General features: G+C 45.8%; 1 protein-coding gene across 1 annotated transcript; it reads left to right on the top strand.

Annotated features, from left to right (window-relative positions):
- Positions 1–36,245: 36,245 nt before the first annotated feature.
- PRTFDC1 (phosphoribosyl transferase domain containing 1) lies at positions 36,246–69,859 on the top strand (the record flags this gene model as incomplete). Its single annotated transcript, XM_080717185.1, is given in 9 exon segments — positions 36,246–36,395; positions 41,423–41,509; positions 41,733–41,855; positions 44,445–44,509; positions 44,511–44,526; positions 63,236–63,318; positions 63,772–63,818; positions 67,664–67,740; positions 69,812–69,859. Coding segments are annotated over 9 exon segments (696 nt in total).
- Between the last annotated feature and the right edge of the window lie 2,230 nt (positions 69,860–72,089).

The raw sequence follows: 72,089 nt of genomic DNA, 5'->3' as shown, positions 1-72,089 counted from the left end.
AAATTTTAAAAAGAAATCAAACAGTAACAATTGTTGGCGAGGAAGTGGAGAAGTGGGAACCTTCACACCTTGCCAGTAGGAAAGTACAACAGCCCAGCCACATTGAAAGACTATTTTTACTTTCTTATAAGGTGACCCTGTACTTACCATATGACCCACAGTCCTACTCCTAAGTACTTATCCAAAAAAGATAAAATTAAAACATTTTTCATACCAAAGCTGGTATACAAATAAATATTCATCACAACTCTATTCATAATAATGCAAGCTCTAGAAATATTCCAAACATCCACGGACCAGTGAAGGGTTAAACATACTGTGGTACGCCCATGAACATAATGCTACTCCACGATAAAAAGGGGTGAACTACACGCAAGGACTGGAGCCAGCAGCAACGTGGCTGAAACTCAAATGCATCATGCAAGTTAAAGAGTCAGGCTAAATACTGGCTAACTCCACCTACATGGAACCCTAGAGAAAACCTAGTCATTGCAAAAAAGCACAGCGATGCTTCAGAATCAACAAGTGCAGAGAAAAGAAGCAGTTTAAAAGAGGCAGGAGGAAAATTTGGGGTGATGAAGGTGTGCTATGTCATGATTGTAGAAGCAGATATATGACATTTGTCACAACTCCTTGAATTAGATACGAAAGTTGGTGTCTGTATTAGACCTTAAAAGTGCTGGTGTATTTCAAAGCCATTCTAAATATTACTGCTTTTATTTTTGAGGCCAGCACATTTTTTTCATGGTCCAAAGAAAACAAAACAACGCACTTATTTTAACAGTAACTTCCTTATACTGGAACACTAGCCAAGATTCATTACTGATGCAAATGTAAGTTTCTTAGGAGGTCAAAATATGTGTGGGAAATTTTTCCAAATTTCTTAAAAGGCAGAATTTTCAAACTATATAAAACTACAGGAACAAGGTATATCCACGACATGCCACAGTGTAAATTTAAAATAAATAACCAAACCATACGAATTACCTCAAATTCTTTTTAATATTTAGGAAAATAACACATTTTCTCTAAGTTAAATGGTGACCTACTCTTCCTATCTGTCTTTTCTTCTCCTTCTTCTAATTCTAATTCTTCTTCTAATTCTTCTCTTTCTCCTTCTCCTTTTTCTTCTTTTCTTTCTCCTCCTGGAGATTGAACCCAGAGGCATTTTACCTATGAGATGCACCCCCAGCCATTTTTTTAATTTTTTTTTTATTGGTGCACTGTATTCATACATCATAGTAGGATACATACTTTTGTAGACATACATGCACACTTTTCCCAGTCAGCCCCCACCCAATCCCCACCCCATTCTCTCCCTATCCCTCCCTCCCATGCTTGGCTTACAATTTTTTTTATTTTTTTAAATTTTTGTTTTGAAACAGGGTTTCATTAGGTTGCTGAGAGTTTCACTTAGGTCGCTAGGGCTGGGCTTAAACCCGTGATCCTCCCGTCTCAGCCTCCCAAGCACTAGGATTACAGGTGTGCACCACCACATCCGGCTTATTCTTCCCATCCACTAATCTTCCCAGGAAGAACAACTTTTCTTCACTAGATTTAAATAACAAATCCAAATATTTACTCATGGTAACAGATTCTAGCATTAGCTTTATCTGAGTTTATATTAAAAAAAAAACACCCTAAAAATTTGTGAAGGTTTTACAATTAGTCACTTACAGCAAATCCTACATGCCCTAGAAGAAAAAGGTAGTTCTCGCCTTTCTAATAACATCTAGTTATTAGATATTATTAATGTTATTAGATGTTTCTAATACTTATACTACGGTGTAATATAATAATATAATTCATCCAACAGTGTTCTGACTGATGGTAAATTATCTAGGAAATTCATGTACCTACTCAATAATGTTTCATTAAAAATATTTAAAAATGTTAGGCTCTATTATGCTGACATTTCTAGAAGTATTATTAACTTTTCAACAAGTCATTGTGATGATGCAGTTTATTAAACTGAAAAGAAAGGAAGATAGTCCATTCTAGTTTTTACTTGAGTGACTTAATCCTGCGTTTCACCTGTCTCTACTTGAAAAGCCCCAATGGCGGTGAGTGTCAGCAGCCTTGCTGGTGGTGGAGGCCAGCACGACTTGATTAAGGAAATGCACCCACCCGAGGTGCTCAGGCAATCTTGAAAACACTCCCTCCTGAGTTCCTGACTCCTCCCTGCGAAGTGGAGATCACAGCTCCTGACTCAGGCCGTAGTTCTTAAAATATATACATATATATATATATATCACGTACGATCACTATCTTTTCAAATTGTATTCAATTTTAATGGGCCCACCAGTTTGGCTTTTACTTAATGAGATCCAATGGTGATTTGTCTTGTGCAAAAGGTATCTTTTTGTAGTGAAAAATTAGGTTTGGGTTCTTGTGTAAACCGTATTTTTGTCCATTGCATTAGTCTTTAGGAAAGCTGAATGCATACTACACACGCCTCAGGGAGGAAATGCTTGCTTTCATACTGACCGCTAGAAATTCCAGGTTTTTCCTTGATCCATGCTCAGCTAACGGTGACGAATACTCACTGGGGTTATGCACTGCGTGGTTTGTACACTTAATCTTCCAGCGACCCTTTGAGCTGGGAATCATTACCTTCATTGCTTACAGAAGGAATTAAAGAAAAAAATCTATGAGTTGTTTGCTGACTCACTCGTGGTCACCAGCTCATAAAATGAAAAGTCCTAGATTTCCCCGCTTTAAGTAAGTGCAATGTTCTTTCCTCAACCAAAGCCACCCGCATCTCCTGGTCCTTAACATATCTGAGAGGCGTCAAGACTGTGGTTCGGTCTTTCTTCATTGCTAAACCCCAGCTTCTACCATCACTCAGATGAGTTTGTGGATTTCTTGTGCGTGTGTGTGGTACCAGGGATTGAACCCGAAGGCATCCCACCTCTGAGCTACACCTCCAGCCCTTTTTGTCTTGAAACAGGGTCTCACTAAGTTACTGTGAGAGTCTCACTATGTTGCTCAGGCTGGCCTCGAACCTGCGATCCTCCTGACTCAGCCTCTCAAGTACTGGGATTACAGGAGTGCCCCACCACAAGCAGCTGAGTTTATGTATCTGCATTTGAAGCCAGCAATGGCAATAAAGTTCAGTTGGACCCTGTATCCTAAGTTGAAATGCTAAATTAGACCCCACCCCCCCAATCTCATGAAGGCGCTAAGCTCCATGGACTTGGAGTACAAGATGGGAAGAAGTCAAGCGCTGTTTTCCAGTATAGAGGATGTAACGTGGAATAAAATATCTGGAGTCTAAAATTAGCGCCAAGTGTAATATATTAATCTTCTCTATTAGAAGAAAGGGACATTTTTTATGGTCCTTTACAAAACCATAAAAATTAAAAAGAAACAATGTGTAATTTTTTTGGTTTTATTTTGTTTTGTTTTGTGGTATGTGTGCTTGTGCACGCACTAGAGATTGAACCCACAGCCAGGGACTTGCTTATGCTGTTCAAGTAGTCTGCCTTGAGCTACACCTGCAGCAAGATAGAAATTCTTCTTCCCATGTATCACATGAGGCAACCGAGGCTCAGAAGGGCTGGAAGCCTTGTTCAGGGCTGATCATCACAGGATGAGAATTTGCAGTTAGAAAGGCTGCCCTCCTGTCTGCATACTCCCCCAAACAAGAGAGATTCTGTTGTTCTCAATGTAGTTGGAATAAAAGGGGCCTTTTCTTTCTTTTTTTTTTTTTAAGGGGCCTTTTAAAAGGGTTGACTTCTAATGTGTATCTCCTGCTTTCCCATCAGATCTTAGGTCACAGGGCCAGAGTGGACACAGATCTCAGACCTCAGGTCTCAGTGAAGTGTACATTAGTATAGAGAAGATTGTGGTCCTCCACTCCTACACTCTGGCTGTGCCTACATCCACAGGGGAAAAAGAGGGCCCTTTGGCTATATACTACTTCTTGCCGGATATTGCAAAACACATAAAAATATGTAAAGGAAGACTGTTTACATTTAAATATGCCTTGAAATACAATATGGTAGTCTGCCGGTTCTACTAAATGCAGTTCCACAAAGTGTATCTAGTCCTGCAGGGATGTAGCTCTCTGGGCACTTGCTGTGGACCCAGCGATACGCAGTGAGACTTTATTATAAAAGGCCCTATTCAACATTCATTTTGAATGTCTTGGCCCCTATCCTAGAAAGCAGTGTTGCCCCCAAGTAAAATATTCCCACATGTAATGTTTCAAACACTTGGTTGCTGGAAAACTCTATAAATAAATTTTACTGAAAATCAAACTCTTAGGACAAAGGTCATGACATTTTGTGGCTTGGCTCCATTATGAAATAGTCTTTTATTCTGTTCTCTATTTATTCTGGGTTAGAATATTTCACTTTGAAATGACATTGGTTGTAGTTTTTAAATAAAAAGGACAAAAAGAAAACAAGTACTCCCCCAAAATAATTTTTATTGTTAGGCATTACATTTGAAAGAATATGGCCTCTTCAGTGGTATTAGTGAAGCCGCCCTTGATATTCGGAATCTAAGTGAAGAGTAATAACTCCAGAAATAATTGTTGCTATTTGAACAGAAATGGTTTCTTTTGAGGAAGTAGCCTTGAATTGATTCAGGATGGAAAGTTATCCTGCAGAAATTCTAACTCATGCAAGTTCATTATCTTATTATCCATTTCCCAAGTAGTTTTCCATTTTTATACTAATCTATGCTACCCCATCTTTCTGTAGTATGTTCATAAAACTTTTATATTCAGGGAAGGAAAACATAAGCTACCTTATATCCTAAACAGATCCGATTACATGCCTATTGTTTTATTCACTAAAGTATCCCCAGAACTTAAAAAAAGTATCTAGTACATAGTTTAGTACACTATATATAGTAATATATATATACATATATATGTATATATATGTGTGTGTATATATATATATATATATATATATATATATATATATATATATATATAAACACTTTTTTTTTGGCAGTACCAGAGATTGAACCCATGGGCATTCTACCTCCAAGTTACACCCCCATTCCTTTTTTTTTTTTTTTTCTTTTTTGCGGTAACTAGGGATGGAATCCAGGAGCATTCTACCTCTGAGCTATATCTCCAGCCCTATTTTTTATTCTTTATTTTATTTTATTTTTAATTATTTTATTTATTTATTTTTTTTTTTGCAGGTCTGGGGATGGAACCCAGAGGCATTGACCTTTGAGTTATACCCCCTGCCCAATTATTTTATTCTTTTTTTTTTTTTTTTTTTTTTGGTGATACTGGGCTTCTACCTCCGGACTACACTCCCAGACCTATTTTATATTTTTATTTAGAAACAGGGTCTCTTAAGCCAGCATGGCTGGCTTCAAACCTGCACGATCCTTCTGTCTCTGCCTGCCAAGCGCAGGGATTATAATCGTGTGCCACCACCGCTGGCTTATTCTTTATTTTTTGAAACAGGGTCTCAGAGAGTTGCAGAGGGCCTCACTTAAGTAGCTGAGGCTGTCGGTGAACCACGATCCTCCGCCTCCTGAATGCTGGGATTACATGTGTGCCGCCACCACACCCGGCTTTATTCTTTATTTTAAAACAGGGTCTCGCTGAGGGCCTCACTAAGTAACTGAGGCTGTTCGCGAACCGTGATCTTGCTGTCTCAGCCTCCCAAATGCTGGGATGACAAGCATGCGCCATCACGCCTGGTTTATAAATCATTAACATAAAGTGCCAGACAGGACTCCTTTCACTCTTTATATCTGTCGCCCATCATCTGCTATCTTATTTATCTTTCGTCTCTCTCTAGTCTCTGTCTACCCACCCACCCATCCACCTGATCACATCAGCTACAGGAGTAATAACATCACCAGGACTACGGACAGCAACTCATCAGCTGTTCAGGATTCGGGCACCATCGAGCTGATGTACATGGACTTTCTCCCTTTTCTCAGAATAGTGTGCAACAGATTATCAATTAACTGCTAATACCTGTGGGTGATTAGGTGAACAGAGAGCTGATTGAGTGTGCTTGATAAAAGAGGAGAACTTTCTGTCTTGTGGCTTCTGGGGAAGACAATGAGCCATTACTGAGACAGAAACACAGGAGTAAGAAACCTCTAGATTGAAGGGTGGCAGCCAGTCTTGTGCACCCGGCTTCGAAGGCCTGTGGGACACCCGGGCAGAGTCCACTCGGAAGATGAGCCCTGGTAGATTTTTTTTTTTTTTTTTTTTGTACTGGGAGAGTACCCAGGGACATTCTACCTCAGAGCTACACCCCTGAGCATCCTTACGTCACAGTTATTGCACGCCTGCCTCCAGGCTTTGCAGGAGCCCTTGGCACCTCATGTTTGTTATTGTCTTGCAATGCTGGGGAGGGAACTCAGGGCTTCGTGCACGCTAGGCAAGTGCTCTGAGACCACCGCCGGTCCACAGCACGTGCTTTCAATGGAAAGGTACCATTGATTGTGAAGTCATCTTTGGAGAGAGACATCTCAGTAGAGACACAGGATACTGTGGCCTGTTCCTTTGAACTGGGCATGTAGCTCAGTGGAAGAGCACTTGCCTAGCACGTATGGGGCCCTGGTTTCCATCCCCAGCAACACATACACACACACACACACACACACACACACACACACTCTCTCTCTCTCTCTCTCTCTCTCTCACACACACACACACACACACACACACACACACACACACACTTCCTTCATTCTGGCTTTTTAAACTTCAGAAATACTAAGAAAAATCTCAGACTTGCACATATGTATATTAAAAAAAAAAACATTTTCGATGAAAGAGAATCTCAGTGGGATAAACGTACAACCCTGAGTGGGTTGCTTTGATTCCCATCAGATAAACTTTATCGAGATGGTATCCCTCCGTTAAATTTCAGTTAAATGTTAAATGTACAGCTCAATTAATACTTTTTTTTTTTTTTTTTTTTTTTGCGGGCCTGGGGATGGAACCCAGGGGCATTCGACCTCCAAGCTACACCCCCTGCCCTATTTTTTATTCTTTGTTTGAAACCGGGTCTCACTGAGTTGCAGAGGGCCTCGCTAAGTAGCTGAGGCTGTCAGTGAACCACGATCCTCCGGTCTCAGCCTCCCCAATGCTGGGATGACAAGCGTGCCCACCACGCCCGGCTCAATGAATTTTTTACCAAGTGGAGTGAGCCATTTGTGTATTACCATTAACCAGTTAACAACAAATAATGCATCACCTTGATCACTTTCTTGGTTGCCAACTTAGAGAAGAAGTTTAATTGCCCCAAAGAAAGACTAAAATTTTCAGTTTACTATATTGGAAGACTAGAACAAGACCGCCAAAGGGTAAGATGGAACACTGTTCTCAGCATCTCTTCCAGGTGGTCCTGTGTAGAGCCACTCTGCCAGCCCAGGGAAGCGTAGAACAGAAAGGCTGCCAGACCAGGGGCACCAACGCCTGCTTCAGGTCCTGCCCACACCAGCCACGTGCGCCTCCGAGGCTTCAGAGCTCTCCTAGGACTTCTGTTCCTATAAACATCACAAGGCTATTCCATGAAAAAGAACGCCTAGGGAATGCGGATTGTACCTATTATTTATTTCCTATTGTTTGCACTCTTTATTCTTTTATTTATTAAGTTGCAGTACCAGGGATTGAACTCAGGGACCTTCTACCTCCAAGCTATACTCCCAGCCCTTTTTTATTTTGAAACAGGATCTTGCTAAATTACCTAGTGGCGGTCTCTAACCTGTGATCCTCTTGTCTCAGCCTCCCTAGTACTGGGATTACAGGTGTGTGCCATCATGCCCAGCTTTGTTTATACTTTTAAAAACTATGTATGTGTGATATATATGCAGAAAAGTGCCCAAATCATAAATGTACAGCTCAATGAATTTTTTACCAAGTAGAGTGAGCCACTTGTATATTACCATTACCACTTACCAACAAATAATACATTACATTGATGATTTTTAGTCGACAACATATAGAAGATGCTCAGTAACTTACATACTACAGGAGAACAATCCAACCCTCTTTTTCTACAACACTGCAATACCTTGTCTCATTCACTCGAGAAAATTGTGATAAATAGTCTATTTCAAGCCAGGCGTGGTGGCACACACTTGTAATCCCAGGGCTTGGGAGGCTGAGACAGGAGGATGGCACATGTTCGAAGCCAGCCTCAGCTACTTAGTGAGGCTCTCAGCAACTTAGTGAGACTCTGTTTCCAAATAAAGTATAAAAATAGGTCTTGGAGTATAGGCTGGAGACAGAAAAGCTCCTGGGTTCCACCCCCAGTACCACACACACACACACACACACACACACACACACACACACACAATAATTTATTGTACCATCTAGTCTTCTTAACATCAACAAATACACGTTGAAATAACCAATGAATGATCCAGGCGTGGGGGCACAAGCTTTTAATCCCAGTGTTTGGGAGGCTAAACCAGGAGGAGCTGGGGTTTTCAGACAATCTCAACTTCTTAGTGAGGCTCTCTGCAACTTAGTGAGAACTTGTTTCAAAATAAAGAATTAAAAACTAGGGCTGGGGGTGTAACTCGGAGGTAGAATGTTCCTGGGTTCAGTCCCCAGTACCGCTAAATAAATAAATAAATAAATAAAGATCCATGTGTGGGCCAGTGACTGTGTCAGAGGACCAAGACAGCGAGCACGAAGCCGCCGCCCTCTCGCTGCTGCGCATTCTGTTCGCCATTGCTCCTGAGGCCTGAGTCAGAGCGCCCTGTCCGCGGGGTGAGAGGAAAGTCCTCTGAGGTCCGTCCGTGTCTTCCTCTCCGGTCTAAGTGTGAAGGAACTCTGTAAGTCAACTTCCTGCGGAGTGCCTGGGGAGCTTCCTTTCCTAAGATAGTTTGTCTCAGACTGGAATTTATGAGGTCTAGATTCTAGACTTGGACACAAGTCGACTGGGTGTCTCATCTGTCCAAGGATAATTGCTGGATTTGGTTCCCACTCTACGGTCCCATCGGCACGCTCTTTCAGGACGACCAGCTGTAGGCACGGGGGCAGCCTGGCCACGGAGGAGATAAAAATAAACGGGGGCCCCACGATCCTGAACTGTTGGCCTCAGTCCACAGCTCTAGGAGTTGGCCAGCCAATCCAGGCAGGGATTAATGCCTAGCTAGAATGTCAATTGTTGCTTTCCAAAAGAGCAATTTAAAGATTAAGGGTGAAGAAAAAAAAAAAAAACCCTGGGCAATCTCATCCTTCTAACATCCAGCTACACTGGCCGCTCCAAAGAGTAATCCCTCTAAGGCTCTAACCAATCAGCTTTCTCCTTTCACCTCTTTGCTGCTGCAACAGAGTTGTTGTTGCCAATAGCAACGCCAGCTGTGCAGGAGGGGATTGTGACTAGTAAGCAACCCTCCACTCTGCTCTCAGCCAGCAACTGACAACCACCCCCTCTGCAGGTCAGGTGGTGCAGGAAAGCTGCCTGCTGCACGGTGACATTCCAGGGCTTTGGCCCTGGTGGGTGGATGCCTGCGGCAGGTCACCCTGCCTCTGGACCATCTGCTGGAGATCAGATACTCAGGTTGAGAGAGAGAAATTCACCGCAGATGCAGAGTCAATAAATACAGCAATAAGAGATTTTACGTGTGACTAGCTCAACATGTGAAAGAATACAAATGAGGACCTGCTGTCTCGGCTTAAAAAAAAACACACACACACATTAGGAGCCAGGTGTGGTAGTGCATGCCTGTAATCCCAGGGCGTGGGAGGCCGAGATAGGAGGATTGTGGGTACGCAGCCAGCCTCAGCAATTTAACAAGACGCTCAGCAACCTTAGTGAGACCCTGTTTCAAAATAAAACATAAAGCCGGGCATGGTGGCGCACGCTTGTAATCCCTGCACTTGGGAGGCTGAGACAGGAGGATCGTACAGGTTCCAAGCCAGCCTCAGCTACTTAGTGAGGTTCTCAGCAACTTAGTGAGACCCTGTTTCCAAATAAAGTATAAAATAGGTCCTGGAGTGTAATCCGGAGGTAGAAAGCCTCTGGGTTCCATCCCCAGTACCATCAAAAATAAATAAATAAATAAATAAATAAATAAATAAATAAAACATAAAATAGCTCTGGAGGTGTAGCTCAGAGGTAGAATGCCTCTGGGTTCGATCCCCAGTACAAAACAAAGAAACAAACAAACAAGTATATTCTGGAAGGGAGGGCCTGGTAGTCATTTCTTTATAAGAGCATCTTGCCAGCTATGACTTCTGTTTTTATCACATGATTACAGCGTGCCGTGCTCTCCTGCTTGCTGAGTTCCTTTACTGCCTGTTGGCATTCTGACAACAAAGAAACATCCACTTGTTTCCTTCCTTACATACTTGCAGGAGTAGAATGCCCCTGGGTTCAATCCCCAGTACCCCCAAATAAGTGAATAAGTAAATAAATAAATAAATAAGAGAAAAATAAATGTTCATCCTGAGTCTTTTCTTTCTTCTATCCTTCCTTTTTTTTTTTTTTTTTTTTTTTGCGGTGCTGTGGATGGAACCTCTGAGCCACATTCCCAGCTCTATTTTATTTTTTATTTTGAAATAGGGTCTCACTGAGTTTCAAAGGGCCTCACTAAGTAGCTGAGGCTGTCCGCAAATTGCGATCCTCTTGTCTCAGCCTCCCAAATGCTGGGATTACAAGCATGTACCACCCACCATGCCTCGTTTTATAAACAGCTCTTGACCTAGATATTTCTGTTTTTTATTCTAAAAATAAAAATGTACAAAATAAACCCATACCAATTGGCTTTCAAATAATATTGCATAGACTCATCAGTTTGCTTTGTAGGATTTTTTTTTATTCAATGAATGGATTTGATGAGGACACATGAAATAATAGAGCTGATTATGCCAAAGAGCATTTTTTTAAGAAGTTTCTCTTTTTCTTCTTTCCTTCCTTTCTTTCTTTTTCTTTCTTTCTTATGGCACTGGGGATCAAATCCAAGGGCATCCTATCTCCAGGCTCTACCCTCAGACCTATTTTTTTTTTTATTTAATAACAGAGTCTAGGTCAGGCGTGGTGGCGCACACTTGTAATCCCAGCATTCAGGAGGCTGAGACAGGATGATCATAGCTCATGGACAGCCTCAGCTATTTAGTGAGGCCCTCTGCAACTCAGTGAGACCCTGTTTCAAAATAAAGAATAGGCCAGGTGTGGTGCACGCTTGTAATCCAGCATTTGGGAGGCTGAGACAGGAGGATCGTGGTTTGCAGACAGCCTCAGCTACTTAGTGAGGCTCTTTGCAACTCAGTGAGACCCTGTTTCAAAATAAAGAATAAAAAATAGGGCTGAAGGTGTAGCTCGGAGGTAGGATGCCCTTGAGTTCCATCCCCAGTACTGCAAAATAAATAATTGCTGAGGCTGACCTCGAATCTATGATGCTCCTGTCTCAACCTCCCAAGCAATGGAATTACAAGCGTGCAGCACCATGCCAGGCTCCAAGTTATTCTTTCACAAAATTAGCGGGCACATTCCTTCTCCCTGTCGCCACTCAAGATTTTAGGAGAGCCCGAAGCCGTTGCTTCTCTTCGTTTGCTGGAGTACAAAGGAAACTTTATGAGGCCGCAAAAAAAAAAAAAAAAAAAAAAAAAAAAAAAGAATGGGAAAAATTCAGATGCCAACACTCCAAGTTGACTGCGGCCTTGTAAAATACCAGCCTCAGGGTTACAGCCCTTTTTTTACCTCTAAGTTTGAGACTGTCTTGGTCAGTTGATATTTGTTAAGCAAGCATTCAGCACTCCAGAATACTATAAGAAGCATGCTGGAAATTAAAAAAAAAAAAAAAAAAAGCAAAGAAAGGATCTTGCCCTCAAATAACCAATAATCTGGCTGGAAAGCAAAGCATGGGGAAATGAGCAGTTAGCTAATGGTCCCAAATGGCACATGGTATATTTGTTGTCTAATGATGTCCTGGTAAATGTTTAACACTGACTCTACAGAGGGGGAAATGACCTCATTTGTAGCATTTGCTGGTATAAAAACTCTCACATTGACTAATTCCAAGCTAGCCTCATAGGTCACTGAACCCAGGGTTGGGGAGAGATGCACACAGCAGGCTCCGGCCAGCCAGTTCCAGCAGATTCCAGCACTCCAGAATTCCTGTGGGAATTGAGAAGGAGCGAAGATCCCGGGCCAAAGTGACCCAGCACGCTTTGTGGAGGAATACCTCCCTCTCTGAGGACGGTGGGACAACGGCGTGAGCTCGAGTGAGGTCGAGCCTCCTAGGGCAGATCTGATACCCATTCCTCTCAAGTCTAGGTGTGAAGTCACAGGTAGAAATGAGGAGATGGAAAAGAAATAGGCAGATAGGGAAAAGGCCTCGGTAGAAAAAGTTAATTTCCTGAGTTTCCTGAGTGGCGACGAATATCTGAAATTCCAAAGGCTCAGAGATAAGGACCAGAGCTTCACAAAGCCATCTGTTTGGCACTGCTGAAAGGAGATTCTTCAAGGACTTGCAAATACCTTATGCAAATCCTGAGAGCTGCTTCCCAGAATTCCCAAAGTCACCCTAACCAAAAGAGGACTTGCAAGTGGTTGGGCAAGGGTCCTAGCCACCAGCAAATTAGGTTTTTCCCTCTCGGGACCCCCTCCCCTTTTGGGGAGCTGTTCTCTCTCTCGCAGGTCATGTTAGCCCTGAGAGAAGGCAGAGTGCAACTGAGGGCACGTGGCTCAGGCTACTCTTGGATAGTGACCTAAAGGCCTCTGCTGGACATCAAGGCTGACCAGGGCCCCTAGGGGTGACCTGCACCTTTTTTCTGGCAGATCGCGTGGACTCTGGGAGAAAGTAGTTTGCAACTGACGGCACTTGGCTCGGGTGACACTTGGGTACTGACCTAAAGGCAACTACTGGACACCAGAAGACCCGACAGCCCGAGTGATGTTCTGCCTCTTTTTTCCTATTCCCTTCTGGCAGATCACGTGGACTCTGGAAGAAAGCAGCCTGCAACTGAAGGCAATTTGGCTTGGGCTACTCTCAAGTATTGTCCTGAAGGCAGCTGCTGGACACTAGAAGTTCCGACAGCCCCTATGAGGTGTTCAGCCATCTTTCCTCATTCTCTGCGGCTTCCAATATACCTTTTACTCCCCTTTCTGAGGTCTGCGGGTGTCATTCTTCGCTCACCGTGACCAGAACCCTGTATGGGGATGCTGAGTTTCTTCTCAAGAAAAATAAATAAATAAAAATAACAAATAAAGTATATGGTTCAAACAGGAGGGCGTCTCTGATGAGAGCATGATATAGTTTACCTTTTGGTTAGTTAGAAATCAGTGTGTCTTAGAAAAGTTCTTCTATATTCCAGTGTAGTGGATATTCTGATCACCAGTTCTTACCCATTAAGTTTCATGGGCTATTAAACCTTTTTGAGTGGTCACAGCTTATCCTGCCTGACCCCATACCAACAATGGCTAGGATGGTCATGTACAGCTCCAAATAGACCATCCCCATCCCGTTCACCCCAGAGCACTTCCCAACCACAGGGTCACAAAAGAATCCCTTCACTTACAATAAAGTATCATTCTTTAACCTCACAAGAAGACTAAGTCCAACTATCATGGAAAGCACTGATGATGTTATTATCACCTGAAGTTGTGGCTCCCTGGGTCCCAGCAACTCTCTAGTGGACCCGTTACTCCAAGCACTGTAGCGTCCTCTTTGGTGATGGGTGGAGGGGTCCAAATGGCCCCCTTGACACAGCAGTTGATGAAATGGTAGATATCTGTGAAAGTGCTTTGTTCTAAGTACTCTCTTATATTAGCCTACAGAGGACTACTATTTTATTCAGACTGCTATAACAAAATGCCCCAGACTGATTGGTTTGCAAACAACAGAAACTTATTTCCCACAGTTCTGGAAGTGGAGAGCCAGGCGCCAGCAGGGATGGGCTCTGGTGAGGGACCTCTTTGGGTTGCAGATGGCAACTTAATGTGTAATTTCCGGCAGCCCTTTGTGAAAGTGTTTGATCTTCGTGTTGGCTGTCTCCAGTCATTTCACTCTTTCTTTGCTAATGTTTCTCGATTTATAGACAAATACTGCCAACTCTCTGGAGTTTGGTTTGGATTTTTGGTTTCTTTCATTTGCACTTCATGGGAAAAACAGGTCATTCCTACAAAGAAGCCCTGGACTGCCATCAAGTTCTAGAGCACTCTTACCATTCCAAGGAATGCCTGCGTGGCCACTGACTCAGGCTGCAACCACTCCCGGGTTTCCGGCCATCGGAGGGCTTCGTCAAAATATCACACTGCCAGTTTTGATCCAAAATAACACCTGCCTTTTTCATTCTAACGGGAGGGGAAGAGAGCCATCAAGTAAATATTCTAAGAAATGATAGCAGGTAGCAGTACTATTTTTGCTTTATTTCACTGGGCTGTGTTAAATGTAGATCTTGGGGCGGGGTGGGGTGAGAAAGCCTGATAACCAATTCCACATTCTTTTGATTCATGGGGGTGTGTTCTCTCTCTCTCTCTCTCTCTCTCTCTCTCTCTCTCTCGTGTGTGTGTGTGTGTGTGTGTGTGTGTGTGTGGTGTGTGTGTGTGTGTGTGACTAAGGACTGGACACAGGGGCATTCTACCTCTAAGCCACACCCCTAGCCCTATTTTATTTTGTTTTGAAGCAGGGTGTTGCCAGTTTGCTGAGTCTCCTTATGTGGTTGAGGCTGTCCTGGAACCTACCATCCTCCCATCTCAGCCTCCCAAGTAGTGTGATTACAAGCATGCAACACCAACCTGGGTTGTCGTTGTTGAAGTCACGCAGTGCAATAGTGCGTCCTTTCTTTGTGGGTTGGAATGACCTTGGACTTCACACAGCACCGCTCATGGCTCTTTCTCTTTCCAGAGGGTTTTGGATGCTCCACCACCCGGCGCTCCTATGACAGTGCGAATCACACGGCCTGTCTTTTTTTCTTCTCTAGTTTCAAACAAGGCACATTTGCTTTGATCTTTTCCTTCTATGAGAAACAGACAAAAGCTAGCAAGACAGTGTCAGGAGTTGAACTTGAACCCTGGGAGTCTCTAAGGAGGCTCTGTGCAAAGAAAGGCCACTTCTCGTAATTAAAGGCTCTCGGCGCTGGCTGTCGACGCCCAGCCCCCGTTTTCCAGGACCAGAGGCCCCGTCTGTACTGAGGTCACGTGAGCTGTGGCCAGAGCCAGGCTGGGTCTCCACTGTGTCTGTGCAGGGAAAGAAAGAAGGGAAGAACTATTGCAATTTTATTTTTAGATTAAATATGTGTTGTGCAACTCTCAGTGACCTGAAAATGATTGTGTGGAAAAATTTTTAGTATGACAGGGTTTGTGCTAATACTGTCATTATTGCTGTAATGGGTTAAAAATTGCATTAAATCATATTTATTTTATTTTAATCAAGTTATTATCATATAGTATATCATGTATAATTCATATATAATATACATGTATATGTGGATATATCATGTGTGTGTATATATAGCTAAATATACATATATAATCATATATAATATATACAGACATCTGTATGTTTCTCAATCTATCTTTCCCAGGATTTTAGGTTTTCTTTCTTTTTTTTTAGCTTGCTCTCTCTCTCTCTGTTTCTCTCTCTCTCACGCTCTCTCTTGCTCTCTTTGATTGAACCCAAGGATATCTGCCTCTGAGTAGTTATACCCTCAGCCCTGTTGTTGCTGTTATTGTTGTTGTTATTATTATTATTACGAATAGTGTCTTGCTAAGTTGCTGAGCCTGACATGTGTGTGTGTGTGTGTGTGTGTGTGTGTGTGTGTGTGTGTGTTGAATCCAGAGGCATTCTAACTCTGAGATACAGCCCAGACCGATTTTTATTTCTTATTTGTATTTTTTTTTTTTTTTGATGGTACTGAGGGTGGAACCCAGAGGCTTTCTACCTCCGGGCTATACTCCCAGACCTTTTTTATATTTTATTTGGAAACAGGGTCTCACTAAGTTGCTGAGAGCCTCACTAAGTAGCCGAGGCTGGCTTTGAACCTGCGCGATCCTCCTGTCTCTGCCTCCCAAGCATGAGGATTACAAGCGTGCGCCACCACGCCCCGCTTTATTTCTTATTTGGAAACAGGGTCTCACTAGGTTCTGAGAACCTCACTAGATTGCTAAGGCTGTCCTTGAACCTGCGATCCTCCAGTGTCAACCTCCCAAATACTAGGATTACCAGCGTGAGCCACCATGCCCAGCTGCTGAGCCTGGCTTTGAACCTGCAATCCTCCAGTCTCAGCCTCGCAAGGACAGGGATTGCAGGTGTGCGCCACCACATCCAGCGGGTTTCTCTCAGTCCTATCCCAGTACTCTGATTGTTCAAACCAGTTTCCTAAGTTCCAGAAGAAAAATTGACAGTGAGATACAGGTTTAAATCTGACACAAGTTCCTAGACCTGAGTTTCACTAAGGTGGCATCCAGTTTTATGATCTTAGAACACTGGTTGGCATCACATAGATGAACACCCATTTACTTCAAACCCACCTGAGGAGCCAGGTCCATGTCTTCCCTTTTACTTATCAACCCCCAGGTACTTGGGTGTGCGCGCACATGCAGCCCGTGTAGCACCCGGCGCATTCTAGCTAAACCCCAGTTGCTAAGACGCTCACCAAGTTGCTGAGACTGGTCTCAAACCTGTGACCCTCCTGTTTCAGCCTCCCAAGTACTGATTACAAGTGTGTGCTTCCCTTTGTCGTAATGAATTTCACCCTGACCTCCCTCCAGGTCCTCACCCACCCACTGCCGTGGTTATCACTAGCGTTTCCTGATGCCTCCCCCGAGGGGCTCGGCTCAGGGCTAAGCTTGCCCAAGGCGTGCCATCCACAAGTAGCGCCGCCTGGATTTGAACCCGAGTCATCGGGCTCCAAAACCAAAATCTTAACCACTCCACTCTGCTGTCTCCCAGTAGGTGGATGGTTTTCAAGCTTTTTTGAGCACTGGAACTTTTTAACGTGCCATCTTCCATAGAACCTCAAAGTGAAGCCTCTCTGGGCGCAGCCGAGGAGGAACCTGGGTAAGGGCCACTTCGTCTCCCCCGACAGCCTCAGTTGATCCCAAGTTACTTTCACAGACAGGATCTGAGCTACCAGAAATGCAGAAGGAAGCGCTGCTCCCTCGACTGCACAGGACGGTGGCCAAGCGCGACCCGCCTTGCCTCCCGTCTGTCAGGTGGTCAGGGTCCCCGCAGGGCTCAGGACAGCAGAGCCCTGTAACCGCAGATGGCAGCTTTGCAGTTCCTCTGTCTTGCCCTGCCCTCGCTCCGGTAGACAGGAGAAGCTGGGAGCCTGCAGCATCCATCTCTGACCCGATGCCACCAATGTGCCCAGCCGGCTGAGTGCTGATTTATCATCGCCTGAAGTTGAACGTAAAGGTCAAATGTGAGGACTTGACCGCCGGGGTCCACATTCAGGTTCTGCCCATGACTAAAGCAAGTAAAACCCATGACACACGCCTGTCATCCCAGTACCTGGGAGGCTGAGACAGGAGAAATGCAGGTTCTAGGCCAGCCTCGCCAACTTAGCCAGGCCCTCAGAAACATAGTGAGACCCTGTTTCAAATTAAAAATAAAATAAAATAGGGCTGGGTGTGTAACTTGGGAGTAGAATGCCCCTGGGTTAAATCCCCAGTTTCATACACACACACACACACACACACACACACACACACACAGCCCAACACAATATCTATCTACTATGAAGATTAGGTCAGCTACTATTGGTAGGATTATTACTGTAAATTAGTAAAACCAATTATAAAAAAGAGAATAATTGGTGTTTAGTTTTATTAATATTTTGGTTATCTAATTACTTAAGGAATAGGTCCATGCAATTTTTTAATTTTAAGTTTAGATACTTTCCTTTTGAATTAGGTTTGAATTCCAAGTGAGTTTTCCTTCTCAATTTGTAACATAGTTAATCTACCCAAATTCTGCTCACACAGTATCTGTCTTTATGAAGTACATCTGACCGACAGAGACAAGGGGGTAGAAAGACAATAGTGTTCATTCCTTCACTGTGGCGAAAACATGCCTTAGTCTTATAAGATAAAACTTTTAAATAGGGAACACCAGGTGAGGAGTACACGCCAACTCTTTGTTCTAACACGGAAACTTTTCCCTAAAACAACTTCTAAAAGATTTAAATAAGCTGGGCCTGGTGGTGCATGCCTGTAATCCCAGGACTAGGGAGGCTAAGACAGGAGGATCACAGATTCAAGGCCAGCCTCAGCAGGTAGTGAGAATCTAGAAACCTAGGGAAACCCTGTTTCAAAATAAAAAGTATAATAGGGCTGGGGGTGTACCTCAGAGGTAGAATGCCCTTGGGTTCAATCCCCAGTATGAGAGAGAGTGGGGGGGGGGAGAGGGAGAGGGAAAGGGAGAGGGAGAGGGAGAAGGAGAGAGGACAGAAGCGGAGGAGGAGGAGGAGGAGGAGGAGGAGGAAGAGGAGGAGGAGGAGGAGGAGGAGGAGGAGGAGGAGGAGGAGGAGGAGGGGACTTAAAGGACAATAGAAGACCTATTCCTTGCGGTCCCTGTTCCCGCCTCTGGCCACCCCTCCGTGGCTATCCATATCACTTTCTGATACTGTTTTTCTTCTTTCTGAGGTTTTTCCTACATTTTTTTTTTGTGGCGCAGACTTCTTGGTGATGAATTATTTCAGCTTTTCTGTGAAACACTCTTCATTTTACCTCATTTTGAACAATGAGTTGACTGTCTTTTGGGGCACTTGACTGTGTCGGCCCACCACCCCTTCACTCGGTGGCATTTCTTATCAGGAATCGACTGCTGTGATTTCTGTGCATTGCTATAAGATTTTTTTTTTTTTTTTCAGTACTGGGGATTGAACCCAGGGGCATTCTACCTCCGAGCTACACCCCCAGCCCTATTTTCTATTCTTTATTATTATTATTATTTTTTGGCAGTACTGGGGATTGAACCCAGGGGCATTCTACCTCCGAGCTACACCCCCTGCCCTATTTTTTATTCTTTATTTTGAAACAGGGTCTCACTGAGTTGCAGAGGGCCTCACTAAGTAGCTGAGGCTGGCCGCGAACCACGATCCTCGTGTCTCAGCCTCCCGAATGCTGGGATCACAAGCGTGCGCCCCCACGCCCGGCTTTGCTATATATAGCCTTCTCTACATCACCTCTCCTGGGTTCTATAGAGTTTCTTGGCTCCGTGGATTTACGCTTGTCATCAAAATTGGAAAATATTCAGCCATTATTTCTTCTCATGGTTTTCTTCTCCACTCCCTTTCCCAGGAATTGTAATTACTCATATCTTAGGTCATATCTCTATTAGACCATATCTTTGCTATGTGACAGGCCTGAGTCTACATTCTGGTTCTGCCAATTACTAAATCAAGTAAGTAAAATCCAACACAAGGAGGGAGTGGCAGCATGTGCCTGAAACCCCAGTTCTGAGAGGCTGAGACAAGTGGATCTCAGGTTCAAGGGCAGCCTCGGCAAGTTAGTGAGACCCTCGGCAAGTTAGTGAGACCCCATTTCAAATTAAAAATAAAACAAAACAAGATCCAGGTGTGGTGATAAACACCTGTAATTCCAGGACTAGGTGGGAGAACAGGAGCATTGCAAGTGCAAGACCAGCCCTGGCAACTTAATGAGAGCCTGTTTCAAAATAAAAAGCAAAAATAGGGCTGGAGGTACACCTCGGAGGTAGAATGCCCCTGACTTCAATCCCCTGTACCACATTAAGTAAACAAATAAGGCCAAAGTGACAGCCTATGGGTCCCTGACGGCCTCTTCATGCTTTACAAAGCTTTTTTCTGTATGTTCCCTTTCGTCTATCCTATTCTGACATCCAGTTCACGAGTCATTTCACCCGCAAGGCCCAGTCCGCAATTAGTTCTGTGCAGTTATATTAATTTGCTTTGACCGCATGACTGGTTTCCACAAATTTAATATCTCCAAGCAACAAACAAACTTTTATTAGGTCTGTTTTCTGGGTCAGGAGTCTGGCGTCGGGTAGCGGGGGCCTCTGAGTGCTGACATGGAGGTTGCCCGCCGGCTGCGGCCCGCGATGCTCGGCTAGGGAAAGAACCCTCTCCAGGCCCCTTGGGGCGGCTGCAGCGACTCATTTTCCGGAGGCCCCGTGGCTGAGACCCCAGGTTACCTCTGATTCAGCTGCGGGCTGCCGTGGCCTCTCCACACGGCCGCCCACAGCGTGGTGTTTGAACACATGGAATACAATTCTAATAATGACTAATGTCCTTCCTCCTGATTCTAACATCTGGGTCAGTTCTGGCTTGGTTTGGTTTGGTTTGGTTTGGGTTTTGTTGGTGGGACTGGAAATTGAGCACAGGGGCATTCTACCTCTGGCCTACACCCCCAGCCCTTTTAAAAAATATGTTTAGTTTTGAAAATAGGGTCATTCTCGGTTGCTAAGAGTCTCACTAAGTTGCTGCAGCGCTCCTGGAATCTGCGAACCTCCCGACTCACCCCCCCCCCCCCCCCAGTACTGGGATTACAGGTGCGTGCAACCACGCTGGCTCTGGGCCGTTTTTGTTTTTGTTTTGTTTTTGTTTTTTTCTTTTGCGGTACTGGGGATGGAACCCAGGGGCATTTGACCTCTGAGCTACACCCCCTGCCCTATCTTTTATTCTTTATTTTGAAACAGGGTCTCACTAAGTTGCGGAGGGCCGCACTAAGTAGCTGAGGCTGTCCGCGAACCATGATCCTCCGGTCTCAGCCGCCCAAATGCTGGGAATGTGCGTCACCACGCCCGGCTCTGGCCGGGTTTTGATGAACTCATTATCTTCGCATTTTCTTGCTCTGTGTGCTTTTTTTCTTTTTGCACACACACACACACACACACACACACACACACACACAGTGTGACATTTCACTGAATTGCCAACATCGTGACTTGTACCTTATGGCAGAATGGACTTTAAAAATATCATGTTTAATTGTGTGTTTTTTAAAAGCCCATAACATTAACATATTTTAATCGTTTGTCAGGAAATACTATAGTAGTGATAGTTCCATTCTCTCTCGTACAACAGATTCCTAGCACTGTTTCATCTTGCACTCCCGACGCTCTGTATCTGCTGAACACCGGCTTCCCGTTTCCTGGACTCCCTAGTTTCCGGGAACTCCCACTCTGCTTTGTGTTCCTGTGAGTGTTTCTCCTTTAGGTATCTCATAGAAGTGCTTTTTGTGACTGGCTAGCTTCACGTAGCATACATCCTCGGGGCACACACCTGTGGCATGTGCACGATTTCTTTCTTTGTTCAGGTTGAGTAATATTCCTTCGTATGTATGTACCCCGGTAGCTGACCCATTCCTCCACTGTGGACCTTGTGGTTGCGTCTACCTTGGGCTGTCATGAATAGCGCATGCGTGTGCAGCTCTCTGTACCAGATCCTGCTTTCAAATGTTGTATATATAAACCCAGAGTAGACTTTCTGGCCCACATGGTAATTTCATTTTTCATTTTTTCAGACCTCCCTTTTATAGCCACAGAGGCTGTACCACTTTATATTTGCACCAATCACGAACGAGAGTTTCTATTTCCCTACATCTTTCATCAACACATTTTTCACCCTTCGGTTTTGTTTATAGTAGCCATCGAATGCATGTGAGCTGGTGTCTTGACTTGGATTCTCTCATGACAAGCATATTTTTGTACGCTCCTTGATAGATGAGCATCGTTCGATTCCTATACGTGCAGTTAAGTTCCCGCGAAGCAATCTGATCCCTCCTGGTCCTGGTTTTGTGATGCATGAGGTGGGTCCGGTGGAGACAAGTGCTCCTGAGAAACCATGGGATTTTCTGTTCTGATATTTATTTATTTATTTATTTATTTATTTATTTATTTATTTATTTTTGGCAGTACTGGAGATGGAACCCAGAGAGAGGCATTATACCTCTGAGCTGCACCCCCAGCCCTATTTTTTTTTTATTATTCTTTATTTTGAAACAGGGTCTCACTGAGTTGCAGAGGGCCTCACTAAGTAGCTGAGGCTGGCCACGAACCACGATCCTCCCATCCCAGCCTCCCAAATGCTGGGATTACAAGCGTGCGCCACCACGCCAGGCTGAGGTTTTTCACTCTTACTAATGGGAAGAGGCACCCCTTTCGGCTCTCTTTGTGGGGAGCCCTGCTTCCTCCAGTCCTTTGGGTTGGGTTGTTCTTTCTGTGGCCTGGGTAGCTTCTTGCTATGCACCTGCCAGCCTTCCAGGTGCTCAGCTGAATTCTCTTTCTGCCTGGTTCTCTTCTCTCCGGCACTCTGTCCTCGGAATTCCAGCCGCCTTGGTCTTCCTGGACGGCCAGCTCCGTCTCCTCCTCCGTGGAATCTTCCAGCTTCTCCTCACTCATGTTGCAGCCTTAGAACTCTACCAGGACAGTAACGGGAAGCACTCAGAGGACCCTGCGTCTCTGTCCGCTGGGACTCTCCACCCTCTTGTCATCCACAGCACAGGGACTTCTGTGGGTTCTTGGCTTCCGTGGTGAAAAGAATTTCAACACCCACCAGTGAGAGACAAAGGCAGAGGTGTTGATTTAAGCCACGTAAGGAGAGAAACGCTGGCCCTCTGGAAAGCAAGCGAGCCACTGCAGGGAGAGAGGGGCGAGAGTCACAAAGCTGTCCCAGAGCCGCCCAAAATGGCCCCAGAATCGCTCAGAATGGCTCAGAGCTGCAAAACGCTGCCCAGCATGTCCACAAGCTGGCCCAAGATGGCTCAAAGATGACAAAATGGCTAAGAGCTCTTCTGAGCTCTACCTCTTACAGTATCAGGGCCCTCTAGAGAGGGGTGGCCAGGTCACATGGGATGGCGGCCTCTTTCTTTGAAGCTTTCTGATTCACAAAAGGTGAGAACTCCTTTGGGCCAGGACTTCTTGGGAGCAGAGACAGGCTGTCCAGGTATGAAACTCTTTTTTTAATATATAGTTATTTATTTGGAAACAGGGTCTCTTAAACCAGCGCGGCTGGCTTCGAACCTGCGCGATCCTCCTGTCTCCGCCTCCCAAGTACGGGGATGACAAGCTGCGCCACCACGTCCGGCTGCAGCTCTCTTTTAACAAAAAGGTGTGACCTCTTTGAGGATCTCCCTAGAAGCAAATGGAAGGTTGACAAAAGGTCTCAGGTTTTAATCACATCAGGAATTTCCTGAGCCAGACCATTATGTCTTGAAAGTCTAAGTCTGGCTTTTTAAGAAAAACCAAGCCTCTGTTAAACTGAAGGTTCCCGGTTTTCGAATCATATCTTCCTTCCCTTCCCGATACGTCTTCTTTCTACCTCGAATGTTATTCCTTTTATTTTACCTCATTACTTTATTACCTGGCATCTACCCAGTAGCTCCAAACTTCCATCCCATTTAGCCTCTGATTCCTAAGGAAACGGGACAAATCCAGTCTTCATTACTCCACCCTGGCCACTAGCAGGGACTTAGCCAAAGGGTAATGAAATGTTAAAACTACAACAACAGCCGGGCGTGGTGGCGCACGCTTGTAATCCCCGTGCTTGGGAGGCTGAGACAGGAGGATCACACGGGTTCGAAGCCAGCCTCAGCTACTTGGTGAGGCTCTCAGCAACTTAGTGAGACCCTGTTTCCAAATAAAATATAAAATAGGTCTGGGAGCTGGGTTCCACCCCTAGTACCATCATAAATAAATAAATAAATGTACAACAATAAGAACGATGTCCTCCAAATGTATTAAATTGTAAAAACACGGGCTGAGGATGCAGCTCCGAGGTAGAGGACTTGGTTAACATGCATGAGGCCCTGGGTTTAGCTCCCAGCACCTTAAAATAAATTAAAGTAAAAGGTGAGCTGCCATGTTAGAAAACAGTGTTACAAACCCCATGATGATAAGAATGCAACCGTGTGAGATATGGGGGGGGGGGGGTTCTTGTTCTTAGCTATTTGTAGAAAAAAATAGCCAGAACTCTATTGCTGTAAGCTTAAGCAATTTTTATTATTACAAAGGCAGAGAAAAAAGACAGAAAGCATTGCATTCGAGGTGCAGTGGAGTGACTTGAGAATAAGTCACCGAGGTTTTGAATATAGAACAGTTTTTATAAAGATGTATTATCCTTCATCTTGCCCAGCCAATAAGTTGTTGCTTATTTGTTTTTTGGTTTTTTTTTTTTTTTTTTTTTTGGTGGTACTGGGGTTCCTGGAAGCCCTTCTACCTCCAGGCTACACTCCCAGACCTATTTTTATATTTTTGTTTGGAAACAGGGTCTCTTAAGCCAGTGTGGCTGGCTTCGAACCTGCACGATCCTCCTGTCTCCGCCTCTCAAGCGCGGGGATTACAAGCGTGCGCCACCACGCCCGGCTCCAGCCAATAATCTTGACGCGGCTAGGTGTGGGCCTGCCCACTAACTTTGTGCAGGCCCCTTTTTTTACGATGATGGGTGTAATGTTGAAATTGAGCTGGGGAGTCTCAAGGAAGGTAAACACCAACCAAGGTATTAAAAAAAAAGCTGCTTTAATCAAACCCAGCCCCTCGCGGATGATATCTCTGTACCGTGGGGGAAGGAACCGACGAGCCATGAGGTCCTCAGAGCTGCAGGGCAGAGCGGAAGTACCGATGTTTAAAGTGGGGGGAAGTGTTGGGGTGGGGCTGGCAGTGTGGGAATGCCAATTCTCTCTCAACATCCGGAGTCTCACGATGCCTGGAGTCTGTCTTGTGATGTTTGGAGTCCTGAGGCACCTGGATTCTCTTGATATCTTCATGTCTGGCTTCCGGGGTTCCGCCTCCTGTCCCCACTGCGGGGTCCTGTGGGGAAAGGGAGGGACCCGACCTATTAATGGGGATTATGATTACGGGGATTTCTTGCTTGACCAAAAGCCTTTTTCCTGCTTTGATGCCTACAGGTGTGGGCCCAGGACTTTGTTAAGACCGGAATGATTAACAAAGTCAGGGGTCACGTGCTACGTGCCCCCCACAGAGGCCTGCACCCGCCTCCCACATTCTTGGGGAACTTTAGCCTATCTGCTAGAAGTTATTTATTATGTAAACCTGTCTTTAAAATATGAAGGCCCTGGGCCCCAACTCTTCTTTATTATAACAGCTGAGTATCTGGCAGCAACCAGGCCCTGACTACTTTTTACATTTTGAAACTAATTTCCGATATATGAATACCAAAGTCATTTTCCAATACCGGCACAAGAATAACATGATTGTACCTAATCAAAGGAAGAGCCTATAAGTACTGAAAAAATACCCGTGGTTCCAAAACCCAATTTTCATTGTTCTGTCCACGCAGCCTTGACCTTTGGGGCTCCTCACCAGCCAGTAAATAGTAAATACAGCCGAGGATAACTCCTGAGTACCTTCAAGAACACTGAACCTGGTTGGACTTCCCCAAACAGTGGTCCTCCTGTTCTGCTCAGGGTCTTCAAATGGGTCCTCAGTTTGTCACACAATGAATGTGCCAGCACCCAGTGCTGGCCACGCCCCCCACTCACCCCACGGCAGCTCCTGCTTTCTGGGTTTCTGCCAGAGAATTCCTATCAGGGTCCCTCGTAACACCTTTGCTAACAGTGAAAGTGAGCCATGTCTATATTAAGGCCCCCCAAGGCTGCTAGGGCTCCCACATCAGGGCAGAGCTGGGGTGCTCATTGAGTGGGGGGCCCTAAATGGCCCTGAATGTACCCTAATTATTGGCCTTTAACCCCGCCCGGAGCCTTCCAGTGTCTGATGAAAGCAGGTCAGTCAATCAAAGGAGCCAGCGGTGAAGAAGTTCACGGCGCCCATCACCCTCCTGCGCTCTTCCCCGCCACCTCTGTCTCAATCAAACTCCTCCAAACCCCTCATGTGAAACAAGGGGCCTCATGCTCTCAGCCAGTGGCAAGGTTTGAGAGTGGCAGGGAGCTCGCACCTGTAATTTCAGTCCTTGGGAGGCTGAGACAGTTCAGGGAGTTGGCAAGTTCAAAGCCAGCCAACTTAGTGAAGCCCTCTGCAACCTGGTGAGACTCTGTTTCCCAATAAAATATTTTTTTAAAAAAATAGGGCTGGGGGCCGGGCGTGGTGGCGCACGCTTGTAATCCCCGCGCTTGGGAGGTGGAGACAGGAGGATCACGCAGGTTCGAAGCCAGCCGTGCTGGCGTAAGAGACCCTGTTTCAAAAATATAAAATAGGTCTGGGAGTGTAGCCCAGAGGTAGAAGGGCTTCCAGAAACCCAAGTACCACCAAAAAAAAAAAAAAAAAAATAGGGCTGGGGTGTAGTTCAGAGGCAGAGTGCCCCTGGGTTCAATCCCCCGCACCACACACAAAAGGGGGGCAGGAGACGGGAACGCTCTTGATTTATGCACCAGCCACGGCTGGATGCAGAAGCAGTCTAGCCCAAACGCCCTGTTGAAGCTCCTTGTGAGTCTGCACTGGGGTGGGGAGGGGGCAGGCCTGAGCTTGTCCAAATCACATGGCCATCCAGAGCACGGAGGCTGTCTGGTCTGGAGTCTCTCTCTGCTGCAAATGTGCATGGGGCGCTGTCCTTAGGGTGTACAGCAAAAACCAAGAACAAGGGCCACCCAACCCAGGGGACTTGACCCCCCTTGCTGCAGGCTAGAATAAGGCCCTCTGCCGGCCCCTCTCCCGGGGAGCTCTCTGCTGCTTGTAAGTCACCAGACACAGCCGTGGTCTCCTTTCCTCTCCTCCTCCGGGCTCCGGCCGGCACCCGGGTCCAGCCGTCTCCTTGCCTTTACCGTCCCTGAGCTTCCATTTATGAGCGAAGGATCCCTTCCTCGGGCACAGTAATGGAGTCCAGATTTTGTCTCCAGAATGAGCGCAGGCAGATGTGCGGCACTCGGCGCGGCTCTGCACAACTTCCCCGGGACCACCCAACTCATTTTCCATGGTGTCTTCGGCTCTCCAAGCCCAGGCCTCCAGAGGGAAAGAAAAAATTCAATAACTCAGCGCCCCACCCAGTGTGGAAGACGTGACTTAATAGTGAAGGAATTTGCAAGCCTGCACTGCCAATCACACGCCTACATCAAATAAACCATCTTTTCTCACTCTGGAGAGCCAGAGGTGGCTCCAGAGGCTTCCTGGCCTGACCTTCCCGGGTACCCTTCGTGTCTCATTAGACACTGGAGAAGTTTGAGCAAAGACCCCGGGACGCTTGTTTTGGGCATGCCCCAGTCTAACGCTTTATGACTATTTCCCACAGTTTGCCTTTTCCCTTTAGCTATGTATTATGCCTAAAGATATTATTTTTATCGCAGCACTGTAAGCCTACATCTTGTTGGGGTTCAGGGTGATGGGGTGGTCGCGCGCACAGGGCTTGTTGCGCCCTCCCACTTTCCACTCGGTTCCCTCCCCTGCTCGGCGTGGGGATTGGCCTTGGTAAGTCTGTGTGTGGCGATCACGTCCATTGAGGTGCCCCCTCTCCGAGTCTTCCTCCCCTCTCCTGTCTCCCTCCTTCACTCCACTAACGTGTCCCCTCCCTTGACTGGAGTCCCTCCTGGCTCCCAATTTCTATCTAGCTTCCACATACGGGGAAGAACATCTGACTTTTCGCATTTGTGACTCATTAACCTCACCTAGCTAATGTTCTCCAGTTCCATCCATTTCCCTACGAAGGACATAACTTTGTTCTTCTTTCTGGCTGCGTGGAATTCCGCTGTGCACATATCCCACAGCTTTGTAATCCATTCATCTGTTGATGGCATCTCGGCTGGTTCCGTGGTTTGGCAATTATGAATTGCGCCTCTATAAACCTAGATGTGCACGCATGACTATGGTAACCTGGTTTCCATTCTTTTAGGTAGATACCCAGGAGTGGTTATACCTGGGTCACATGGTGGGTTCATTCCCATTCTTCTGAGGATCCTCCAGGCTGTTTTCTAAAGTGGTTGCACTAATTTGCAATCCCATTAACAAAGAAAGTATCAGAGTCCCCACTTCTCCACATCCTCACCAGCATTTGTTGTTGTTTGTGGGGTTTTTTTTGTTTGTTTGTTTGGTAGTACTGGGCTTCCTGGAAACCCTTCTACCTCCAGACTACACTCCCAGGCCTAATATATACATACATATATATATATATATATATATATATATATATATATATATATATATATATATATTGGAAGAGGTGGACAGGGTAGTGAATTAAAGCCTAAGCCAGCCCTACTCAATGTTAGGGACCCGTAAGGAAGACAGATGTTAAGTCCCTGGCCTTGCCAGGCATTCCTGCAATCCTAGTACTTGGGAGGCTGAGACAGGAGGATTGCAGGTTTGAGGCCAGCCTCAGAAACCCATCAAGACCCATGTGGGGATATTGCTTGGAGCTAGAATGCTGTTGGGTTCGATCTCTAGCACCAAAAAAAAAAAAAAAAAAAAGGTGCCAAGCCTTAAGTTGCTTTGGGAAGAGCAGACACGAGCAGGTGCATAGGGTGTGAACACACAGTGACGTTTGTAAGAAGCAGGCAAGGAGAGGCGCGTGCAGTGGCGCTGACTGCCAGGAGAGCAGGGGGTGGGAGAGGTCGGTCCCGGCCGGCCCAGTGGCAGGGGAAGTTTGGGTGATGGTGATGAAATAGGCCTCATCTGGGCTGAGTATGACTATGATCATGATTTCAACTGGAAACGCCGTGGCACAGAGGCCTTCCGGGCGGCAGGGGCATCAGGGCGCTTGCCCAGGTTGGGACGAGGTGGCCGCGCTCCCCAGCGAGCTGCCGTGGCTGGACCCAGGCCCTGCGGCTCGGGGCCTGTGGATCTGTTGTGTGTCCCTGGGGTCTGGACGATGGCATGGAGTAATTCTGATGCCCTAAACATCCTCTGTGCCCACCTCCCGTCCGCCCTCTCCACTCCCCTAACTCCGGCGACCGCTGACCTTTTCACTGTCTCCATAGTGGTTTTTTGGTTTTTGTTTGGTTTGGTTTGGTGGAACTGGGGGTGGAACCCAGAGGCTTTCTACCTCCGGGATATACTCCCAGACCTATTTTATATTTTATTTGGAAACAGGGTCTCACTAAGTTGCTGAGAGGCTCACTAAGTAGCTGAGGCTGACTTCGAACCTGCGCGATCCTCCTGTCTCCGCCTCCCCAGCGCGGGGATGACAAGCGTGCCCACCACGCCCGGCGTTCCCATAGTTCTGCCTTTTCCGTAATGTCACAGAGTTGGACTCACCGCAGGTGGCCCTTCAGATCGACCGCTTTCATTTCTCGTGTGCGTTTGCATTTCCTCCGTGGATTCTCATGGAGTGACAGCTGGTTCCGTATTAGCACTAAAGTCCATTGTCTCAGCTCACCACAGGTGTTTTGTTCGTTTTGTTTGGTTTTGGTATTGGAGATTGAATCCAGGGGCATTCTACCACCAGACTACATCCCCAACCCTTTTTATTTTTATTTATTTATTCTTTTTTTGTGTGTGTGGTACTGGGGATAGAACCCAGGGGCATTTTACCTCCAAGCTGCACCTCCAGCCCTATTTTTTATCCTTTATTTTGAAACAGGGTTTCACTGAGTTGCAGAGGGCCTCTCTAAGTAGTAACCTGAGGCTGCCCTCGAACCTGTGATCCTCCCGTCTTAGCCTCCCAAGTTCCAGGATTGGTAAAGGTGTGCACCGCCACACCCAGGTTTTATTTTTCTTTTTGAAATAGGTTTTCGCTAAGTTGTTAAGGCTAGCCTCAAACCTGAGACCCTCCTATCTCAGCCTCCCGAGTTATGGTATTACCGGTGTGTTTGACCACACCTGGCAGTTGGTATTCTTCTATCCACCCACTAAGACCCTCCCCCCCCCGGGCTGGCTTCTGCATTTTAGCGATTGTGAATGAAGCTGCCGTAAACACCCGAGTGCAGGTTTTTATGCAGACGTGAGTTTCAACGCGTTGGGGTTTACTCCAAGAACGGCAATGGCTGGATCCCCCCCGCTAGGCTTATTTAGGAGTCACAGTAGTAATGTGCTTAGCATAGTGCCTGATACTTAGTCAATGCTCAGCTAGTGATTCTAACAGTCGGGCTCGCCCTCACATTTTTGTGAGATTAGATGCAGATCCGCATACCATATGCTGAAATATTTAAGATTGTGAAAATGCTATAGTTTTGTCCTGCTTCCTCTCCCAACCTGGAGACTCACTGAGGTGCGGGCTCATCCCTGGAGTCTGCAAGTCCGAGCACAGCCACCTATGTGCAGGCAGACCCCAGGGGGGACTGGGCCTTCCTGGACCCCAGAGGGACCCACGCGGTTAAGCCGCTCTGCGCGCCTGCGTTCTGCTCCTGCAACACCGCTTCCAACCAGATGCCCCAAACTATGCCCATAAGCCTAGGGACAGGTCAGAGCACCACTGCCCGGCGACCACAGCCTGTCGAGCTCCTGAGCTGGCTGATTAGAGTGGCCAACTGGAGCAAACGTCAGCCTTCTTTGGCTCCCCCAGGTTTGCGGGTCTGTTCTCAACCAGACCCCATGGGCCACAGCCTCAACTGTGCGCGGGGGAAGAGGCCCAGCGCCGCACACCGGCCTCTCCTGCCGAGATCCCGTTCCCTCCACGTCACAGAACTTTCCAAAACAGAACAGCGCCTTTGCGTCTTGGTATTTGGCTGTGGGGTCCCTCTGGCCTGGCCCCAAGGTGACTTTTATCATCGCTACGAGGACCTTAGGCCTTAGACTTTCTGTTGGCATTCGCGGCATCTTCAGAAACAGCCAGAGCTGAGACGCTCCCTAGAGCTGAATGTTTGGTACCCAGAATAAATTGGTTGGGAATGAAGACAGATCTGGGCCAATGCTAAAACAAACAAACAAACAAACAAACAAACAAAACCCAACGGCCTGTGTTCTACATGTCTCTCAGCGTGGGGTCCACCTCTCGCTCTTTCCCCTGGCCCCTCCTTATCACTGCTCCACTCCCTAGTAATCTGGACACACAAGTTCTTGGGGACTGTTTTAAGATTTCATTATTGTTAGGACAGGCATGGGGGCACACATCTGTAACCCCAGTACTTGTGAGGCTGAGACAGGGGGATCACAGGTTTGCAGCGACTTAGCGAGGCTCTCAGTAACTCAGATACTGTTAAAAAAAAAAAATTAAATAGACGAGGCGTTGTGGCGCATGCTTCTAACCCAAGTACTTACAGGTTCCTGGCCAGCCTCAGCTACAAAGTGAGGCCCTCCGCAACTTAGTGAGGCCCTCTTTCTAAAAATAAAGATTAGCCAGGCATGGTGGCGCACGCTTATAATCCCAGCATTCGGGAAGCTGAGATAGGAGGATCGTGGTTCGCAGACAGCCTCAGCCACTACTTAGTGAGGCCCTTTGCAACTCAGAGGACCCCGTTTCAAAATAAAGAATAAGGAAACAGGGCCGGAGATATAACTCAGAGATAGAATGCCCCTGGGTTTCATCCCCACTACCACACAAAGAGAGAAGAAAACTTATGACTGGTGCTGTAGCTTGGAGGTAGAATACCCTTGAGCTCCATCCCCAGTCCACAAGAAGAGAAGAATTAAATAGGCCTAGGAATGTTGCTCAAAGGTAGAATGCTCCTGGGCCTAATCCTCACTATCAAAAAAGAAGACTTCATTATTGTTGAACATTGTTCTTTTAGTTATTCACTAAAGTTATAAATCCTCCCTAGGTTATTTAGGGGCAATAAATTGCGTACAGAAAATGGTCTTTTAAGGACTAGTCACGACTGGGTTATGGTCATCTTTATTCTAAAACATAGCACAGTGTTTGGTTCCTTCAGCTGTGTCAAGAGGCTGCGCTTGTTAGTCCTGATTAAAACCTTAAGTCCAAACGAGAAGTCCCTACTGAGCTTCAAAACAGAAGGCTATCCTGTTTCGAGGTTCCAAACAAAGTCCATATGAGCAAAGTCACCGAATGTGTTTTTAAACACTTTCCTTTTTCCTGGGTCTTTTATGACCAAACAGAAGTGGAGAACCCCTCAGTCCTTCTCTTCCTCCTCTCAGTCCCCTTCCCTCTTCCCACCAGCCTGTGGCCTCTTCCCATCACCGCCGTCTCGTCTTGACCCAACACCCCTGTAATTCTCATAAAGAAAAGAGCCTTTCTCCCTTGGGGGGATTGCTCGTAGCTAACCCGTCCCCTCGTGGACACTGGAGGTAGAATAGAATACCAATCACAATAGCGTAATAGATCATTGTCATTAGACAGAGGGCCATTTGTCTTCAGAGTCACAGGGTGTTTGCAAAGTTAACCCCCAGAGTCAGGGAATAGAAAATGGATGCACTGCAGTGAACTAAGCTGTACACCCTAACTCATATGTGATTTTTTCTGATTAAAAATACTAGTTTGGAAGTCAGGTACAGTGGTATACCTCTGTAATCTCAGCCTTTGGGAGGCTAAAATAGGAGGATCACGGGTTTGAGGCCAGCCTCAGCAATTTAGGAAGGCTTTCGGCAACTTAGTAAGACCCTGTTTCAACATAAATAGTAAAATAGAGCTGGGGTATAGCTTGAAGGTAGAACATCCTTAGGTTCATTTCCCAGTACCCCCCCCCAAAAAAAATCCTGCTAGTGTGGCTTTAAAAATGTATTCCTTACTAATCATCAAATGAATTGTTGATATGTTGATATTAAAAATCAATAATTCAAAGCCGGGCGTGGTGGCGCACGCTTGTAATCCCAGCACTCGGGAGGCTGAGATCAGAGGATCGTGGTTCTTGGCCAGCCTCAACTACTTAGTGAGGCCCTCTGCAACTCAGTGAGAACCTGTTTCAAAATAAAGAATAAAAAATAGGGCAGGGGGTGTAGCTTGGAGGTCAAATGCCCCTGGGTTCCATTCACAGAACGGCAAAAATAAAATCAGTAATTCATATGTTCATCTTTTTAATATTCAGAATCCACATGGCTTCTTGTATTGAAGTTTCAAAATTTATTGAGGAGACTTATTTGGGAAGTCAGACAATAAAATAATGTAATTATTATTAAATGGGAATTGCTCAGCTATAACAGAGGAATATCTCTACTCCTCAGCTTCCCAGCTCCCAAGGGGCTCAGGCCCATTTCTGCCCCTTGATTTAGTTTCAGAGATATTTTCTCTTATGTGTTTGTTTTTATAATTTTGATTTTTTTTTTCTGTCCCTCTCTGAGCAATAAGCTTCCTTCGGGGGTTTGGAGAAAAAAGGCAAAAGAAATCAAGGGCCGCTTGCAAATAATATATGTCCAAATTATGGTCTTCTGTCTGTATTTTAAGACACAGATTTCACTATAAAATCTTTGGGATCGTACAGATGTGTCCAGGAGCCGGGCGCGGTGGTGCGTGCCTGGAATCCCGATACTTGGGAGACAGAGACAAGAGGATAACAGGTTTGAGAGCAGTCTCAAAAATTTAGCGAGTGAGACCCTGGTTCAAAGTAAAAAATAAAATAAAATAAAATAAAATAAAATAAAATAAAATAGGGTTGGGGTATAGTTCAGAGGCAGAATTCCCCTGGGTTTAATCCCTAGTACCATAGTAAATAAATAAATAAATTAATTAATTAATTAATTAATTAATTTAAAATGAGTAGGGTGAGAAGTATTTTAAAATGTTCTGAGCACTGGGCATGGTGGCACATGCTTATAATCACAGTACTTGGGAGGTTGAGATAAGAGGATCACAGTTTTGAGGACAGTCTTAGCAATTTAGCAAGACCTGTAATTTAGCAAGACCCTGTTTCAAAAAAAAAAAAGCCGGGCGTGGTGGCGCACGCTTGTAATCCCCGCGCTTGGGAGGTGGAGACAGGAGGATCGTACTGGTTCGAAGCCAGCCGCCCTGGCTTAAGAGACCCTGTGTCAAAATAAAATATAAAAGAGGTCTGGGAGTGTAGCCCGGAGGTAGAAGGGTTCCATCCCCAGTACCACCAAAAAGAAAAAAAAAAAAAAAGCAAAAATGATTGGGGATATAGTTCAGAGATAGCATGCCCTGGGTTCAATCCCCAGTTCTACCAAAAAAAAAAAAAAAAAAACAACTAATGCAGATGTGTCCTGGGAGGGCGGAGGGTGCAGGGGGCGCAAGCGCACACTTCTCACCCCCCCAGCCACAGGTCACTGACACATTCCCCCAGCTTCCAGTCCCGCTCTGTGAGCATCCAGATTCACGCAGAGTTCCTGGGATGCAGAGCAGCAGATGATCCGGAGTCCAGGAGAGCTTCCTGGAACAGAGGGCTCCGGAACCGAGTCCAGAAGAAAACGTAGGGCTCATCCATGTGGGGAAAGGCGGCACCAGCACGAGGCAGGACCGCCGGGACAGGTGGGCGTCGCGTGTCCCGCTCTGCCAGGGCTGGGGAGGCCAGTCACAGGCAGGGAAGACTCTGAGTTTGGAAGGACCGGCAATGCTGACTTTTCCTATAAATCAGAGCCATATCTTACTGGAGGATTTTTGTTTGTTGGTTGGTGCTTTGTTCTGCTTTGCAGTCCTGGGCATTGAACCCAGGTCATTCTGCCTCTGAGCTCCAACCCCAGGGTGTCACTAAATCGCAGGGGCTCACTAAGTTGCTGAGGCTGGCCAAGAACCTGCAATCCTTCTGTCTCAGCCTCCTCGTACTGGGATCGCAAGTGTGTACCACTCTGCCCGGCTCTGGAGGCTGTTTTGTTGACAAGTAGCATAAATCTATCTTAAGTTCCCTTACGCTAAAACGGTAGATATATAGGAAAACTGGAGTATCTTGTGATCCCCAAGGCAATGGTGCAGCTAGCCCTGGAACATATCAGGAACTTGCCATCCACGCTCACGTTCTGCCCCTGACCTACCACCATCTTTCTCTCTCCCCTGCAGTACTGAAAATTAAACCCAGGGCCCTGCATGTGCTCAGCAAGGGCTCTACCACCGAGCCACCCCCAAGCCGCTCTCCTCACAATGTGGAGCTGAAAGCCCGGCGTGATGGCGCATGCTAGTGATCCCGGCATCCCGGAGGCCGAGACAGGAGGATCACCATTTGCAGCCAGCCTCAGCTACTTAGTGAAACCCTTTGCAACTCAGTGAGACCCTGTTTCAAAATAAAGAATAAAAAATAGGGCTGGGGGTGTAGCTCAGATGTAGGATGCCCCTGGGTTCCATCCCCAGTACCATAAAAAATAAAAATGTGGAGCTGAGGATGTTACACTTTAGCCCCATTGGTATTGTCGTCATCATCATCATCATTATTATTATTACTATTTGTTTTGTTTTGTTTGGTGGTACTGGGGTGGAACCCAGAGGCTTTCTACCTCCAGATACACTCCCAGAACTATTTTATATTTTATTTGGAAACAGGGTCTCACTAAGTAGCTGAGGCTGGCTTCGAACCTGTGCGATCCTCCTGTCTCAGCCTCCCAAGCGCAGGGATTACAAGCATGTGCCACCACGCCCGGCTCTATATTATTACTATTTGTACTAGAGATTGAACCCTGGGGGCATTCTACCTCCAAGCTACATGAGGCTGGCTTTGAACCTGCGATCCTCCTGCCTCAGTCTCCCAAGTTCTGGGATTACAGGTGTGTACCATCACACCTATTTTGTTTTGTTTTGTTTTGTTTTTTGTTTGTTTGATGGTACCGGGGTTCCTGGAAACCCTTCTACCTCCGGGCTATACTTCCAGACCTATTTTATATTTTTTATTTGGAAACAGGATCTCTTAAGCCAGCACGGCTGGCTTTGAACCTGCGGATCCTCCTGTCTCCGCCTCCCAAGCGCGGGGATTACAAGCGTGCGCCACCACGCCCGGCTTGTTTGTTTTTAATGTGATGCTGGGGCTCAAACCCAGGCCCTCGTGCAGGCTCAGCACGCTACACCCTCAGCCTGCCCACCACCACCTTGTAGGGCAATTTCAAGATAAACGCCAGGCTTTAGTGCCTATCCAGGGCTTTGCATAACCAGTATGAAACGCTAAGTACTAAAATGGGTCAGAGCATCATCTCCAGGTGGTGTCTGTCTCGCAAAGATGGAAATTATTGTCACCCAACAGCCCACTTGAAAGCGTCGGACACTGCAGCCTGGGAACCAGGCAAACACCAAGCACCCCGAAGAAACACACAGACGACTTGTTTCAAACAAGACCGCAGGCACAGTACAGAGGGGAACCCGAAGGACATCAGTCCTCGTTAACCACGGGCCTCGGGGCTGCTGTCAGCTGCAGCGAACCCCAAACCACAGCGCACGCGGCTCCCGTGAACGCCCGCGTGCCAGGGGACGGAACTCATTAGGAAACAAGCCCACGGCCTGTTTGTTAGGATACAGGTCGCTGGAAGGAAGTCAGGGCACTGGTGGACAGCTCATTGCCGCATGCCAGGTACTTTACTAAGTGTTTCAATCTGTTCATTTAATCCTCCCAAGTCATAAGAGGTGGGAACTGTGAATATTCTCTTTGTAATAGAGAAGCTGAAGGGCTGAGATATTAGGTCATCTCCTCAAGGTCAAACATCTAATGAAAGGCAGAGCTGTCCCTGGAGCCCGGGAAGCCGGGGCCCACGGAACGCGGACCCCAGTTACACAGACCCTTACTCACCATCTTCTCCGGTCGCATGAGCCCCCACCCCATAGAGATACTCACACTGAGTTTCTAAATGAGAATGATGTAAGTAATTTCAGAAGCAAAAACTCAGCCAGGTGTAGCGGGGCATGCCTGTAATCGCTGGACTTGGGAGGCTGAGACTGGAGAATCACAGCTTCAAGACCAGCCTCGGTGATTTAGCAAGACACTTTTTCAAAAAGAAAAGATAAAAAGCGCTGGGGATGTAGCTTGGAAGTAGAATGTCCCCGGGTTCCATCCCCAATACCAATGGAAAAGAAAAGAAGAGAAAGGAAAAAAAAGAGCCATGCCCTACATCAAGCACTGCTTGGAAAACTGGGGACACTGGACAGAGCCCAGCTGTCCTTGCTATCTGGCTTGGCAGCACATTTTCTGAGTTTAAAAAAAATCAGCTCAAGTCATTTGCACCATTTTCATTAGGAGCTCTCCAGTTTTACCATTAAAACTTCTTATAATGAAAAGTTTGGGCTTCTCTTTTGCATCTCTACTTATTTGATAAGAGCAGCAGTGACCTCACAGAGAACAGGAAGAAGGATCCGGATAAAGGGGGGAGTGGCAAGTTAAATCATCTGGGGGTACTGAGAATACTTTTGAGCATAGGTTCCCAATCTCCCATCTTGGTATGGGAGATTGAACTCAGGGGCATTCTGCCTTCAAGCAACACCCCCAGGCCTTTTTATTTTGAAACAGTTTCTCACTAAAGCACTGAGGCTGGCCTCGACCCGCAATCCTCTCATCTCAGTCTCCCTAGTAGTGGGGTTGAGGCATATACCACTGCCCAGCTGTGTGTGTGTGTGTGTGTGTGTGTGTGTGTGTGTGTGTGTGTGTGTGTGTGTATATATATATATATATATATATATATATATATATTTTTTTTTTTTTTTTTGGTGGTACTGGGGTTCCTGGAAGCCCTTCTACCTCCGGACTACACTCTCAGACCTATTTTTACATCTTTATTTAGAAACAGGGTCTCCTAAGCCAGGGCAGCTGGCTTCGAACCTGCGCGATCCTCCTTTCTCCGCCTCCCAAGCACGGGGATTACAAGCGTGCGCCACCACGCCCGGCTGTGCATATATATTTTGAAGCAAGTCACTCTGACTTTGGAACTAAATAGAAAGTAGTCCTTTTGTTTATCTTCTTCTTCTGGCTTCTTAAAAGGCCAGGATGCTCACCATAGTTGTTCTTCCTAAGTTTATTTTGTTTTCCCTAAGCATTATCTCAGCGGTCCAAATTCTCTGTGTGAGGAATCGTCTCACCTGCTGGACGCTTGGGGCGTGTTCTGTGAAGTGCCAGAAGATCAGGTCACCTAAACTGGTGGTTGCCAGAATATTCCTTCCAAGGATGTCTGAACTAAATGTCAAGGATTTTTGTTCAGAGTTTAAATAAGCCCACATATCCTCAACCACCCGAATTTCTGCCAAGATGCTGATATGTTAGTTTCTCAAAACCCTTCCAGCTTTTTCTTTTTTTATTCTGGCAACTGAACTCAGGGGACATTCTGCCTCCGAGCTACATCCCCAACACTTTTTATTTTTAATTTTGAAACAGGGTCTCACTGAGTTGCTGAGGCTGGCCTCAAGCCTGCAGTCTTCCTGTCTCAGCCTCCCAAGTACTGAGATTACAGGTGTGCGCCAGGGCACCGGACTCCATTTCAGCTTTTAGACCTTACTTCACTATTACAACCAGGCCCACTGGTTGTCCATACTACTCTCAAAGATGCACTCTGTGTTTGTGTGTGTGTTTCTTCCGGGAATTTTTGGGGGTTGAGAAGAGGGCAGGGGTTACACCATAATGATATGGAGCCAGATAAATCTGGATTGGAATTGGGCTCCTTCACTCACTACAAGTGCCTTCTTAGGGAGGTGTCCTAAACTCTTGCTCTCTGCATTTTCTCGTTTATAAATTGGAGATTAATCAATAACTAGTCTGAGCTTGACTGAACCTTAGTAAAACAGACAAATCCATTCATTTATCAATTCTTTTGGAGAATAAGGGGAGGGGGAGACTAAGAACCTTCCAGCGTATTATACAAGCCAACACTCCTCCAACTGCTGTAATCCAAAACACCTGACCAGCACGACTTAGAGGAGGAAATTTGATTTGCTCACAGTTCTGGAGATTTCAGGGGCTCAGTCTACGGCAGGCCACGTTACATGGGCAAAGTTCAGCGTATGGCAGTGGGGACAGAGAGAGGGAAGAAGCAAGACTTCTTTTCTCACAACATAGAAGCCAGAGAAACAGGAGAAAGCAAGCAAAGAGATTCAAAGACACAAGCCCAGTCCCCAAGGCCATGCCCCTGGGGACCCACCTTTTACACCTGCACCCGCCAATAAATCCAGTACAGTGGATTTATCACTGATGAGATGACATCCCTCATCATTATATCAGCTCTGAACATCAATACACAAGCTCTTTCAGGAGACCTTCTGTATCTAAAACCATCACACTGAGACTAGAACAATTTTGCTTTTAAAAAATTTAAAGAGATCCAAAGAAAAACATACCCTAATTTTGCTTATTGAAGATAGATGAATAATCCCAAATCAAGTATTGTCAAGTCAAAATCAATGATGTTTAAAACAAACATCAATCCTAGACGTACAGGAGAGCTTTGAGCTTATACGCAATGAATTGAATAGATGTAACCGACTCCATTTCTTCCTGAACCCCAGCTGAAGTAAGAATAAAGAAAGAAAACAAGGACAGAAAGAAAAGAAAAGGAAAAAAGATAGGAGTGAAGTAAAATAAGGACAGAAAGAAGCAGGAGAAGACTCCTATGAAACAAAATATGTCAGGATAAGTTTAGAAGGTGAAACTGACTAAATGCCTTTGGAGGAGTCGGGCGTGGTGGTGCCCGCTGGTAATCCCAGTACTTAGGAGGCTGAGATAGGAGGATTGCAGGTTCTTGGTCAGCCTCAGCTACCAACTTAGTGAGAACCTGTTTCAAAAAATAAAGAATAAAAAATAGGGTTGGGGTATAGCTCAGAGGTAGAATGCCCCTGGGTTCAACCCCAAGCACTATTAAAAAAATGCCTTTGGAGGAAATATCGATGACAGGTGAGGGGTTTGCAGCACTGAATTCCAGAAACTCAGGAGTAGAGTCACCAGTGTGTGTGTGTGTGTGTGTGTGTGTGTGTGTGTGTGTGTGTGTTGAGGGGGGTGATGCTGGGAATTGAACTCAGGGGCATTCTACCTCTAAGCTTCACCCCTAGCCCTTTTTATTTTTATTTTTTATTTTGAAGCAGGAAGTTGCTAAATCGCTGAGGGTCTAAGTTGCCGAGGCTGGCTTTAAGTCTCAGATCTGCCTGTTTCAGCCTCTGGGGACTGGGGTTACAGGCGAGCACAGCCACACCCAGCTCACCAGGTTCTAGAAGAGGGACTTAGGGAGGAATGGGGACAAAAGCAACAAGGTCTGTTGAAAGCCCGTGAGTGGGGAGCTTGGGCTTCTGGTTCCCATTCCCATCCCTGTAGGAGACAAAAGCTCATCTTTTATGGAGTCATTAAACAGGAGAACGCCATACTCCAGCACGGCAGGAGAAGATCGAGGAGTTACCGTTTCCCAGAAAGGAAAAGGGAGGAGAAGAAAAATAAACTAATCATATTTACTGAATATGTTGGTCAGCTTTCCATCACTATAATGAGTACCTGAGATAATCAGCTTATAAAGACAAAAGGTTTATTTATTTATTTATTTATTTATTTTTGGTGGTACTGGGGTTCCTGGAAGCCCTTCTACCTCCGGGCTATACTCCCAGACCTATTTTATATTTTCAAACAGGGTCTCGTAAGCCAGCGATCTGGCTTTGAACCTGCGCGATCCTCCTGTCTCCGCCTCCCAAGTGCGGGATTACAAGTATGCGCCACCACGCCCAGCCAAAAGTTTTATTTTAACTCTTGGTTTTGGAGGTTGTATAGTCTGTGATCAACTGCCCACATTGCTTTTGGGTCTGTGGCAAGATAATATATCATAGCAGGAAGATTTGGCAGAGAAAACCTGCTCACTGTATGTCCAGGAAATGAAAGAGAAAAGAGGAAGGATGGTGTTCCACCAAATTAAAAGGCACGCTGCCTTTACCTGAAGATCTCCCACTGGGGTGCACCTCCTTTTAATTTTTCTTTTCTTTTCTTTTCTTTTCTTTTCTTTCTTTTTCTTTTTCTTTTCTTTTCTTTTCTTTCTTTCTTTTTTTTTTTTTTTTTTTGTGGGTCTGGGGATGGAACCCAGAGGCATTCGATCTCCGAGCTACACCCCCTGCCAAATTTTTTATTCTTTACTTTGGAACAGGGTCTCACTGAGTTGCAGAGGGCCTCACTAAGTAGCTGAGGCTGTCCGCGAACCGTGATCCTCCGGTCTCAGCCCCCCAAATGCTGGAATTACAAACATGCGCCACCACGCCTGGCTTTTTTTTTTTTTTTTTAGTACTGGTGATTGAACCCAGGTGAAGTCTACCTCTAAACTATACCTCCGTTCCTATTTTATTTTTGAAACAGGATCTCACAATTTTGAAAAAGGATCTCACAAAGTTACCAAGGATCTCACTAACTTGCTAAGGCTGACCTTGAACCTGCATTCCTCTTGTCTCAGCCTCCCAAGTACTGGGATTACAAGTATGTGCCACTAGGACCCATCTCTTAAAGGTGCCACCACTTCCTGGTAGTACCAAGCTGGGGACCAAGCCTTTAAAATATGAGCCTTTGGGGGACCCTTAAGATGGAAATTACAGTCCTAAAATCTGCTGACCATGCACAGTGCTCCGTTCTACATGTTCCATATGCATTAATTAATTTGGTTTTCAAGACAACCCACTAGACAGGAAGAAAAATGCACAAGAGTAGCCAAGACAATTTTTAAAACAACAAAAAAATGAGATTTGTCCTAACAATTTATGAAAAGTTATGATAAATTATAAAAATATGGTTCGAGTGTTGGAATAGACAGTTGCGATTAATCTACTTATAGTTAATTGACACATTAGATTAATTCACTGGGCATAGTCCATTAATTAATCTGAGAATAGGCCAGCTACATTGGAAGGTAACAGAAACGGAGTCTGACCTCATGAGGGATATGTTAGAAACGACACTTCAGGCCAGTAGGAAAGACGGTGAGTGGCGTTGGGATAACTGACTGTGAGCACTCTTGGAAGGCAGATGCCCCGATGGTGAGTCAGAACCGAGATAGGATTAAACGCAGGCTCGGGCGCAAAGGAAGGTCTCCATGAGTCAGACTTGCGTGGCCGTACTCGGGGGCTTTGAGTGCACAGCTGAGCTTCCTGATGTGCTGTGTTTTGTTTTGTTTTTAACAAGCAACAGACTGGAGAGAAGCAGTCAAGAGAGTGAGAGTGATAATCGTGAAATTATTCTGAAATTCCCTCTGATTTGCAGAGTACCACTCTCATTGGTTACGTTAAACTCGGTGGGGTAGTAGACACTTGTTGCGTCCGATTCCGTTTACTGCGCGACCCGGCGGTGCTGAAACGATATTGCTCTGCTGCTGATAACAACACGGCGAGTCTCATGTGCACGTATTCTTCCTGTGTTCGGTCCTCCGTCTCAGCACCTCTAGAAGTGATAAGGAAATATTCTCCTCTGACAAGTGTTTAACCGTGGCTCTAATCACCTGTGAATCTGCGAGTGTGTTCACCGATACAAAGACAGCCAAGAGCCGTGGTTTCTGGCCCTCTTGTGGTTTTTCTCTTTTTGAGGTCACTTCCCAGAAGGCTATTGATTTTTATCCAGTTTAGTCCGTGCTAGTCATCGTCATCAAGCGCAAGTAGAAGCATTTGAAGGTTTTCTCTTGTTGTTTTGGTCCTGGGGATTGAACCCAGGGGCATTATACCTCTGACCTCTACACCCTTATTCCTATTTTATTTTATTTTTTATTTTAAAATGGGTTCTTGCTAAGTTGCTGCAGATCTCACTAAATTGCTGCAGCTGGCCTCAAACGTATGATTTTCCTGTTTCAGCCTCCCAGTACCAGGATTACAGGCGTGCGCCTCCACGCCCAGACTTTTCCTCCCCCTTTGGGTCAGAAAGGTAGCAAGACAAAAGGTGCTTCCTTGGCAAAACTGTCTTTCGTGTGGTGTGGCTATTTGGGTCCTTCCCAGAAAACCAATTCCTCTGACAAAGTAACTGTACATGTGGATTCTGAAATTCCCAGTTGCAAGTGACAGAATCCAATTCAAACCCACGCAAGAAGCGTCCTGGGGAGCCAGCTAGTGTGGCTGGAAAGGCCAAGGCCGGGCACCGCTCCGGCTGAGCTTCCTGGCCTGCAGGGGTGAGATCTGGCCCTGCCCGGCCCTTACCAGGCCCTGGGACCAGAGCGCTAAACTGGCAAAAAGAGCATCCGCTCAGTGAGACCTTGTTTCAAAATAAAGAATAAAATATAGGGCTGGAGTGTATGTAGCTCGGAGGTCAAATGCCTCTAGGTTCCATCCCTAGACCCGAAAAAAAAAATGCACAAAAAAGAGCGTCCCTCCGCATCGGTACCTGAAGACCCAGGCTGCCCCAGGACGCAGCACATAAGCTGCCTGGATGGCCTCCTCCCTGAGGTTCTTGCTGGGATCTGGGCATTACAGCACTGAAGCGCACCGTCTAAGCCTTCTGCCCGGCTCCTCTACCTTTAATGAGACGGAAGAAGGCAGCTGTCGGCGGCTCTGCGCTCTGCCTCGTCTCCATGCGATCCTCTTGTGATCCTCACTAACAACCCATTGTTTTGTGGGTTGTTTGTTTTCTGAGATCTTATTAAAAGATAAGGTGATGCCAGGCGTGGTGCCACACGCTTGTAATCCCCGCGCTTGGGAGGCTGAGACAGGAGCAGCACATAGGTTCGAAGGCAGCCTCGGCTCCTTAGTGACGCTCTCAGCAACTTAGTGAGACCCTGTTTCCAAATAAAATATAAAATAGGTCTGGGAGTGTAGCCCAGAGGTAGAAAAGCCACTGGGTTCCACCCCCAGTAAAACAACAACAACAAAAATAGATAAGGTGATGAACTATACATCAATATCGTGAAAGTGAGTGATCCTAAACTCTACAAGGATTGGAATTTTAAAAAGCCTTCTAAGTGGGACATGGTAGCTCACGCTTGTAATCCCAGCATTTGGGAGGCTGAGACAGGAGGATCGTGGTTCAAGGACAGCCTCAGCTACTTAGTGAGGCCCTTTGCAACCTAGTGAGACACTGTTTCACAATAAAGTATAAAAAATAGAGCTAGGTATGGTGGTACACGCTTGTAATCCCAGCATTCAGGATGCTGAGACTGGAGGACTGCAGTTCAAGGACAACCTCAGCTACTTAGTGAGGACCTTTGCAACTCAGTGAGATCCTGTTTCAAACATTTAAAAAAGACTAAAAAATAGGGCTGGGGATATAGCTCGGAGGTACAATGCCCCTGAGTTCCATCCCCAGTGCCGCAGGAGGGAAAAAAAAGCTTTCTAAGAGTTTCATATTCTGGGAACTACAGAAATTTACTGAGCCTGATTCATGTCAGAAGGTCTAAATGCAATGCTACTTCTTTCCCTTTTAATACTTTTAATGGTTATGAGATTCAAAGTGTTACACATGCACCTGTACACATCACTTGGTGCTGAGTGTGATACTTCTTGACCCCTGGCCTGTTAGAATTGCCCTTGACATCAGACTAGAGGCGAAGAGACAGCCTCCGTCTCCTGAGACCCAGGACCTGACTGCTCCCCACTGCAGGCCCATAACTAGGACTCTGGCAAAGGCTTGGGCGCTCCGAGGGCGCCCCAACCCCCTCCACCTTGCTAAAGACTGGGAGTGTGACTCTCTCCTCGCCCTGTCTGTCTCTGAATAGGTTTCCCCTGTGAGTTTTGTTTCAGAAGTAGGCTTATTAGTCCTCCCTTGCTCTCAGTCCCCCTGCGAACTCAACCTCTCCCTGCCAGTCATTAGAAGCCTTTGTCTCAAGCACAGTGCCGGGGTGGCTCTTGGTAACCACGGGCAACCATGAGTCTGGGCTAGCTATTTGTGCTATATTTGTAAGGGGCCATCTGACCACCGAGTAGATGGGAAAATGTGCTTTAAAGGTTTTCTTGTACAAGAACATATTGTCTCCCCCCCCCCCTTTCTTTTCTGTAGAACGATCAATCCATGGGCGAGATGCAGATAATTGGAGGCGAGGATCTCTTAACGCTGGCTGGAAAGGTTTGTTAATGTAACTGTGCCCAGGAAGCATTGATGTCTGGGGATATCGGCGACCCTTGTTTCAGGTCAGCACTCGAAATCTGTTCCAGAAACTTCCCGGGTTTGCTAATTCATGCAAGTGGGTGTGTGAATCCTTTTAATGATTCCTCCTTTCTGAAACAGGCCTTTTGGAAGCCTTCCGGGGACTTGACGCAGACCCAATCCTCCTCCTCCTCCAAGATTCAATTCCCATCCTTTTTCAGACAACAAATTCCCCGGCTCTCTTTGCTATGCAATTTCAGACACCTCTCGCAGAGGAAAAATCTCCTTTCTTTGCCTGCTTTTCATCTCTCATTTATGTCTCGACTCCTAGGCACTGGATAGTAAAACATTTCAGCAGATTTGTTGAAGTCTGCGACGTTGAGGGGGAGAGAGATCTTCTGGGGAACACATGTTTTAGCCCTGTGTCTTTTTAAGTTTTTTCCTCTACTAAAAAGAACGTTGCCCAAGAGATGATGGGAAACTTTCCATTTTAACTCAAGAGCTGCAAACCTGCTAATACCTAATTATGAAGTGAAAAAAACCCATTTGGATTCTGGCAATAAATACTTAAGTCGGAAGGAAGGGCCATCTCCAAGAGCAGATGATCTCTGCCGAATGTGATTTGAAATGCAAATTCCCTGTGAATGGAAGCAGCTAGCAGCCCAAAATGTGTTTTTGTTCACCTGCACAGACCTAACTCAGCATCTCCCAGCGGTTCCCGCTTTCTGAGTAAAATGGATCCGTCTATTTCACAAGCTCACGCTCTCATACTTGGGGTTGTTATTGTTATGCAATTCCCGGGTGGGAAAAAAAGACTAGCAACCACACTTAATAAAAATAGGTATCACAGTACTGGGCTCGCCGGGGAGCCAAAGGATTCCAGCAGCCCAGCAGCTCCTTCTCCTTTACTCTACGTGTAGTCTAGTAGCTTCCGAGTATTAAACTGTCATCTCACAGTATATTTTGCTCCATAGCAATCGAAACTAACTTGATAATGTATCACTGGGTTATCGTTGGATGTCACTACATCGGTGCATAAAATGATATCCCAGAAAGCTAAAATACTCAAAGCAATTTCCAGAAATTCATAACCTTGCACACCCCCCTGGAGTGATGTTTAAATGATAAATCATTTGAGCGCCTGGTCACGTGACCTTACCTTACAGGTTTATTGCACAAGGGAAATATCTTGCCTCACCCTTTGGCTATGAGCTCTGTCAAAGTGACAACTCTAAGATTCACCAAAGAGTGCCAAGAAGAAAAAAAAATGCAAATAGAATTGCTTTTCCTCTCTCCTTCGTAATAAAATTGTCTTCCCTTGCTTTTTGTTTGTTTGCTTGCGTTTTGTGTTTTGTTCTATTTTATTTTCTTTTGTTTTGGTACACAGGCATTCTACCTTTCAGCTACATCACCAGCCTTTTTTAAATTTTTTTTTAAATGTATTTTTTCTTTGCAGAACTGGGGATGGAACCCAGAGGCATTCTACCTCTGAGCTATACCCCAGCCCTATTTTTTTTATTCTTTATTTTGAAACAGGATCTCACTGAGTTGCAAAGGGCCTCACTAAGTAGCTGAGGCTGGCCGCGAACCATGATCCTCCTGTTTCAGCCTCCCAAATGCTGGGATTACAAGCGTGCACCACCACACCCGGCTTATTTTTTATTTTGAAACAGTCTCCCAAAGTTGCTGCAGGTCGCACTTAGTTGCTGATGCGGCCCTGAAGCCTGCGATCCTCCTGTCTCAGCGCCCCAAATACTAGGATTTCAGGTGTGTACCACCATGCCCGGCTTCAGAGTCCTCTTTTTTTTTTTAAGTGACTTCCCTCATAGGTGAGCACTGGATATTTCCTTTAAGAGATAGAGGGGGCCAAAGGGGATGAAGGAAAGGGGAGTTTCTTATTGGGGTGGAGTGAACAGCAGGGTAACATCTCTGTGTTTCACTATCTCCTCCTATAATTACTGCAGACATCCCCACGAAAAGGTAGATTGTGGAAGTTCAGGGAGAAGAACTGGAGAACCAGCCAGTAGTAATCTATAGCAACTGTCCAACATGACAATTTCTTGCAGGTTTTTGGGTGCTATGTAGTGTGTGTGCACACTTTCTGTGTGTGCACAGAGCACTTTTTTTTTTTTTTGTTGGTACTGGGGATGGAACCCAGTGGCCCTCTACCTCTGGGCTACACTCCCAGACCTATTTTTTTTATATTTTATTTGGTGACAGGTTCTCTTAAGCCAACTGAGACTGGCTTCGAACCTGCGCGATCCTCCTGTCTCAGCCTTCCAAGCGCGGGGATTACAAGCGTGCACCACCACGCCCGGCTCCACAGAGCACTTCTGAATGCATCTAAGCATGTGCCACTTGGCACCCCTTGGGCTGAGAGTGCACTAGGTGAATATTTCTAAGACGAGTTAATACCGATTAGCGGATTCTCAATTGTAACCATAACCTGAGTTTAAAGACCCTGTGGTTCATGGTGTTTCATTCCCATCAGAAGGCAAGCACAGGCCATACCATACGCTTTTCAATATATCTAGAGCCAGACACAGTAAAACACGACTGGAATCCAGTATTTGGGAGGCTGAGAAAGGAGGATCGTAGGTTCAAAAAGGCAGGCTCAGCAATGCAGCGAGACTCAGCAACCTAGAGAGACCCTGCTTCAAAACAAAACATAAAAAAAGGCTGGGGGTATAACTCGGAGGCAGAAGGCCCCTGGGTTCGATCCCCAGCACCACAAAGCTAATTAATTAATCAATTAACTAAATCTGGAATCCGCCCACTTCTCTCATCTTCCTGGGTGTTACTCAAGTCTTGACCATTGCGACTCAAAGTGCGGTCTAGGGTAGGCATCAGCAAACTTCTGTGAGGGTCCAAATTGTAAAACTCTCTGGGCCAACAGTCCCCATCTCAGTTGCTCAACGTTGCTGTTACGGCACGAAAACCTACTGCAGATAACGTGAAGACAAAGGGATGTGACCGTGTTCCAATAAAACTTTATTTACAAACATGTGCGGCGGGCCAGATTTGCCCACGGGTTTCCAGACCCGCAGGGTCAGCACTTACTAGAAAGGCGGACCCCATCTAGAGCTCCTGTGGGGAGTCTCTTTGGGACGGGATCGTAGGTGGCTCCCATGCACACTGGGGTTTGAGAGGCTCCGTGTTGTGGGGTCACCGCTCTGCCTCCTCTGAGCTGCTCCGCGAGCTTAGCCTGTCACTGATCTGTAGACTTCAGCGAACTTTCATTCTCCCCGGATTATTCTCCTCCGAGAAGCAGCCAGAGCGACCTTCTTAAAATGCAAATGAGACCCTGTCACTGGCCAACTGAAAACCATTCAGCGGCCTCTTAATTAGGGCTGCCAGACTCAACCAAAACAAAAGACGCCTCGTTATAAGTGAATTTCAAATAATGCATAAAGTTTTAGTATAAGTATATCCCATTTAGTATAAGTATATCCCATATGATGCTTGATCCCTGCTTCTATTATAAAATCTAGTGGTCGTTCATGTGAGATTCGGATGTAAACAGTGCTGTGTGTTTTTACCGGGCAGCTCTTCTCCCAGGGCTCTGCGGATCTGATCCAAATTCCTTGCGCAGCCTGTACGGCCCGCGTGAGGCGCCCTGCCTCCCCAGCACAGGCTGGCCCCTCCTCGCATCACCAAACGTGCACTGGCTGAGCACTTTCCTGACGAAACCCTGGTCAATCTGCGGCTTCTCCCTGGCACCTATTTTCCTCCTGTTCTTCAGATCTCAGCCTACATGTCTCCCTTCCTCTGCTGGAAGACTTCTCTTACTCATTCTAAAATCCTTTTCCTCTCTAGCCTCTCCCAAGTCTTGGCTAATCTCTATATGAACACCCCACTTCCATTAGAAGACCCCTTTCTGCGCATCTGTGGTGTGCGCTTTGGGTTTGTTCTTTTGCTCTTTTTTTCTCTTTATGTGGCACTGGGGATTGAACCCAGGAGCGTCCTGCTCTGAGTTACACCCCAGCCCTTTTGTTTTGTTTAATTTTTTTTTCTTTTTTCTTCTTTTTTTGGTGGTCCTGGGGTTCCTGGAAACCCTTCTACCTCCAGGTTACACTCTCAGACACCTTTTTTTTAATATTTTTATTTGGAAACAGGGTCTCTTAAGCCAGCGCAGCTGGTTTTGAACCTGCGCAATCCTCCTGTCTCCGCCTCCCAAGCGCGGGGATTACAAGCTTGGGCCACCACGCCCAGCTGTTTTGTTTTGTTTTGTTTTGTTTAAACAGGTTCTCACTAGGTTCCTGAGGCTGTTCTCGAACCTGAGATCCTCCTGTCAACCTCCCAAGTACTGGGATTACAGGCGTGTGCCACCACACCCAGCACTGGGTCTATTTTTTATTTTCCTAACTCCTCACCAGAAAGTCCATGTGATGTGGGCAGGGACCATGCCCGGCCACTCACATCCTTTCTCCAGAATGAGGCACGGAGCCTGATCCAGGACACGGTGGAATCGCCATTTGGCCAATCGTGAGTGCACAGTCCTCTTGCTTAGAACAACAAAGCAGCTTTCAGCTCGTTTCAGGAAAGAGGACGGGCAGCAGGAAATAGCAAGTTTGAGCTACACTGGCAAGTTTGCATTTGGCAAGGGATGGGATCCAGTTAGTACTTAAAGAGGATCCCTCTGGCTCGCGGAGGAACCTCCAGAGGGCTGTGAAGCTTAAGTGGAGTAGAAATCAAGCCGGCGGACACGTGGGCCAGCTGATCGAGTCTGGCGTTGGAGGAGAAAAGTGCTGAGTGAGAGGGTCACATTCTCTTTTTAAGGGCCCGAGGGCTTCGGTGTTGCAAGAGATTCAAGGAGAAATGAAGGCGCCAGGGCCGCAGCTGAGGGCTTCACCTGGCAACTCCACTCCCAGAAACAGGCGCTCTGAACATCTGGAGCGGCCTTTGGCTTAAACAGATAAAGGCGCTCCTGTGGCCCGCCCCGTTCACTCATTCTTCAGCCTTCCCATGAAAGGCTGTCCGTTAAGAGTCTGAGAAAGCCAGGCATGGTGGTGCACGCCTGTAAATCCAGTTCTTAGGAGGCTGAGACAAGGGGATCTCAGGTTCCAGGCCAGCTTCAGTAATTAAGACGTTCAGCAACTTAGCAAGACCAAGCTAGGCTTGGTGGGGCATGCCTATAATCCCAGTTCTTGGGAGGCTGAGGCAGAAAGGTTGCAGGTTCGAGGCTAGCCTCATCTACTTAGGCTCTCAGCAAGCTAGTGAGACCATTTCAAACAAAAAGTAAAAAGGGCTAGGAGTGTACTTGGAGGTAGAATGCTCCTGGGTTTAATTCCCAGTACCAAAAAAATAAAATAAGTCTGGGGGATAGTTTGGAGGTAGGATGCCTCCGAGTTCAACCCTCTGAGTTTAATCCCCAGTAATAAAAAGAGAAAGAAAAAGGGAAGTGGGGCCCTGTGGTGCATTCCTGTCATCTCAGTACTTGGAAGGCTGAGACAGGAGGTTCACCAGTTTTAACCCAGCCCCAGCAGCTTAACAAGACCGTTGGCAACTTAGTGAAAACCCTGTTTCAAAATAAAAAAAATGAAATAAGGCTAGGAGTGGAGCTTGGGTTACATGTTCCTGCATTCAACCCCCAGTATAAAAAAAAAAAAAAAAGATATTGAGAAAATTTTCAAAAGAAATTTCAGAGGCCTTTCAGAATCTTTCCATCGTGCAGAATATATACCAGCTGGAGAAAAAAAAACGATAAAGGAAAAGGCACTCAACTGTTTGTGGGTCCTGTTTTCATATTTGTTAAAGAACGTTGGTGCCTGCAGTAAACGTCTGCATTGGATGGGGAGCTGCAGATCATCGTCAAACTTCTCCCTTCCCAAATTCTCATCATACAGTTCGTCAATCGGTCCACGGACTTGCAGCGAACATACATGCATCAATGTGTCAGGAAGGAACACACAACATCTCCCATTAAAGGCTCAGCACCCAGAGAAGAGCTTCTGGGGTCTCTCCATCACAGGTCTCTTGCTTTGGGACTAAAGAAACCCCAAAATTCCTTGGGGCTAGACTAACCTTAGGGAAGGGTGACGTTTCACTTGGGATCAGATCTAGGAATGACACAGTAGGGCTGGGGAGCCAGGCGTGGTGGCAGCTCTCGTAATTCCCATACTTGGAAGGCTGAGACAGGAGGATCTCAAGTTAGAGGGCAGCCTCAGCAAGTCGGCAAAAGTAGCAGTACTCCCTCGCCCCAATACAGAATGATGGGGATCACGGGTTCATGCAGCCAACTTCAGCAATTTAGTGACACCCTGTTTCAGAAGAAAATGGGCCGAGGGGTGCAGCTCAAGAGTAGAATGGGCTGGAACAGGGGAAAGGCAGGAAGTAGGAGAGGCGGACCAGAGAGGACCAGCCTGGCTGACTGAAATTAGTCAGAAACAAGGAAAGAGGAAGACAACTGAAAAGCTGCCCTGGGCTGGTTTGTAGGATGCACTGAGGCTCTTTAATAGAACTCACAGGTGCAGGGCCGCGGGGCGCTTGCGCAGAGGGGACGTCACGGGGAGGAATCCATTGGGAGGGAGAGCTGCCCTTAAGAGGGGAAGGGTAGAAAAGCTTGGTGAATTCACTGTTGGTACTAGAAATGGAACCCAGGGACCCTTTCCCGCCAAGTACATCCCCGCCCTTTTTTATTTTGAAACAGGGTCTCATTAAATCGCTCAGAGTCTTAAGTTGTTGAAACTGGCCTCAAAAACCTTCATCCGACGAGGCTGATGCTCGTTCGGTCTCTGCCTCCCAAGTGCTGGGATTACAGGCCTGTGCCACCATGCCCAGCGAAAGGGGTTTTTAAAAGGAACTTTGTTTATGAAAGAACTTTCTGGAACCGGAAAGCAGCTCACCTGCATAATGTCACCATGCCGTGAGTTAGGAGGGTCGGGCCCATCACTGCCCTGTGAGCCTTCTGGAACCGTGGAAAGATGTGGAAGGTAAGTATTTAGGTAAAGAAGAGTCTAGACACACGCTCGCGTGGATTCTCTCTCTCTCTCTCTCTCTCTCTCTCTCTCTCTCTCTCTCTCTCTCTCTCTCTCTCTCTCTCTCATTCCCTCCCTCCCTCTCTCTCATTTCTCTCTTTTTACTTTCAAAAAAGGCTGGCTGAGTCATGGTTCTAAGTAGGTCATTGCTGTAGTAAAGAGAGCCCCCAAAGATTAAGTGAACCGGCCTCTTCGGCTCCCAGCGTTAAAAGCATTTTATTTGGTGTGTTTTAAGCTGTCTGCACAACGTGCTCTCTGGCTGATTTTTTTTTTCAAAGTTGATTTAATCCTGACACTTCATAAAATGTGTGTATCCATTAAAGCAAGACGATTTTATTCGTGTTCAGGAAAAATCTCTGAAGGAGTGGAATAAAACCGAGTGCAGGGAAACAAACCCAAACCTGGCGGGGAGCAAACGCACGAGTGCAGGCTGGGTGCAGGTTCCCAGCCCGTCCAGCCCCAAAATGAGTTTTAATCGAAAGCCAGAATGGAGCATCATTCAAACGTGCCAAGATGTCCCCGGCTCCGTTGACGGAGTCTTCCTTTCTACCGCATCTGGTGAGGCTGAGAACAATCTCAGAAACGCCCACAGAGTTCATGCTGGCAATTTTGTGAATTATCGCAGAAAATGCCGAGCTGAGCTACATACATTCCTTCCCCAAGGAGTGTAGTCACCCTCTGCCCGTGCTCAGTGTCTGTCTTCCCTCTGGGTAGGGTAATCAGAGCTGCACGACTAGATGGCCTCAGCTCAGCACGGTGCACTAATCATTTTGTGGGGTTATATTGTGTGTGGGGCGGGGTTGTTTATGGTGCTGGAGCTACACCCTCAGCCCCCTTTTTTTTTTCTTTTCTTTTTTTTTTTTTTTGCGGGTCTGGGGATGGAACCCAGGGGTATTCGACCTCTGAGCTACACCCCCTGCCCTATTTTTTATTCTTTATTTTGAAACCGGGTCTCGCTGTGTGCATAGGGCCTCACTAAGTAGCTGAGGCTGTTCCTGAACTGCAGTCCTCTGGTCTCCCGAATGCTGGGATGACAAGCGTGCACCACCACACCCGGCTCCTATTTTATTTTCCATTCTGTAACAGGGTCTCACTGAGTTGCTGGGAGCCTCACTCCACTGTTGAGACTAAAACCAGGAGTGATGGCAGCACGCTTGTAACCCCAGCATTTGAGAGGCTGAGACAGGAGGACTGAAGGTGGAGAACAATCTCAGCTACTACTTAGTGAGGCCCTTCGCAACTCGGGGAGACCCTGTTTCAAAATAAAGAATAAAAAATAGGGCTGGGGGTGTAGGTTGGAGGTAGAATGCCCCTGGGTTTCATCCCCAGATCCCCCCCAAAAAAATAGAGCTGAGGGTATAGGTTGGAGGTAGAATGCTCCTGTGTGCCATCCCCAGTACCAAAAAAATAAAAAATAAAATAATTGCTGAAACTGGCCTCAAACCTACGATCCTGCTATCTCAGCCTCCCAAGTACTGGGATTACCCAGTATGCACCACCACACTCAGCTTTATTTTCTGTTTTTAAACATAAATAGTAGAAAAAAAGTTTCCTAAGAAACTTACTCATGCCAGGCATGGTGGTATGGTGGTGCAAGCCTGTAAGTCTTGTACTTAGGAGGCTGAGACAAGAGGATCGCAGGTTCATGGCCAGCCTCTGGTTTCAAAAAAAAAAAAAAAAAAATAGCTGGGCGGGCTGGCTCACGCTTGTAATCCCAGCATTTGGGAGGCTGAGACAGGAGGATCACGGTTCATGGACAGCCTCAACTACTTAGTAAGGCCTTCCACAACTGAGTAAGACCCTGTTTCAAAATAAAGAATAAAAATTAGGTCTGGGGGTGTAGCTCAGAAGTAGAATGTCCCTGGGTTCAATACCCAGTACTGCAAAATAATAATAATTAGTAATAATAATAATAATAATAATAATAATTTTTAGCCTGGCATGGTGATGCCCACTTGTAATCCCAGCATTCAGGAGGCTGAGACTGGAGGATTGCAGTTTGCAGACACCTCAGTTACTTAGTAAGGCCCTTTGCAACTCAGTGAGACCCGGTTTCAAAATAAAGAAAGAAAAAATAGGGCAGGGGGTATACCTTGGAGGTAGAATGCCCCTAGGTTCCATCCCCAGACCTACAAAATAATAATATTTACTATTATTATTTTCTTAAAGGCTGGTGTAGTAGTAGCTCAGAAATAGAATGCCCCTGGGTCCAATCTCCAGTACTAAAAAAGAAAAAGAGAATCATTTAGGTTTGTGATCATTCTTCCCTTTTCTTCTCCTTCCTTTCTTGCTTGCTTTTTCATTGGGAAACTCAGTGTGATTAGCTTTGATGAGAATCACACAATTGCAGAGAAAGAACATACGCTAGAAAGTCCTCATCGAACTCTTGCCTGCAGCGCCGGCTGCAGTTTCCTGGCTTTCTGGGAGGAAATGAGCTAGGTGTGTGGAGATGACGGAGACAGTGGCTGGCCAATGGCTCAGGTTTGGTGATGGAGTTATCAGATTGGAAGTGTTTCCAAGGCTAAGCGTGTTTGGAAAAAAATTTCCAAAGTTGCCCACTCCAAAACAGGGGGCGGGGTGCTTAGAGGATTGCCTAGTGCAAAATTAAAAGCAGTCGAGATTAGTTACAGCTTCACAGCTTGGCTAAGGAGGAATGGCAGATCATTAAGGAAACATGTAGGCAATATACCAAGGAATAGAAAGAACTAGAGAAAGTGAAGGAAATCAAGCCAAAATGGTAAATTCATTCTACAGGCATTTCACTTTTTTTATGGAGATATACATACATATATATATCCATATATATGTGTGTATATATACATATATATACACACATATATGGGAAAATATTTTGGATTCATGCTCTGGGGTACTTTTTTATATTGGCGTGTTGTAATCACACATCTTGTTGGAGTTCAAGGTGACAGAGGCGTATGAGCACACAGCACCTATTGAGCCCACTCCATTTCCCACCTGAAACATTGAAAATGGAGCCAGGAAGTCGTGAACGAGGTAAAATAGCAGCCAGGTTATCAGAAGCTGCTGCTTTATTCGGACCCGGCACCCTCAGGGAGTCAGCAGGCCGTGGGGGGAAGGGACCAACGAGCCACGCGTTTGAAGAGCCTTGCATAGTCCCAGTCGACCGGCTGAGTCATGTGCGCAGCGGAAGCGCCGATGTTTTATAGGCATGCCGATTCTCTCGTGACACCTGTCGTCTCACGACCTCTGGAGTATGTCTCACGATGTTTGGAGTCTCAAAGCACCTGGATTCTCGCAATATCTTCTTCTGGCTTCCAGGGTTCTCCCTCCTGTCCCCACTGAGGGGTCATGTTGGGGGGAGGGAAGGGGGGGACCCTACCTATCATACCCCGATACCTCCTCAACTTCCCCCACTCAAGTGGTTGATTTTGATAAGTTTGTATATGTCCACCATGTCCATTGAGGTGTCCCCTCTTCGAGTCTTCCTCCCCTCTCCTGTCTCCCTCAGTTAGGTCCCCTCCTTCACTTCCACTAAGGTGCCTCCTCCCTTGTCTGGAGTCCCTCCTGGGTCCCAATTTCTCTCTAATTTCCACACATGAAGGAGAACATTTGATCTTTCACTTTTTATGTAATCTTACTTAGCATAATGTTCTCCGGTTCCATTTATTTTCCTACAGAGGACATAATTTTGTTCTTTCTGGCTGAGTAGAATTCCATTGTGTACATATCTCATAGCTTTATAATCCATTCACCTGTTGATGGACATCTTGACTGGTTCCATAGTTTGGCTGTGGTGAACTGTGTGGCTATGAACATAAATACACATGCACTGGTTTGGTAGTTTGGTTTCCTTTCTTTTGGGTAGATACCCAGAAGTGGTATTGCTGGTTCATATGGTAAATTTATTCTCATTCTTCCGAGAACCCTCCACACTGTTTTCCAAAGTGGTTGCACTAATTTGCAATCCCACCAAAAATGTATCAGAGTCCCTATTTCTCCACATCCTCACCAGCATTTGTTGTTGTTTGTGTTTTATTGGTTGTCATTCTAATTGGAATTAGGTGAAATCTCAAAGTAGATTTTTTAATTCACATCTCTCTGTTAATGCTGTTGAGCATTTTTTCATACATTTATTGTCTATTTGTATTTCTTCTTTTATAAAGTGTCTGTTTAGTTCATTTGTCCATTTTGACTGGTTATTCATTTTTTGGTGGTAAGTTTCTTGAGTTCTCTGTATATTCTTTTTTTTTTTTTTTTTTTTTTTGTGGAAACCCTTCTACCTCTGGGCTACACGCCCAGACCTATTTTTTCTTTTTTTTTTTTTTTTTAATTTGGAAACAGGGTCTCTTAAGCCAGCGCGGCTGGCTTCGAACCTGTGGGATCCTCCTGTCTCCGCCTCCCAAGCGCGGGGATTACAAGAGTGCGCCACCACGCCTGGCGAGTTCTCTGTATATTCTAAATATTAGTACTCATCAGAGGAGTAGCTGTCGGCTCTCTCCTAAGGTTCTTAACAGTTTTCTTTGCCACAGAGAAGCTTTTCAGTTAACTGTATAATCTAATTATTTTTCACTTCAATTTCTTATGCTTTTAGGGTCTTATTGAGGAAATTTTTACCATTCCTATATGTTGGAGTGTTGGTCCTATACCCTCTTCAAGTTATTGCAAAGTCTCTGGTCTACTTCCTAGGTCTTGGATTTTTGTTTGTTTGTTTGTTTGTTTGTTTGTTTGTTTTGGTACTGCAGATGTAACTCAGGGGCATTCTATACCCCCAGCCCTATTTTTTATTCTCTGTTTTGAAACAGGGTCTCACTGAGTTGCAAAGGGCCTCACTATGTAGCTGAGGCTGGCTGTGAACCACGATCCTCCTGTCTCAGCCTCCCGAATGCTGGGATTACAAGAGTGCACCGATACACCTGGCCTTGTATTCTTTTTTAATTGACTCTTCTGCAGGGTGAAAAAGTGGAGTTTATTTCCATTTTTCTGCATATGGCTACCCAGTTTTTCCAGAACCATTTGTTGAACGGGTGTGTTTCCAGCGTATGCTTTTCGTACCTTTGTAAAAAGTCAATTGGCTGTAAGTGTGGATTTGAATCTTCTATTCTGCTCTTGGTCTCTCTGACTCTGTCTCTCTGTTTTTGTGCCAGTATCATGCATTTTTATTACTGTGACTCTATAATACATTTTGAAGCCAGGTAATATTATGCTTCTTGCATGATTCTTATTGCTGAGAACTATTTTGGCTATTTTGGGTCTTTTGTTATTCCATATGACAGGAGGATCACGCAGGTTCGAAGCCAGCCACACGCGCTGGCTTAGGAGACCCTGTTTCCAAATAAAAATGTAAAAATAGGTCTGGGAGTGTAGCCCGGAGGTAGAAGGGCTTCCAGGAACCCCAGTACCACCAAAAAAAAAAAAAAAAAAGGACTGCGGTGGCCAGGCATGGTGGTGCACACTTGTAATCCCAGCATTCAGGAGGCGGAGACTGGAGGGTTGTGGTTCACGGACAGCTTCAGCTACTTAACGAGGCTCTTTGCAACTCAGTGAGACCCTGTTTCAAAAATAAAAGACTAAAAAATAGGGCTGGTGGTGTAGCTCAGAGATAGAATAACCCTGGGTTCCACCCTGGTACCACACACACAAAAGGACTGGGGTGTAACTCACAGGTAGAATACTCCTAGGTTCTGTTTTCACTACCGCAAAAGAATAGCAACCTAAAAATTATAAAATTATTTACATTTAAAAATCAATAAATTATTTATCTTTAAAAAAAAGCTATGCAAAACTCACTAGTAAACATCCCGGGCTGAGGGTCGAGCTCAGTGGTAGAGCATTTGCATGCATGCATGAGGCCCTGGGTTTGATCCACGACACTGAAAACATATATATGTATAATTTGTATAATGTTTAGGGATGAATATAGATTCCATATATTAAGAACAACAATCTAAAGCCGGGCGTGGTGGTGCTCACTTGCAATCCCAGCATTTGGGAGGCTGAGCCCAGATGATCGTGGTTCATGGACAGCATCAGCTACTTAGTGAGGCCCTCTGCAACTCAGTGAGACCCAGTTTCAAAATAAAGAATAAAAAATTGGGCAGGGGGTGTAGCTCAGAGGTCGAATGCCCCTGGGTTCCACCCCCAGACCCGCAAAACAACAACAACAACAACAGCAATCTAACAACCAGGAAAAAAACAGCTAGAAGAATGCAAAGAGATAGCCTATTGGGAACAAAATCGGGTGTGAGAAAAGATGAAGTGGGGTGTGTCCTTTTTATTTAAAACCTTTTGGCCACCGGGCGTGCTGACACACGCTTGTAATCCCAGCGCTTGGGAAGTTGAGACAGGAGGATTGTGTAGGGTCGAAGCCAGCCTCAGCTACTTAGTGAGGCTCTCAGCAATTTAGTGAGACCCTGTTTCCAAATAAAATATAAAATAGACTAATTGGATCATGTGTCCTTGGATATCCTTACAAGTCTTGTATTCCACTGTGATGTTTGACTCAATGCACCAATAAAAATATATTTAAATATATATATAAAATAGGGCTGGGAGTATAGCCCAGAGGTAGAAAGCCTCTGGGTCCACGCCCAGTAACACAAAAAATATATATACTAATTAATTAATTAATTAATTAATTTAAAAAACCTTTGGCCTTTAGTTAGCTGGTTTGTTCTTTTTTTAATACTGGGATGGAACCCAGGGCTTTGTGCATGTTAGGCAAGTGTTCTACCATTGAGCTACATCCCCAGCCCTTTTTTATTATTTTATTTTGAGACAGGGTCTTTCTATATTGCCCAGACTGGCCTTGAACTTGTGATCCTCCTGCTTCAGCCTCTCAAGTTGCTAGGATTGCAGGCGCACACTACCAACCCTGGCAAAACCTTTCCATCTAAAATGTGTTTGAGTAATTCTGACAGTCTATCTCAGGATCAGTACACCTCCAAGTCCCACACCCCACCCACCCCTCTCCAAGAGTTGTAGCTTTAGCTGCGCATGGTGGCCCAGTGCTTGGGGTGAGAGGACCACAGGGTTGTGGCCAGCCTCAGTGAGGCCCTCTGCAACTTAATGAGACCCTGTTTCAAAATAAAGAATTTAAAAAAAAAAAAAAAAAAAAAAACCAGAGCTGGGGCTGTAGCTCAGAGGTAAAATGCAAATGCCCCTGGGTTCAATCCCCAGTACTGGGAAAAAAAAAAGTTGTAGCTCCTCTTTTCCTAGATGGTCCTTCTGGTGTGTGAAATGCATAAGAAAGAAAAGCAGATACGATTATTTTTGGTGCAGTCTACTTAGACCAGAATGTAAGCTAACATATTTTAGAAAGTTTTTTTATTTATAAGGTTGAAACAAAAAGAGATTATAACCAGGACATGAACCTGAGCATCCTCCCAGTATCCTGGTTGGCTGACGGGCCGAGATAGTTACCACCAATGAAAACTGCGCGTGCCGACTCACTGCTGTGACTGATGGCTGACAGCACAGCAAGCTATGTTCAGAATGCCGAGGAGAAGCCTTCCTTGGTGTGATGTGGAATGTCAGAGGGAATATGATGGTGTGACCTGCTTCAAATGGACCATATGGCCTTGTGTCTTAATGAGAAGATCAAGATTTTGTTTTCTTTTCTCTTTTTTTCTTTCTTTTTTTTTTTTTTTTTTTTTTTTGCGGGTCTGGGGATGAAACCCAAAGGCATTTGACCTCCGAGCTACACCTCCTGCCCGATTTTTAATTCTTTATTCTGAAACAGGGTCTCACTGAGTTGCAGAGGGCCTCATTAAGTAGCCGAGGCTGTCCGCGAACCGCAATCCTCTGGTCTCAGCCTCCCGAATGCTGGGGTTACAACTGTGCACCACCACGTCCGGTTTAAGATTTTGTTTTCTTGATACTGGGAGTTGAACCCAGGGCATCCTGCCTATGAGCCCTACTTTACTTTTTGTTGTGAAATAGGGTCTTGCTAGGTCATTGAGGCTCTCACTAAATTTCTGAGGCTGGTCCCAAACTTTTGCTCCTTCCGTCTCAGCCTCCCTAGTACTGGAATTATAGATGTGTGCCTCCACTCCCAGAAAAATTAAGATCTTTAACAGATTTAATTAATAAAAATACTATACCTGAGAGTAAAGCACTTTCAGAAAGGTGTTTCTGTGGTAGGATGTGTCTGACATATGGTACAGATTTAGCAGAGCTGTTGGATAGATGGGTGGTTAACATTTTTATTAATTCTCCTTTGCAAAAGTAATTTAATCTCTTTTGAATCAGAATAAGTAAGATATGAACCAGGCGCGATGGCCCACACTTTTTATCTTAATACTTGGAAGGCTGAGACAGGAGGATCGCAGGTTCACAACCAGCCTCAGCAACTTGGTGAGACCCTCTGCAATTAGCAAGACCCTGTTTCAAAATTTAAAAAAAATAGGGCTAAGGATGTATGTTATAATGTCCCAGGGTTCAATCCCTACTGTCACACACATAAAAAAAAGTAAGATGTGTACTGTAAGATTTGATTCAACTTTCAAAAAGTTATGTTAATCAGAGAAATGAAAGGTCATTTAAAGAAGCAAAACCCCATCGCACGGAGAAAGTATTCTTAGCTCTTAGCTCCTCGGAATGGCATATTAACACTAGCCTATTTGAATTTCATGGAAGAGTGTTGACATTTTACTACTAATCCAATTGACTGGTTGATTTTGACTCATTAATAAGTGTAATTGGTTATTATTCCTCCATTCAACAAAGAATTTTTGAGCATCTACAAACAGGTATTACCAATGGTAAACAGACAAACATGACCCCCACCACGTGAAGTTTAGAGTCCTGGGGGAAGGCATATCAAGTCAGAAGTTAAAGAGAGACCTAATCAGCGTTCTTGGGGAGACGCAGAGCAATGCTCATGACCCCGGCACTCAACATTTATACCAGGCCCTCACCTCGCACTCCCTAGCCGCCCTTTCCCTTGAGTCTGAAAATTCGAGAGTAAATACTAAGCCCCCAGGAACTGGAGTGGCCACACGGGAATACGGCTGTCACCGCTGAATACATGGTACATCTTAAGAACGCCATCTCTATTAGCGACGCGGTATATCTTGGCTTTTTTCCTGGACTCTTCGTAAGCTTCGCATCCCAAAGACATGCCGAGAGGAGGGGGGCGAGCCAGAGTCAGTGGCATGGGATGGCTTTATAGACAGCTCTGCAGACAGGTAATAGGGTCTCAGATAAGCTTGCTCCCAACCTGAATAGAGATAGCAAAATTGCAACACCAGGTAATTCTGAAGGGGCTATAAATATGCACCTGGAATACCCAGATTCTCTCCAGCCATCTGGATTACGGGGACGGGCACGAGGAGCGCAGGCCAGCAAACCGCTTGCTTCCAACTCCAAGCAAAGTGCGTCTTTATCCTGTGAGCCGGGTGTTCATCGTATCCTAAAATATGGGCTTCGTTTATTTCAAATGTCCTCGTTGTTGAGGTAAGCTGGCTTTTCCTTTTCCCTCCTTGAAAGCTGAAAGAGTCTAATGGTGAGTTTTTAAACGCAGAGCTTGTTATCAAATTGGCCAAGGACTTACTGAGTCCCCACCAAGCGCACCGTTCTCCAGATTTATCACATAAATAACCCAGCTCTAATCACTGACTTCAAATAATTTAGAATCAAAGCTTTGCGATAATAATCATATGGTATTTATCCTGCTTTATATCCAATTTCTTGCATGACTAAACTGGGTGTTTTACCTATTAGTGAATCAGGCAGTTGCAGAGAAGAGTAAACTGGACCCCTGAATCAAATCTTTTTTTTTTTTTTTTTTTTGGTGGTACTGGGGTTCCTGGAAGCCCATCTACGTCCGGGCTACACTCCCAGACCTATTTTTTTTCTTTATATTTTGAAACAGGGTCTCGTAAGCCAGCGCGGCTGGCTTCGAACCGGCGCGATCCTCCTGTCTCCGCCTCCCAAGCGCGGGGATTACAAGCGTGCGCCGCCACGCCCGGCTCTGAATCAAATCTATTGAACGGTAAAACTGAAGTTAGAACGCTCTTAACCCCTAATTCAGTATTCTTGCCAATGATTTAATGATTGTAATTAATTCTCAATGATTTTTTGCATCAAGATCATAAGTATAGCCAGATGTGGTGGCGCACGCTTGTAATCCCAGTACTTGGGAGGCTGAGACAGGAGGATTGCAGGTTTGCAGCCAGCAACTTAGTGAGGCTCTCTGCAATGTAGTGAGACCCTGCTTCAAAATAAAATAATAAAATAGGGCTGGAGGTGAATGCCAGAAGTAAGATGCCCCTGGGTTCCATCCCCAACACCATACACACATCCTAAGTATTCTCAGTTAGCTTGGCGTGATGACGCATGCCTGTAATCTAAGTACTTGAGAGGCTGAGACAGTAGGGTCACAGGTTCAAGACCAGCCTCAGCAATTTAGCATGCATCTCAGCAACCTAGTGAGATCCTATATCAAAACAAAAATAGAGCCGGGCGTGGTGGCGCACGCTTGTAATCCCAGCATTCGGGAGGCTGAGACCAGAGGATCATGGTTCGCGGACAGCCTCAGCTACTTAGTGAGGCCCTCTGCAACTCAGTTAGACCCTGTTTCAAACTAAAGAATAAAAAATAGGGCAGGGGGTGTAGCTCGGAGGTCGAATGCCCCTGGGTTCCAGCCCCAGACCCACAAAAAAAAAAAAAAAGAAAGAAAAGAAAAGTCTGGGAGTATAACTCAGAGGTAAAATGCCCTGGATTCAGTCACACACACACACACACACACACACACACACACACACACACACACCATAAACATCATTTTAAAAATCAAAAAGGGAAAGCTATATTTTTTTAATTGTTTTCCTAAAAGAAAGAAAAAGAAGAAAAGGGGGGAGGGAAAGAGAAGGAAGGAGGGAGGGAAGGAGGAAGAAAAGAGGGAGGGTTCATTCTGTGGCAACAACAGACTAATGCAGAAATGGCCGCTCTGTGCAGACGCAGTTCTGTCTCAGGAGCTGGCAAAATCCCAAGGAGCCGGTCTCGGGCCTTTGTTTTACAATGGTCCCCATGTGCCTTCGTTACAAGTGATGTAGGCCCTCCAGCCAAACTGCCCAGGCCTGGCTAAATTCAGAGCCGTCGTGCAGATAATCAGCCCCTGACAGCTGATTTCGGTCCCAAGGACAATACACTGCGCGGCCCATTCTGCCCTCATTGTGCAGCAGCAGCTCATCGGCGGGGATGAGCCCGGGCTCGCTGCAGACGTGGACCCTCAGAGCTCGCGGCCCTCACCAGCTGCTGCCCACACAAGTCTCACTGCCCCGCCAGCCAGAGAATCCCCCAGTGAGCGGGGAGGACAAGGGCGAGGTGTTTATGCATTCAGCATATTCAGATGTACACACCATGCCCATGAAAATTCATGGCTGTCCTATTGTGTTACATAACCTCGGGGCCAAATTTCGTCCTTGAATGTGCACACTGGAATCCAGATATACTCAGCCAGGAGGAGCCCCACATGCTCTCCGAAGCCCGCATGTAGCCGTTCGACACGGCTCAGGGATACAGCAGGAAATACTCATCAGTATATTCCCCTAATTCCAGCTTCCAGAAAGAAATACCTAAGAAAACGTACAACTCGGCCTCCTACTTTGCCTCCAATTAGTACTTTTTTGTGCAAATTGGCATTAGTATTTCTGACGCACTGTTGATAAGGAATAGCCCTGTGTATGAAAACACTATTGTGTGGTACACATACGTGCTCTTGTTGGACTCGTCTGTCCTTTGGCGTAGGATGTCGTCAGCACTGGGAGGACCATGAGGGCGCTGCTCAGCAGCAGAGAGAAGTGCAAGCCCAACATGGTCAAGGTAGCCAGGTAAGCAGGATGCTTAGAGTGCAGGGATTTCCATTCTTCCAAACAAGCCCAAGAGGGAGGCACTTTTCAAAGAGAAGAGTCTATTCCAAACTGCTGACCCTTTAACATGGGGTGTTAGGATTTGACCACACTGACAAACCATCTGACTGCTAGCCTGATAGAGAAAGGGGGAAGGAGGCGCTTTGCTGTGTTTTTGAGCCTCTCTTGACTTCTCTCCATAAGCCATTCCCAGGAGCAGCTGGATAAGCCCCGTGCCACCGCCCCGCTCCCTTCCTCTTACCCAGAGCCACTGAGGTGGTGCAGGCCAGGCCAGTGGGGCAGGAACTGGAAGAGGGCTGTACCCAGGCTGCTCGGGCTCAGGGGAAAGATGCATGCTTCGATGATGTTAAATTCTAGTTGCAATTCACACTTTACTAGAATCGCTAAAGCAATTTTTTTCCCCCTAAATAGCAGTTTGTTGGTGAAGAGAACACCCAGAAGGGATGGCTTTAGACCTGACTGTAAGTTTTTGTTTTGGTTTGGTTTGGGGGCTTTTGTTTGTTTAGGCTTTTGCTTTCTTTTCTTTCCTTCTTTTTTTTGGTACTAGTGTTTTGATTTGTGCTTAAGAATTATTGATTTCTTATTTGCCAGCAATCTGTGTGAAGTGGAATCTCTGCAGACTAATAGTCCCACAAATCCCCAGTCTCCTCCACCTTACAAAGGAAGCCAGAACCTTTTGAAGATCTTAATTTATATCTTTCACAGGAACTCCATTCAGTGCGTTAGATATTTTTATTTGGGGGGTTTTATTCAGCCTCTTATCTTCAAAGAACTCATCTGAACAGGGCGCGGTGGTGGACACCTGCAACCCCAGTACTTGAGAAGCTGAGACAGGAGTATCACAGGTTCAACACCAGACTCGGCAACTTAATGAGACTCAGTAACCTAGCAAGACCTGTTTCAAATAAAAAAATTTAAAAAGGTGTTAAAGCCAGGCAAGGTGGTACAGTCCTGTAATCCCAGTACTTGGGAGGCAGAGACAGGAAGATGGCTGGTTCTAGGCCAGTCTGAGTAACTTAGCAAGACTGTGTTTCAAAATAAAAAAGGGCTGAAGGTATAGCTCAGAGATAGAACACCCCTGGATTCAACCCCCATACCAAAAAAAAAAAAAAATGGGGGCTGGGGCTGTAGCTCAGAGGTCCTTGGGTTCAATCCCCAGTACCATAAAACAAGCAAAACAAAACAAAAACACCCCCGCTGACCAGTTTTGTGATCAAGGGAGCTTTGACTGGCTGGGCTGGTCCGGATGCAGGATGCCATCTGCTCACACCAGTCTCTGTGAAGGTTTATAGGAGCTGTTACCAGACAATGCACAATGGTGACCTTTACCAAGTCAGAATTTTAGTGCACAGGAGAGATCTCCCCACCAGCTCCAAACAGAAACTGAGCCGAGCAGGTATGCCGAGATGTCATCTGACCCACACCTGGGAGGTGTGTTCTAGAGGGTTCCCTCCTCCCCGAACAGGACTAGCTGTCATGCCAGGAAGGACAAAGGAGCAGCCAGATTATTTATTGTTCTAACACTTGAAGTGATTTTCTTTTTCACTTGCATAAGGCAGAATTCAGCTCAGTTTTTATAACTTACATTTGCTCTAAAGCCCCCGGGACGATTTGGCCACAATTCTCATCGGCAAGCTGAACAAACACTGGACACGAGGCACGGTATGGATGGGTCATGTGCCGGTGACTTTTTACTCCAAAAACAAGTCTCATTCCTCTGCTCGATGTCCTGACTCCAGACCACGTCGGTTCTGGACAGATAGCCCCAGTGATGCGTTTCTACTGGTTACTGTACACTGGATGTCACAGAGGTTACTAAACAGAAATTTTGTAAGAAAATCGTACAAGATAGTAACTATCTAGATAAGATTTTAACCCAAGTAGAAAAACATTCACTTCAAACATATCCAACTAATTACAAATTTCTTGTGTCCCTTATAACAACAACATACATTAAGAAATAGTAGCTAAGCCGGGCGTGGTGGCGCACGCCTGTAATTCCCGCGCTTGGGAGGCTGAATGAGACAGGAGGATCGCGCAGGTTCGAAGCCAGCCTCAGCTACTTAGTGAGGCTCTCAGCAACTTAGTGAGACCCTGTTTCCAAATAAAGCATAAAATAGGTCTGGGAGTATAGCCCAGAGGTGGAAAGCCTCTGGTTTCCATCCCCAGTACCACCAAAAAAAGAAAAGAAATAGTAGGTAGCACTGGTGAGAGGCGCTGTATGTGCCGGGCACTGTCCTGGGAGCCGCACATCCCCGCCACAGTTATCTAAAGGTAACTGGTCTTGTTGTACCCATTGAACAGATGAAGAAAGAGAAGACAGTGAGATTAAGTAGCTTGCCAAGGTCATAGCCTCTAAGTGGAGGGCTGGTGTTGAACCCAAGCAGCCTGTGTCCAGTAAGGGGGATTGCAAATTGAAAATACAATTGTAGGTGCTATACTCCTTTACAATCGAGGGATGGGGCCCTTTGATTCCTGACTGTCCTGTGATCCATCCATTGTCCTTCCTAGAATAAAAGGAGGGCTCTAATTTTCCTACTCTGAGCAAGCAAGCACAAAAGTACTCGTACTGTATATTTTCGCTGTTACAGGGATCATGTTACTCAGTAGAGTTATTATTCGTGCTACAATCGGGATTTCCTAGGTCTGACTCCTATTCTTTCAGCCAGCTTAGACTCTGATTCTTCTTTCTCTCTGGATTTCTGAAGCTTTGCTTTTTCCCCCCTTCCTTATCATTGGTTCTTCTTTGCTCAAGGTAACTTCCAACATCGTTTACATCTTTTCTTCTGCTCTTGTTTCTTCTCTTACATTATGTTTTTCAAGAAACTGCAGTTTGAAGGACTCCACCAGGTTCCCTGATAGGTTTCGTCATAATGCAGTCCCCCAGAAATGTGACGTCTGCTCTAGCACGTTCTGCAAGTAGTGAAGCCGGTTGGTTTTTCCACGTGAGGGCATCTTTGATTATAAATAGATTATAGATAACTCTCCATGCTCTAAGCCCACTCGTAGCACCAAAGCACAGATTCATAAGAGTAAGCAACCACATTTCTCCTCTGTTATACTGTAAAAAAAACAAATTTGTGGGATTTCAAAACACTGGCCAAATTTTGAAAATCTCTGGACCAAGGCACATTTTTTCTGCCTCAAGACCTCTAAAAAAAGAGACCTGTTGTCTGTTTCTTAAGGAGCCTCTCCAATAAAAATCATCTTCCAGCCAGGTCTGGTGGAGCACACCTAGGACATGTTCTTGGGAGCCTGCAACAGGAGAATTGCAGGTTAAAGGACAGCCTCAGCAACGCAGCAAGGGCCCATTTCAAAACAAAAAAAAATTAAAAAGGGCTGGGGGTGTAGCTCAGAGGTAGGCTGCTCCTCGTTTCCATCCCCCGTGCAAAACAAAACCAATCATCTTCCTAGTAATTAAGTCTTCTTTTGCATAATCTAAGTACCTTGCCCGGCATTTAAATCCATGTCCTCTCACATCGCCCTCATTAGAGATAAAGAGCTCATTAGTATCTTCTCTTTGTGGACTCAAAGATCAGCGCTAAAACGATCCTCAGCATTTTCTTCCTGGAACTGAACCCCCATTTCCTTTTCCTTGTCTCCCAGGTTTTGGTGTTTAGCCCTCTAACCAGCCGAGGACGCGGAGGCAGGGGAGCGTTGCTTCCCGGTTGCGGTGGTCTGCACACCCGTTTGTGGTTGCAGTACTGGGATGCCTTCTGTTTGAACTGCCCTTAGGGTTTGGCAACATTTTCTACGATGTCACGTCATTGCATACTGCTAGCTTGGAAAAACAGGGCCACGTGATTAACTCACACGCGCATCCTGTTGTCCTCTGGGGCTCTTGAACCCTTTCTCAACTCTGTACTCTAGGGTCCGGCCATTCTTCATGTGTGTCTCCTTGTTTGCCTGGTATCCCTGAGTAACCGCGCTGGTCTGGGTTCCTGGTGGTCCCTGCCGCTCACTTACCTGTGTCTAAATGAAAAGTCCTGCTAGGCGTGGTGGCTCCTGCTTGTAATTCCAGTACTTGGGAGGCTGAGACAGGAGGATCTGGGTTCGCCGACAACCTCGGCTACTTAGTGTGACCCTGCTTCAAAATAAAGAATAAAAAATTGGACTGGAGGTATAGCTCAGAGGTAGAATGCCCCTGGGTTCCATCCCCAGTACCACACACACACACACACAAAAGTCCTCACAGCTTAAGTGCTAACAACAGTGTATAGTAGCATTAAATACTTTAAATTCTCTCTCTCTCCCTCTCTCTCTCTCTCTCTCTCTCTCTCCCTCCCTCCCTCTCTCTCCTGCCAAGATGTCGGATTTGAGATTCCAGACTTATTTGTGGTGGGATATGCCTTAGATTACAATGAATACTTCAGAGATCTGAATGTAAGTTTTGCACGCAAAGCCCTAATCCCCTTCCCTAACAACTGAACAGTGACGTCAATTTAACAAACCATTGGAATAATAAAAATGATGGCTGCTGTTTATCAGATATCGTTTAGGTCAGGATATATTAGGCACTTTGCTTCCGCAGTTCCAATTATTCCTACCGCTCTGCAAGGTAGGTGCTCAGCTGATGGAAGCAGATGGTGGTTATCTCTATTTGATGCTAAAGAAACAGGGAGCACAAGGCAGAAGTGTAGCTCCACGTCGCTATTTCTCCGTAACAGCCAACATTAGTTAAGCATGCTGGCACACACCTGTAATCCCAGGACTTGGGAGATTAAGACAGGAGGATTACAGGTTCGAGGCCAGCCTTGGCAATTCAATGATACCCTCAGCAACTTAGTGAGACCCTGTTTCAAATAAAAAATAAAATAGGGCTGGGTTCAATTCCCAGTATGGAGGAGGAGGAGGAGGAGGAGGAGGAGGAGGAGGAGGAGGAGGAGGAGGAGGAGGAGGAGGAGAAGGAGAAGGAGAAGAAGAAGAAGAAGAAGAAGAAGAAGAAGAAGAGGAGGAGGAGGAGGAGGAGGAGGAGGAGGAGGAGGAGGGCGCACATTCTATAAACTGGCTCATGTCTACGCCTGAAATCTAACAGGTTCCAGTTATAGTGGTGTTCAGCTCCTGTTACCCCTTTGGGAGAAATGTTCTCAACCCACAGACATGGACCTCCAGTATAAGCCTCTAGTTGTGTGACCCTAATCAACCATAAATGACCTAGAAGGCCAAATCAGTGTTGTACCCAATTACTCTCTCCCTCCTGGAGTTTAGAAACTTACCCAATCAATGTCTCCCCCCCACTCCCCAGAAATTAGAAACTTAAACCAAAAGTCACAGAGACCAAGGGTTCGGGGACACAGGCCGCTATACTAACAGCCCAGAGAGCTTCCGGGAGCACCGAGGCTGGGGTCTCGAGCTCCGGGTTCCCGCCTTCACCGCTCAGCTCTTCCTGGGGTTCCGTGGGCTACCGCAGCATCCTACCAACAACCCTGCCGTTTGTACCTGCATAAGCCTGACTCCAAGTCTGCCGCCTGCAATAAAACATTCCCAACACAATCCCGTTACCCAGCTTGGGTTGACTGAGCGTCCATGCTGCATCTCCCGTCGTTACAACTCCTTTGACCAAAGCACTTGCCATTTTACCCGTAGAAGAATTCTGTCTCCACCAGGGATAAACATGCTGAGCCTTGGCATTTCTGATTTGGGGTACCTGGGGGGCTGGATTCGGAACTGGACACAAAACTGAAGCTCTATTTTCTAAATCTCCATTGAGACTCTTTTACCAAACATCGAATGGCCTCTTCATTTTACACACACAGGGTGTGTTTAACACTGACCCATCGATTTTGTTAAGAAATGGATGAATTTAAATCTATCATTTCAGCCAGGCATGGTGGTGCATGGCCTCTTGATTTTACACACACAGGGTGTGTTTAACACTGACCCATCGATTTTGTTAAGAAATGGATGAATTTAAATCCTCTATCATTTCAGCCAGGCATGGTGGTGCACGCTTGTGTTCCTAGTACGTGGGAGGCTGAGGCAGGAGGAATCTCAGGTTCGAGGCCAGCCTCAGCAACTTAGCAAGACCCTGTTTCAAAGTAAAAAATAAAATGGGCTTAGATTGGAGCTCAGAGATCGAATGCCCTGGGTTCAAACCCCAGGACCAAAATAAATAAACAAACAAAAAGAGCCAGGGTGTAGCTCAGAGGTAGGACAGCCCTAGATTCAATCCCCAGCCTCAAAATAAACAAAATTCTTGTGTGTGTGTGTGTGTGTGTGTGTGTGTGTGTGTGTGTGTAATGGAACCCAGGGGCATTCGATCTCTGAGCTACACCCCCAGCACTATTTTTTTATTCTTTTTTTTTTAACAGTATCTCACTGAATTGCAAAGAACCTCACTAAGTAGCTGAGGCTGCCCACAAACCTCAGTCCTCCTGTCCCAGCCTCCCAAATGTGGGGATTACAAGCGTGTGCCACCACGCCCGGCTTCAAATAAAATTCTTTATCGTTTCAGCACATATGCGTGATCAGTGAACATGGCAAAGAAAAATACCGAGTCTGAAGAAGCCAGTTCCTACCAAGGACTTCCCGAATGGCAGGATTCTTACGCTAAACTCAGGAAGCCAGCACGTGAAGTCCACCTCCCCAGGCGTCCTCAGTTAGCAGGATGTAAAAGAAGAAGGAAAAAAAATGTCTTAGGAGACGGCTTTCTTTTTCTGAGATTATAATACAAAGCGTAACAGAGGTTCATAAGGAAAAGCAAACAGAGGGCGTATTTGACTGGGTCCAAATTAAACAGTGCACCTGGTGACTCAGCGCCCTCTCCGCCTTCACATTCCGGGTGACACCTTCTCCTGTTTCCATTTTCATTCCACTGGTCTGCCATTCCCAGGAAGACAGCCCCCTAGTAACTCAAATATTTTTCACCTCTTTTTTAAGACTACTTTTCCCTAAGATTTCACGTAATCCCTGAGATTACGTACTAGGAACACGGGCAGATTCCCATACTCAAAAAAAAAAAAAAAAGAGGGAAAGGAATATACTTTTCATACAGTTTTCTGTTTGCGCGTCTGACAGGGCATTATTATCTGCTTGGACAAAGCCTTCAGAGCGCGGGCTCCGATGCACCTTACTTGATGTTAGGAAGTGGGCCTCGGCTTGGCAGGCTGGGGCTGCGCTTCCGGGCAGGGTGATGGGGCGGCACCGGAGCCTGATGTACTGACTGTGTTTAACACTCTGAATTTTAATTAGCCGGAGCACAATGGCAGCGCGGCCGGCGCCTAAGCCGCATCCTCTTGTTCCCTCCAGGCCTGAGCAAATGGCCGAACGGAGGGGAGACTGTTTTCTAGGCTCAAAAAACAAGTACACCTGTTCCCTCCTCAGTGCATCGAAGGGCGAGATGATGCTGCCGAGGATGGTCCTAAACACAGACGCAGAGGTCGGATCTTGAAGTGTCCTTAGGGGACTGATCACACAAGCTGAGACGCCGTAGGAGACAGGCACGTTTATGGAAGTTTTAACAAATAACACTTTTTTTTTTCCGTGATCACAGCTATATGGGACATTTTCTAATTTATGGGGCTCTTAATTGAAAATAAACTCAAGTGCCAATTGAGTTGGGGTTTCTTACTCCCTAAAAGGAGTCAGTGCAAAATAAATGACCAAGCAGCCTTTGTTTGGTTTTGAGCTGTGTGGGGTATGTTGTTACTAGGACCTTGCTTCCTCGAAACTAATTAAAAAAAGAAGAAAACTTGTTATGTTTCACAACTGCCGACTGCTTGTCTTCCGCCTTTATATTTTTTATGTACTTTTAGCCATTCAGATGTATATAGGTCAGTAGCCTAAGTGCACTCCCTCATGTACCTAGCCTGTGGATTTATTTTTGTTAACCTGGACTAAATCCAGTATGTGCAGTAACATAAGCAAACCATGACGCCAGGCTAGGGCTATTGCAATTGTTTCTCTCTCCTTAAGCATGTTTGTAAGACATAAAGAATTTTGGTTGTAAAAGAAGATTTTCCTGTTCATCTTTGTTTTAGCCAGAGAAGAAAACAAGCCACGCCCAGATACCTCAGGGAGGGAACGGGCTTTGCTCCGTAGAATCGGTTCCCCAAGTTACAGATTAATAATTATGTACAAGCCGGGTATATAGTACACACTTGTAATCCCAGTGCTAGGGAGGCTGAGAAAGAGGATTACGGGTTTGCAGCCAGCTTCAGCAACTTAGTGAGGCCCTCCACAACTCTGGGAGGCCCTGTTTGAAAAATAAATCAAAGAGGCCTGAGGATATGGTATAGCTTAGAGATAGAGGACCTCTGGGTTTTATCCCCAGCACCACACACAAAAAATAATAATTATTATGTACAGCTGGTCAGTTTCTTACAATATCAACACTAATACTCTAAACATTATTTTCCACCATACCACATTTATATCAGAAGACGTAGGAAAATCCAGGCACACATTTGATTTTTAAATACAAATCACAGCCAGGTGGGGTGGTGCATGCCGGAAATCCCAGTACTTGGAAGGCTGAGCTAGGAGGATTGCAGGCTCCAGGCCAACCTCGTGAGGCCCTTTGTAACCTCGTAAGACCTTGTTATCAAATAAAATAGGGCTGGGGGTGTAGCTACAAGGTAGAAGGCCCCTGGGTTCAATGCCCAGTACCAATAAATAAGTAAACAAACACCACAAATTACATAATATGAAAATGGCAATGTTTCAAATCTTGAATGTTAAGCCGGGCGTGATAGTGCACACTTGTAATCCCGGTACTCGGGAGACTGAAACAA

This window comes from Muscardinus avellanarius (assembly GCF_963383645.1).
Source record: "Muscardinus avellanarius genome assembly, chromosome: 20".
In the NCBI taxonomy this organism is placed as follows: Eukaryota; Metazoa; Chordata; class Mammalia; order Rodentia; family Gliridae; genus Muscardinus; species Muscardinus avellanarius.
This window is presented reverse-complemented; position numbering and strand designations above follow the sequence as displayed.